The sequence below is a fragment of the Neodiprion pinetum genome, chromosome 6, assembly GCF_021155775.2.
Source record: "Neodiprion pinetum isolate iyNeoPine1 chromosome 6, iyNeoPine1.2, whole genome shotgun sequence".
Classification (NCBI taxonomy): domain Eukaryota; kingdom Metazoa; phylum Arthropoda; class Insecta; order Hymenoptera; family Diprionidae; genus Neodiprion; species Neodiprion pinetum.
Window position 1 is genome coordinate 14,796,543 of NC_060237.1, and position 72,089 is coordinate 14,868,631.

Consider the following 72,089-nt stretch of genomic DNA (forward strand, 5'->3'; position numbering starts at 1 on the left):
GTTCTAGGATGTCGAATCAGCGGAGAGTTCCTTAATTTGAAGATATTTTACCCGATCGTACCTTTTCTGTTTCAAATATGATCTCTCGCTCCCGCTGTCTAATATTTCGTGGATTTTTTCACCAAAAATCGAAATCTCTGCCGGTATTTCCATGACTTTATTTAGCCCGGTAGTACCGTTATTCGCGCAGGAAATTCGCCTCTGTGTCAAACGATGAATTAGTTGTGGGCGTAACCCGACTGGTCTCCAGTTTTTTAAATTTTCTGTGTCCAGACCGTCTTTTCGGGTACGGTCAGTGGAAGTATCGGGGCTTACGTCTACTTCCAGCGTCGACAGCCGTATTACTTCCTCGCTGAGTTCGTTCACTTTAACCGGTCCCGTTACGTCGAGTTCGTCGTCTGACCAATCTGAGTCGCTCGATAACTCGGTTATTATTTCCAAGTTCCTTGGGGTTCCGTCTTTGTCTGATTCTACATTCTGCGCTTGAGTCGATGCCGTTGACGGTGGGGCAATTTCCGTTTTGTCTAATGTTTCCGTCTGTTGGATTTCGATTTTATCCGTTTCTTTTGGTTGTTTTACCTCGTTCGTGCACTCTATAACAGTAGCTTGAGGTTTGACTACTGTTGGGCTTTGTCGTTTCCCGCGAGCGTAGGGCAGTCTTTATACGCGTGACCAATAGTTCGGCAAATGTGACATACGATCTGCCGATCCTTGGTACAGGAGCGTGCAGTACGTCCTTTATCGCTGCAATTGTAACAAAGCATTTTCCTCTGATCTAGGACAAATTTCGTCGATGTTGTTTCCGATTGAGCATTCGTGATGGTCGCTGAAATTTTGTTGTCTTTCTCGAAATTTTTGAGGTTCCGGTCAAGTCTTTGTTTTACCAAAGGTTTCGAGTTATTTGGTGACTATGTCCCTTTCCTATCAGTGCGAGTGTTTTTCTTTTGTATCGTTCGTAGGTCAGATGGTTGTCCGTCACTGTCTTCGTCTTGACTTGTTTGATCGTCATCGTCTTCCTCCGTATCCACTTGCAAACGCCTTAATTCCGATTTGTTAGTTTTTTCTCTTGGTTCTTTCTTTGCTTCTAGTGATCAGCGATAGAGGTAACTCCGCTCGTTTGTATAATGTAGGAATTCATTGTAATCATTAATTTGCAAATTAAGGATTTCGAAGGTTAACCGCGGATTAAATTTGCATTCTTTCGAAAATTAAGCGAGCTCGGCATGCGAGCTCAGCTAAGGTTTCGCCCTTTTTGAATTTTAAGTCGCGTACTTCCATGAAAAGAACGCCATCTTCTTTTCTTACTCCCCACTGATAACGAAAGGCACGCGTGAAGTCTTTCCAATTACGCCAGTATTGTCGATTCAGTAAGTACTATGCCCTGTAGAGGCCTTCGAAAACATTTGACAAACAGGGCATAAACGCGTCTTTACGTATCCCGCTTACGGCCAATTGATCTATGAGAATTAACGAAAATTGCTCGGGATCCTTCTCTGTTTAAGGATATGAGATTTTCCAGTTGCTGACAATTCAACCGATTTTCATCGCGAAGTCAAGTTCTTGGTCATTTGCTAGCGGTGGTGAATTAATTCTGTTTCCATCGAATCTATTGGTCGGGATAGCGTTATACCTTTCCTGCGAACGGCGGTATTGTCTGTTGTTAGTCGCGTCTTCGTCGCTGTCGCTCGACTCACCATTTGGCCAAGGGAGGGCCCCCCTCCTAGTTATATTTGGGAATTCTTCGTATCTTTGCCGATAATTTTGAGCTGAAAACCTATTTTGCGTTGGTTGGCTTTCGTTTTGAAACATTCGTAAGTATTCCTCTCTAGTCAAGAAAGTTTCTTCCGATAGTTCCTCACCTTCGGGTTTTCGGTGATTCACTGTTAATTTCACTCGATTATTTTATAGTTCTCTCACTGTCGATCAAATTGGGTGACATCCGAATTTATTATCCTGGATTCTCGAGTCGAATTTGACAAACGAACATTTAAATTATTCAATCTATTTTCATTATGAAAATGAACCCGACGAAAACCTCTTTCGCCGACCTTTTGAATTAAATTATCGCGTTGCCTGGTGTCAGACGTCCTGGGCAGCTCAAGATTATTCAAAGTATTCGACGATCTAGCGTCTACTATATTTTCTCTTATAATTTCCCTGTTTTGGTTTAAATTTCCTCCTTGCCCGATTTCAGACGATCGAAACAATTCGGTGTCCGTTAAATGGTTCGATGATACAGCGTCTACTGCATTCAACGTTGCGTTCTGACGACGATATGGTACAAAAGCCCTGGCAGGATTAAGCAACCTTTCCCTCGAAAAATTTTGCACTTCACGATTCGAAAAATGCGCGAAACTATCTTGATTTCTGTAAACATCACTATTTTTGTCACTATCAGAAGTATCGTTAATAAAGGCCGCACTGTCGGCCGCCCCACCCCCCTGTTCCAGACGTAAGGTTGAGACGTGGCGGGTTTTCAACCCTATTCAATGTGAGAAATTTATGTAGGGTTTGAGGATTATGAGGAGAATCGATAAAACACGAGACGAGTTATGAGAAAATGAATATAAAAATTGTTGACTTTATTGAAATATAAAGAAACGATAAAAATATAGCCCGTGTCTCCCTTTCACCGTGGTTCGGCATCAACTAACTCTCGTCAGGCTCGTCCCCACTCCCGGGCGACCGCTCAACCACGTCTTTACCGGGCCAGGGGCCCCGTCCCACATTCGGCCTTTCCTGCAATTCTCCGGCCTCCGGAGAATAAACCTCGTACGGTTTCATTTGATCTGCTGACGATGTGGTGATACGAGGACCTTCACCCTCGGTCTGTCGGATCATCTCGTATCGATCGTGTCCCTTGACTCGTGTCACCTTGTAGGGCCCCAAATATGTGTCCCTCAATTTGAACCCCGGACCGAATTGCGTCCGTTTGACCGCAATCAGGTCACCTACGCGATATTTTGTTGCTGGCTTGCAACCTCGATCGTGCGTCCTTCGGTTTTCTTCTTGGATTTTACCAATGTTTTGTTATGCAAGCACTCGCAATGCCTCTCGTTCTTCGTCAAATTGCGATACCGCCTCCTTTTCGATTAAATCGAGTATTTCGACGCTTTCTTTTTGCCTCATTTTCACCCCAAAGAGTACTTCGAATGGGCTCAAGCCCACGCCCCGCTGAAACGTACTGTTGATGGCACACTCGACTTGGTCAACGTGTCGATACCATCGACCCGGACTCTCGTACGCCAACTTCGTTAAGATCGGAATAATTATTCGATTTATTCTTTCGACTTGTTCGTTCCCTCTCGGCACACCCGTTGTTATTAGAACGTGTTCGATATTCTCTCCGATGCAGTACTTCTTGAACTCCGCCGACGTGAATGCCGTCCCCCGATCACTAACGATCCGTTTCGGGTTTCCGAACACCTTCTGTTGAGTCTTTAATCGATCCAAGACCTCGCTTGTTCTTGTCGTCTTCGTCGGATAGATCCAAATGAATTTGGAGAACCCATCGACTACCACGAACAGATATTCATACATTTTCGACGTCACTGTCATCGGCCCCAGATGGTCCATATGATACGTTGAAAGCGGGACGTCACCCTTCGGTATCGTCTGCAGCTTTCCTGCCTTCTTTCCTCGCTTCCCTTCAGCCAGGATGCACTGCACACAACAGCTGACGTATTTGTCGAGTTTTTCCTTCAAATTGGGAATATAATACTCCGATTTGATGCTCTCGAGCATCTTTTTGACCCCGAAATGCCCATTTTCGTGTGTCTTTCGAATTATTTCTGGGTGCATGCTCGTCGGAAGCACCACGACACTTCTGTCTCACACTCGTTTCATCAAGATCCCATTCTCGCATGAATAGTCTTCGTACGGCTCCGTCTCGAGAACCTTCTTGATTACGTGCAATCTTTCTTCGTTATCTTGCTCCTTTCGTATCACCGGCGTGATCCGGTCTTGGACGGTCATCACAGGATATCGGCTCAACGCGTCGACGTGCTTGAGACGAGTTCCCACGCGGTGTTCCACCTCGTATTCGAATTACTCCAACATCAGGGCCCACCTCGCGACCTTCGGTGAAATGTCAATCTTACTCAAAGTTTTTTGAAGCGCTGAGCAGTCCGTAACCAACTTGAATTTTATTCCGAGCAAATACACTCGGAATTTTTTGACCGCGTGTATTACCGCCAAGGCTTCGAGCTCATATGAATGTCGCTTCTTCTCTGCGTCCGACGTCTTACGACTTGTAAAATACACGACGTAGAAATGGTCGTCTTCTTCGCCCTTTTGGAGCAGTGCAGCCCCATAACCTTCTTTACTTGCATCGGTATGTAACTCCGTCGTCGCATCCGGTCGATAAATTCGTAGTATCGGTTCACTAACCAACAGCTGTTTCAATCGTTCGAACGCTTCTTCTTTTTCAGCCCCAAAGCGGAATCTTTGATTGATTTTTAACAGCTCTGACAACGGTTTTGCGATCTTTGAGTGATCACGGACGAATTTCCGGAAATAACCGGTCAGACAGAGAAAATTCTGTACTGCTTTCTTCGACGTAGGCTTCGGAAAACTCTTGACTGCTTTGACTTTGGACGGCGAAGGACCGACGGTCCCTCCAGCGATGATATGTCCAAGATACTCCACGCGACGCTTTAGGAACGCGCACTTTTTCCAGTTGATGGATAACCTCTTCTCTGCCGCAACTTTCAGCGTCTCTTTCAGATTGGCCAGGGCCTCGTCTTCATCTTTGCTCGGCACAATTAAATCATCAAAGTACGTGCAAACAATATTTCGCCGGATTAAATCCCGAAATACTTCGTCGATGAATCGTAAAAAAGATGTTGGACTCTTACACAATCCAAACGGTGTCTTTACGAATTTGTATTGTCCGTCTGGTGTAACGAACGATGTGTACTTTCGGCTTTCCAGTGTAACGGGAACATGGAAGAACCCGTTCTTCAAATCGAGCACTGAAAACACCCTTGCGTCTGCGAGAGCATCGATCCGATCGTCAATAAGTGGCATCGGGAAACGATCCCGCGCTATCTTCTTGTTTAATTGACGATAATCGACACACACTCGATATTCGTTGTTCTTCTTCTGTACAATCACGACTGGACTCGAATATTTACTCTTGCTCGGCTGAATAACCCCTTCTTTCAACCATTTGTCGATTTGTTTGTCGAGGATGATTTCTTCACGATATCGATCGTTAACATCAACTGACCTAGTCTCGATGAGATTCACTAACCTCAGCTCGCGAAATACGTCGTCCGTCTCTTCTGCTGCAATTTCCTTTCGTTCGAGTCCGTCATCTCGACTTTTGTTTGTATGCAACTTTGTGATTGTGATTAACCCTCCTCGTATCACCACTTTCATTTGTCTCGTGATCTTTTTCCCCGCCAGCATGAGGTGACTCATAGCGTAATCTGGGATAACAAAGATGTCTCCATCGTAGTCTTCTCCGTGTATCGTCACCGTAGCACGAAAAACTCCGTCCAACTTCACTCGCGTACTTCCGAATCCTTCGAACGTGTTCAAGGTCTCTCGCAGCGGCGGACTGCCTATTTTCTGGTATTCACTGCGTCGTAACAACGTATAGTCCGTACCGGTGTCTATCATCGCCTGTATTTTCACATTGCCTAACTCGACCGTGATCTCGTCGTCCGTTGACGAGCGAGACACTACATTCACCGACCTTACGTTACCGTCCGTCGTTTTCTCGCGTCCGTCACACTTCGCCGCGATATGCCCGAACTTATTGCACTTAAAACATTTTGGTCCTTCGTCTTTTTTTGGACAGTTACGCGCGAGATGCTCGTTCGAACCGCACCCGAAGCATCTTGCCGCTTTCTCGCCTTTCGGTTTGTCACTTTTATTGTCTTTCGTCACTACTTTTGATTTGTTTTTCTGCGTCTTACCATAGGTTTTTTTTTATCCGGTCGTATCACTCGAGATTTTTTCTGAGCTCGCTAATATTACACGCACTGTACAAAATTGACTTCGCCGCCTCGTCGTCTTGTATGCCGTCGATGACGTACTGCATCACGGCTTCTTTCTCGACGTCGCCTTGACTTGCGATCGTATTCATGGCGTAAACATCCTGTCTCGGCGTTTCGTTCGCCTGTCTCTTCCTTTTTGACAGCTGTAAATGCACCATGGCGCTGTTCACTTTGTTTTCGAACTCTTTCAAAAGACTTTTCTTCATCGACTTCCACGTTGTCAGTTCTTTTTGTAAAGCGATATATTGTTTCGCGGAACCTTTTAACAATCGTTTCGCGTAAATCGCTCTCTGCAAATTGTCCCATTGTAACAACCCTGACATGTCCTCAAATTCGTCTATCCACTTTTTGACTAGCAACTTATCGTCACCGGAAAAATGAGAGATACTTCCCTCGACGTCTTTTATCGTAAATAAACTCGGCATGTTGCGCTCGCGTCTCTCCATGCGGACTGTCCTTCTCCTTCGCGTACGTGCGTCGTTTCTCTCGACGCCACGTGCTGCTTCTCCTTCTTCTTCCGAGGTCTCCTCGTGGCGAGATGAGTCCAATGTCACGTCACTTCCTTCTTTATCGATCTCGTCTTCTTTATCGACTTCATTTCCATCGGTATCTCCATTACCTTCTTTATCGACTTCTTTGTTCGCATCGCCTCCCTCGTCTGTATCATCTTTTTCTTCATGTCGTCTCAATCGACTCATGTGTTCGGCTTCAATTCCCTTGGTCGACAAGCCCAACCTTCCCAACTGTTCTCTGGGCGTAATCACTGTTGTCTTTGGTGTTGAGGACGCGGGAAATTTTGCCTTTTTTGTTCTCGTTCCAGCTTGCTTGCCCCCTTTTGTTCCGTCGTCGCTCTCTCTCGAGCCCGATGGTTGTGGGTAGTTCGCTTGCTTTGTTTGGTTGCCTGTTTCACCTCCTTTGTCCTCTGCGCCTTCTTTCGATGTTTCCAGCACCATTATTGCGTCTTTTTTCACTTCTTGCAACTTTGTTGTTAATTATGCGACGTTGTTACCGATGATCACTCGCGACTTTATTTTTCGAATATTTTTCAACCTTTTCGAATCAACGACTTTCGACTTTATAATTCCCGACTCAACGACTTTTCGACTTATCACCTCACGACTTTTGAATCAAAAAATTTTTAACGTGACGACGTTTTGAATCGACACCTTTTCCGATTTAGCTGCTTTTGACTTGACGACTTTACGACGTCACACCGTTTCGACTTTTTCCACAATCTCACTCTTTTCGTGGTCACAGTTCCACTCGAAATCTCAACGCAATCGCGGACGAGCCCCCCATATGTAGGGTTTGAGGATTGTGAGGAGAATCGATAACACACGAGACGAGTTATGAGAAAATGAAAATAAAAATTGTTAACTTTATTGAAATATAAAGGAACGATAAAAATGTAGCCCATGTCTCCCTTTCACCGTGGTTCGGCATCAACTAACTCTCGTCAGGCTCGTCCTCACTCCCGGGCGACCGCTCAACCACGTCTTTACAGGGCCAGGGGCCCCGTCCCACATTTATTCCATTTTTCGTTCGTATCATTTAATTCTCCCTAGAGTGTCTTGACTCGCATATTTTCCGTCTCAATTGCGTCTATTCTTTCAATTACTGAATTTAACATTCATTCTATTGGGGAATGTCGTGGTGAAACATACAGACTCGGCGTCGCTGGTCGTGAACCCCTATCCCTTCCCGGCAAGTTTCGCGAAGCAGTCGTGAAGGGAACACTCAAAGATTCGTTATTTATAATAGCGCTTTGGGTAGTGAGAAGTTCCTCTGTCCCCGCACCTACAGCAAGCGTCGTTTGGACGGGCTCATTCGAAATACCCCCACTCGCCGTATCCTCACCAAACGGTGTAGGGAGCGTCTTATTACGCGGAATATTTCTATTTTGTACGTTTGAATTTTTTGACAAATTTTCACTTAATGTTTTTGTTTGCAACCTGGTTTTACCTTTGGGTGTTGTGACAAACATAGCCAGTAATAAATTTTAATTTGACTAATTGCACTCTTTGATCTCGCCAAAACTCATTCAGAAATTTTCAATTTGAATTTTGTTCTATCTGAATATCTCCAATGATTTTTAATTTAAATCCTTCCATAATGGAACCAATGGCGATCAAGTCTTACATGAGACCGAATAAAGCTGGCGATAATATACACTGAAATAATATAATAATATGGACACAATATAAATACTAGTAATATTATATAGCAGGAATAACAAAACAATGTAAGCGTGATATACGAATATCAGTTACTCAGTACAGAAAGACAGAAATATAGTAGAGTATAGCAAGCTATTTGACAGAGAGAGATAGAGTGTGGTTGAATATAGACAATACAAAAGAAGAAAGAGCGAAATTCGAGCGTTACGCAGCCCCATAGAAACTAATCCGTTTCAAGTTCACGACAGAGGGTAAAAATGCGACTGTACACTCGCTACAGTCTACGTTAGTCGAACTTTCTCGAATAACATATTCGTTGTTTAAAATTTTACTTTCTATTATTTGATAATTTACTTTATGTACAATTTAATATTTATTTCCACGCGTGCCCTACGTTGGGCGCCAAATGCGTACGTGTCGCAAAGACAATTTGACGAATATTAAACAAAAATACACACCACCTGCTGCGGCCGTGGTCCGTCGGCTGACAGGGCTCTAGGCTTATTAGTTAATTATTCTATAAATTCGTTGGGCGCCAATTGGTTTGAGGAACCAATACCTAAATTTCCTTCTATAAATTTACCATCAATGAATAAATAATTAAATGAGGAATTCGGCTAGCTCGATTATTGAAATAGAAGAGACAACACAAGGAGGATACGTGGAGGACCAAAGGTAATTGCAAGACAATAGAAAAGCGTATAGGCGAAGATATATGAATTTATTTACTTACTACTTGACGATATCCTGGACCAAGTTATCTTTCTCAATTAGCGAACTTGGTTAAATCGACAACAGATGGTCGAAGTAACTATTACACGAAACAGTTAATATAATATTGAATTTGACAGGAACGAACCTAATATGGCCGAGATTCCTCGAGGACTACTCACAACTGAAGTGTGTTTATTCTTCGCAGCTAGTCTGCGCTGATCTTGCGTCTTCGCTTTGCTGCCGGCCTGCTACAACGTATGCAGGCAGGGGTGCTTATTTCGCGGTCAAACACAGTGTGAGTCTTTCCTCGTGAAGCGTGATACTTGGTCTAATCTATAAGTTGACAATACAGATGACGATTATGTTTTTACTAATTTTCTACCTACAGAGTTAGTGACGATTATCAGGATTCGGGGGTTGATTGAGTTCTCTAGTAGTCAATTCGAGTTTTGACGTCGGTGAAGAGTTTTATTTTCCTGTCACAGCGTTGATCGCAGCGTATTAGGACTGCGCCCAATCGGCTTCTCCAGCGAAATTACGTCGAAATAGTGCATGAAAGAACTTATTCCAGCACTTAACAAAATCGATATAATTTTCGCCAAAAATACGACGGAGTCAGCCTTACTTTTTCTTCAGTTTGTGAGCCGGAAAGATTCGATTTAAATGACCATTTCCTAACTAATTGCACGCCCAGGAACTAAGAAAACGCAGCGAAAAGAGCGTGTGATTAGCAGAAGAGAAATGGCAAGCAAGATTTTTCATTTTATGGCTGTAACTTTTGATGCGTTGATAGTAGCGTATTGGGACTGCGCCCAATCGATTTCTCTTGCAAATGAACTTTGCAACCGAGTATGAGAAAACCTATTCCAGCACTTGTCGAAATCGCGAAAATTTCCGACAAAAATGCAAATGCCTTACTATTTCTCTAGTTTTGTACAAGAAAATTTTCAGTCTCAGATTCTCTTGGAATGATTCTTTTCTCACCAAGTGGACCCCCAGGAACTCAGAAAACGCAGCGAAAAGAGCGTGTGATTAGCAGAAAGGAAATGGCAAGCAAGATTCTTCATTTTTCGACTGTAACTTTTGATGCGTTGATAGCAGCGTATTGGGACTGCGCCCAATCGATTTTTCTTGCAAATGTACTTTGCAATAGAGTATGAGAAAACCTATTTCAGCACTTGTCAAAATCGCGAGAATTTCCGAAAAAAATGCAAATGCCTTACTATTTCTTTAGTTTTCGACAAGAAAATTTTCAGTCTCAGATTTTCTTGGAATGATTCTTTTCTCACCAAGTGGACCCCCAGGAACTCAGAAAACACAGCGAAAAGAGCGTGGGATTAACAGGAAAGAAATAGCGAGCAAAATTCTTACTTTTCCGGCTGTAAGTTTTGATGCGTTGATCGCAACGTATCGAGACTGCGCCCGATTAATTTCTCTTGCAAAAGAACGTCGGAATAGTGCCTGAAAGAGTCTTTTCCAACACTTATCAAAATCGCGAAAATTTTCGCACAAAATGCAAAGGGGGAGGTTTGCCTTCTCCTACGTCGGCTGTCACCTTGTCGTGGTGTAGGGGCTTGACGGCCGCGATGAATCTTGGGGATCCGACGCCCCGGGGCTTCAAAACCTTGTGGCGGAAGTGACTCTAGACGAGCGTCCACTAAGAACAGTCGGCTCAGCCTCTTGGGGCTGGGTGTATGAATGGTGATTTGAATGGGCGATGCGTACATGGGATGCGGTTGGGGCTCCTCGGGCGATTTCTCAGAGACTAACCAAGGAAGGAGTAGTTGCCGACCGACCGGGGCTGCGGGTGAAGTCAGTACCTTTACCGGACCTCTGTGGCGTATTACGGGTAAACGTTAGTCCACGGAACCTCGGTTCCCTGGCGAAGGTCCCAGGAAACCACATGTTCAAAGTGGGAGAACCGCTCCCTGCAGCTGACTGGAGCCAATCTGGGAGTCAAACCTGGTGCCCCGGGCGCATGCGTGGAGGATTACCCGGTCAGTATTTCCTCATACCCGATGTCCAGTAGGGCAAATCCGGCAAGGTCTTACTCGGCCGGTGGCCTACCCTGTCTCGGATTAGCAGGGGAATCCCCGGCCGGGCGACTGGAAAGAGCTAGGGATGGGGGGTTCGCATGGATAGGGCAGACCACCCGATAAACCGACAGCGGCTTCCATGCGAGGGGATAGGATTTTTTCCGGCGGGGAAAGATGCCACACCGCGGTGTGGCTGCCATGATGGCCGAACCGTCGTAATCAAACAATCAATTCAATATGGACAATTTAACATCGAGTAGGCAGAGGGTGAAGCAAGGAGAGGTGCAAGAGCACCTGGATAGCAAGGGCTCGCGGGGGCACGCGAGGGGCAGGGGCGCGCGCGCGCGAGGACAGGCACTTGTGCGGGGCATTAGCTGGCCCCCTCTCGAAAACACGGTGCCGGGGGGTACGCCAGGGCATTTACTTGCACCCAACGTTTTGGCGGAGACTGCGGGGGGAATCAACGTACCGCCACAGGTGGTGCCCGAGGAGACACCCACGCGATACCAGCAGCAGCAGGGTAACAAACGAAAGGGGGACGAGCTAACGCCGCCCGAGAACGCTGCACTCTCGGACGGAGAGCTCTTCCTCCCGCGCAGACTCGAGGTAGAAGGGACAGAGATACCGCGGCATCAAACTGCGACTACCGAGGGGGAGGGGAAGGGAACGGCCAGCCCCTCAGGTGAGGAGGAGGCAGCACGTACGCTTCTGGGAGCTCGCCCGAAGCGCAAAAAGAGGTGCACAGCTATTGTCAAGGGAACTTACCTGGAAGACGACTCCGAAGCAGGGGAGTCTGGGTCAGAGTGGAGCGCGCAGGGCTCGAACCTGCGGCCAACAAAGAACCCTTCAGTGGGAAAAAGAAAGGCCAGAGCCGCGGCTAGGTCCCCAAAGAAAATCCCGCAGGGGGCAGGCCCTGTGGAATACAGGCTCATGTCAGCATCGGACCTCGGGGCACAGCTAATGGAGTGGCTCGAGGACATAGACGCCATAAGGATGAGATGCAAATCCATGCAGGGCAGACTGAGTGAAGAAATGAAGAAAAAGGTGGGCTTGGCGAAGGAGGCCCTGCTTACCCTTACCGTGAAAGCGGAGGCAGCAGGTGACCCCGCTCTCCTGCAGGCGCGCAACGCGGACCTAGAGGCTCAGTTGCGTGATACCCGTAGGGAAAGGGACGAGCTCCAACGGGAACTCGAGAAAAATCGAGAAGGCCGAGAGAGGCCTCAGACGGAAATAGCGAACCGGGCGACAAGCTCATACGCACAGGTTGCCAGCAGGGGCCCTGTGGCGAGAGCCGGCGAGCGACGGTCGGAAGCCGCCCAAACGACGACGGTGCTTGACCTGGGAGCGGCCACTAGGAGGAGCGAGGTGGAGGCCAATGAGGGGCCGACGATGGCGACATCAGTGGGTGCTTCGGAGTTCGAACTTCGCCTAACGGGATCCGAACTTCGACTCATCCCGGACAGTGACAGGGTCAGGGATGAGGAGATGGCCAGGCAGTCCGCGGCCCTGAAACAGGTGCGAGAGGAGGTGGGCAGGATATCCCTCCTGCTCCTCGATGCCTCGAGCAAGAGCGGAGCAGCTGACCAAGACCCTCTTGGTAAGGGTACAGCGCAACCTCGCGGCACGGAGGCCACCACGGAGAAAGTGCAGAGGTCCTCGGGTAACCGGGGCGCGACCGACACTCCGATGGAAGTCGATGACGGCGCCGATGCAGAGAACGATAGGGGGGGCTGGAGAACGAAGATGAAGAGAAAGGGAAAGCGCCTTGGGGAGGGAGTGCCGAGTGGGGCAGCAGTGGAAACCACGCAGACTGCCCCAACAGGGGCCCTGCGGCGTACCGCGGAGGACAGACCCACGGTGGCTCGTCGCAGAGCACCGAGGACAGCAGCCGTTGCTATCAAAAGCAGAGGGGAGAACACCCCGTATGCGGAAGTACTCAAGTTCGCACGCGAGAAAATACAACTTGCGGAGCTGGGTATAGAGGAGACGAGGGTGCGGCGGGCAGCTAACGGGGGGGTTCTCATTGAGATTCCTGGCCCCGAGAATGCGAGGAAGGCGGACGCTCTAGCGGCGCAGCTTACCAAAGTAATCCTCGATAAATACGGCAACGTAGTCTCAGTGACAAGGCCGGTTATCAAGGGCGAACTGAGAGTCCTGGGCTTGGATGACTCAGTGTCCGCCGAGGAACTGGCTCGCACCCTAGCCGAGCAGGGTGGCTGTAAAGTGGAGGAGGTCCGTGTAGGTGTTCCGAGAAGGACACCGAATGGACTATACAGCGCGTGGGCACAGTGCCCCCTGAGGGCAGCTGTGGCTGTCGCGACGAAGGGCAAGGTGAGGATCGGCTGGACCACGGCCAGGGTAGAGCTGCTGGAGGCGCGCCCCAGGCAATGCTACAAGTGCTGGGGCTTTGGCCATATAGGGAGTACGTGCAAGGCGTCGACAGAGCGCCGGGCCGCGTGCTACAGGTGCAGCGCTGAGGGCCACCAGGCGCGAGATTGCACGGCCAACCCCAAATGCGCGGTCTGCGAGGGGAGAGGGATAGACAGCGCCCACAGGATGGGTTCGGGACGTTGTACATCCGTCGGCGAACGGGGTCGGAGGCCCGCGACTAATGCAAGCGAGAATGGTCAGGTACATACAGTGTAACCTAAACCATAGCAGGGGGGCTCAGGACCTACTGAAGCAAGTAGTGCTCGAAAGGGAAATCGACGTGTGCCTCGTATCCGAGCCGTACGCTACCCCGAGCGTGGCCACCTGGCTTAGCAGTGACGATGGCCGGGCGGCCATATACTGGAGGGCAGAGGGTAACGTCCGCGGGGGCTCGCTCGTCAAAAGGGGAAGAGGGTACGTGGCCGCTAAATTCGGGGATATAATTGCCATATCGGTGTATATATCCCCGAACATTCTGATAGCGGAGTTCACTGAGCATCTGGACGACCTGGCTCGGGTGATCCAGCTGGCGGAGAACAGTGGGAGGGGGGTACTGGTGGGGGGGGATTTCAATGCCCGCTCGCCGACCTGGGACCCGTCTGGGTCCAACCGAAGGGGAGAGCTGCTCGAGGAGTGGGCGGCATCATGCGGTGTACGTCTCGACAACACTGGGAGGACGGCGACATGCATCAGGGCACAGGGGTCATCCGTCGTCGACCTGACGTGGTCGTCAGTTAATCTTGTACCCGTGATCAAGGGGTGGCGGGTGTTGGAGGAGACAGAAACACTATCCGACCACCGGTACATCTCGTACGAGGTCGGTACCCCTAGATGCGCAGAGCACAGGGGTAGAAAGGGCCACATGCGCTGGAACTGGTCGAAGTTCAGTCCGGAACATCTGACAGATGCTCTGTCCCTCACCCTTTCCTGGGGACCAACTGGAGGGGACTATACGACGCCAGAGGGCCTTGCGGGATGGATCGAGCGTGCCATGACGCAGGCCTGCGACGCAGCCGCGCCGAGAGCTCGCACGGGGAATCGCTCCAGGAAAGCGACATACTGGCGGAGCGAGGAGCTGGCCGATATACGCAGGTCTTGCATAGCGGCGAGGAGGCGCCTCGCTAGGGGAAGACGTACGGCTGATGACCGTCAGGAAAAAGAGGCCGAGTATCGGGCCGCCAAGAGGGTGCTCCGAGACGGCATAAAAGCGGCCAAGGCCAAGGCGTGGAGAGACCTCATCAGCTCCGTGGAAGCGGATCCATGGGGTCTCTCTTACAAATTGGTGCTGGGCAAACTGTAAAGCTCCCAAAGAGGGTTGACGGAGACGCTGGAGGAGAATACCCTCAGGAGCCTCCTTGATGCCCTCTTCCCGAGGGGTGATGGATGCGCTCCGAGGGCCCAGAGCGGCTGTCGATGGGACGAACGGTGGGCGGTCACGGCGGACGAGGTTCGAGCTGCGCTTAAAAAGGCATGCTCGCGCAATATCGCCCCGGGACCGGATGGCGTTAAGGGAAGTGCGTGGGCGAGAGTTCCGGAGGGAATGATCGCACTACTGTCGAGGAATTTCAGCCTCTGCCTGTGAGGAGTCGTTCCGCTGCCATGGAAGAAGGCTCGACTGGTGCTCATCCCTAAGGGGGGAGCACCCACCGGACCTATCCCCAAAGTAAGGCCGATATGCCTCCTGAACGAGGTGGGTAAAATGTTCGAGAGGATCCTGGTGGCTCGGCTGGGCAAATGGATGGAGGGGAATCCTCGGGCGCGCTTGTCCGAGGACCAGTACGGGTTTCGGGAAGGGCGATCCACGAACGATGCTCTGCTAAGGGTGCGACGATTCGTGGAAAACGCCACGGAGAAGGGGGGCTACGCGGTGGCTGTGTCTCTCGACATCGCCAACGCATTCAATAGTTTGCCATGGCCGTCCATAAGGGACGCACTTAAAGAGAAAGCGGCTCCGGAGTATCTTTGACGGGTCCTGGATTCCTACCTGTGGGACAGGCACGTGGAATACATAAACGGAGATGGAGAGCTGAGGAGTCTGGCAGTGACGGCCGGGGTCCCACAGGGCTCGGTTCTCGGCCCCCTGCTATGGAACTTGACTTTCGACGAGGTTCTGCGGGGGGAGGGGGTTGCAGACTGTGTTATTGTCTGCTACGCGGATGACACGCTGGTTTTGAGTTCCGCTGGGGATTCATCCACAGCGGTAGCACTGGCAAATGCGATGGTAGCCAGGGTAGTCCGGCGAATTTCGGGCCTAGGCCTCACGGTGGCGGCGAGCAAGACGGAAGCTGTCCTATTTCGGCGCGTGAAAAAGGGGGAAGCACCAAACACCCCAGACGTCAGAGTTGGCGCGGAGAGGGTGCTACTGTCGGGGTCCATGAAGTACCTGGGGGTGCGACTGGATCCCGGCCTGACGTTCAAAGCGCACTTCGCGTCCATGGAGACTAGGCTAGGGGGTGTCACGAGGACACTAGCGAGGCTGATGCCAAACCTGAGGGGGCCATCCGAATCCAGGCGTAGGCTTTATGCGCAAACTCTATTCGCGGTAATAATGTACGGCGCTCCGGTGTGGGGGGATGTGGCGAGGTCCTCAAAGTACATCCAGCAAGTAATTACGAGGTGCCAGAGAAGGATATGCGCAAGAGTAGTTGCGGCATATCGCACGGCCTCCTTCGTGGCCGTTTCGATGCTGGCCAGGACCCCGCCACTATATCTAGTGGCTGATGCGTACAAGCGCACATTCCATAGAGTGCGTGAACTGCGGTCGACCAGGACGTGGTCCCAGAGCATGGTCAAAGCGATTAGGGAGGAGAAACTGCGCGTAGCCCGCGAGCAATGGAGGGTGGACCTCGGAAGTGCGGGGCTCCCCAGCGAGAGGTTGAGGTTAGCTATCCTAGCGAACTGGACGGGATGGTTCGACAGGGCACACGGGAGCATGACTTTCCGTGTGACCCAAGTCCTGACAGGCCACGGGTACTTCGCGGATTTCTTATATAGAATAGGGAAGACGGAGAGGCCGACCTGCTGGTACTGCCGGCTGGAGGAAGACACGGTAAGCCACACGGTGGAGGCGTGCCCCGCGTGGAGAGACGAGAGGAATGCCCTAAAGCGCGCCGTAGGGGAGGATCTGACACCGCCTGGCCTGATCAGGGCTATGGTAGGGTCTAGAGAGGGATGGGTGGCGGTGGCTAGCTTCGCGGAGCGGGTCATGACGGCCAAGGAACAGCGGGAGCGGTTACGACAGCGAACGCGGCGCAGCGTGCACCGCGCGACCCGCTTGAGCGGAAGAAATGGGGGTGGTTCGCGTGTAAGCGCGGGCATGACGTAGGGTCGGACCTACACGGGCAGGGGTCCAAACGGATTTGCGGGACGGGACACCGGTCGACCTCAGCCCGGTCCTTTGGGTCGGGGCCGGGGTTCGGGGGTGGAGGGTAGAGGAGGGGTGCAAGGCGACTTGGAATCTGGTGCCAGGATAGGTGAGACGCTAGGCGATAGGGTGACGTTAGGGTCGTTCCGGCCATGCCCCCTCTTCTTCTTCTTCTTCTTCTGCCTCTCTCTCTCCGTCCCCCGGCCCGTGGACGGCAGATGAGACGGTCGCGCCGGATCCATCTTCCCCCGGATCCGCAAGGGCAGGGCGCTCATTATCGCGAACATCGAGCACCGAGTGGGGGTCTCCATTCGCTTGACAGCTCCGTTAAGCGGAGTTCTCGTCGTAGCAGCAACAGAAGACGTCCCACCAGCGGGCAGGGTCGTCCTTCGCGAGAGGACGCTGAGCATAGGATGTAGCGGGAGGGAGCCGGGAGGCGCAACTCCCGGATAGGCGTTAAAGTAGGGTCCGCGCGTAACCGCGAAGGTGCCGGGGGGATCCCTAAGGTTATGCCTCGCGCGGTTCCGGGGAGTCCCCCCTACTCGTACCAGAGTGGCCGCTGGTTTTTTAGTGGGTGCGAGTCCCACACTACCCTGGAGCTTCTTGCGCGAAGCTCCAGGGTGTGCATAAGGCATTTTTACCAGCGTTATCAAAAAAAAAAAAAAAAAAAAGGGGTTTGCCTTACCATATCTTTAGTTTTGAAGTTGAGAATTGTTGGTCTCAGATCTGATTCAAATGACCCTTTCCTGACGAATTGGACACCCTGAAACCCAAAAAAACGCAGCGAAAAGAGCGTTGGATCAACTGGAAGAGAAATGGTGAGCAGAATTCTCCTTTTTTCGACTGTAACTTTCGATGCGTTGATCGCAGCATATTGAGACTGCGCCCGATCGATTTCTCTTGTTAAGTAACGTCGAAATAGTGCATAAAGGAATCTATTCTAGCACAAGTCAGAATCCCGAAAAGTTTCTCCAAGAATGCAGGGGGAATTACTATTTCTTCTGTTTTGAAGACGAAAATTTTTAGTCTTAGATTTGATTCAAATGACCCTTTCCTAACTAATTGGACCTCCAGGAACTCAGAAAACGCAGCGGAAAGAGCGTGTGATCAACAGAAGGGAATTGGTGAGCAGGATTTCTCATTTTTCGTCTGTCACTTTCAATTTGCAGAGTTGCAAAAAATGCATCACTTTTTATAATGCATTACACTTTCATTACTCATTACAGTAGTAATGAGTAATGAATTTAATTTCCGTTACTCAATACTTTATTTTCAATGAGAAATGGATGAATTTTCCAATACATTTTTTTTAACGAGTTATGTGTTTCACCTTACATTACTCATTTTATTTTATAATGAGTATTTTGAACTTGTCCATTACAATTTCATCTATTAATGAGTGATGTATCTATTTCCTAAATGAACTTTGACAATTAACAAAGCTTCAGAATAGAGATATTATAAAAAATGTAATAAATTTAGAGCAAATTGAAAGCAAATTCTTAAGTATATAAATTATAAAGAATCTTTTAGATTACATAAAAAAAAATCGGTTGCTTATTTAGCTCATTTCAAATTCATCTGAAATTCATGATGAATTCAAAATGAATTTGAAAGCAGTAGTTTCCTAAGAATACATATTTGATAATTGACTTTCATTGATAAAATAGCAATACCTGAAAAAATTGTTATAAATTTGTCCTGAATCAAAGGAAAGTATCTCTCTGATGAGTATTTTGGTCGGTGAAATTGAAGATGAATTCATGCGGAATTCTTCAGAAAGTGAAACTTTTTTTGTACGGTATAGTTCACATTTCTAACCGAACTCAATACAGACAGAATATCTGTAAAAACGTACAAATTTATTATGAATTTCTATCGTGCTCTTGACAATTTCTACATGACACATACTCGCCATCACATGAAATTTTTGCGTTTTTACACTTTGATTTTATTACACCGTTCCATAACTCCTTTCCAAAAGTGGGATCCACCTTATTATGAACTACGAAAAATTGGTCAATTGATATTTTTTCTTTGTTTCATTTTTTTTCCACAGTGCATTTATAATATAATTTATGACAATAGTAAAAAAGGAAGTTTTCGAAACTTTGAGTATAAAAAATGCCGTCAAGCGAAAATCTTAAATAAATTGTTCCGCTATATGTCTAACAATTTTCAATATTTTTATTCATACTCTTAAAAATAGTCGTAGGTTTCAAATTATATTTCCAGAAAATTATTTTAATTGCAAAATTGACATTTTCCGATATTCCGTTTTAATTATCAAAATGAACTATTTAATCCTTCATTTCTAAAGTTGAAAACTTTTCTATTTTTTTTATCGTGAATTTATACGCTGTAAAAACATCATCTGAAAGAGAAAAATGTATGAATTTCTATTCTTTGATCTTGTGTCAACGGCTCCATTTTCATTTAATGATCCTGAATTTTATGAAATTTCACAATTAATTATCATAATATATAAATTTCATAATTGTTGAACAAATAATAATCATTTCGATCAATTGAAAGGTATGAGAAGCTCATAATATTACGCTTCAACTTATTTTTATAGGTTTAATGTGTACACATTAAATTTGTGATGGGTACTGCATGGTCCCTCAATACTTATTTTTCATTTTTTAATGAGTAATGTATTTCTCTACATTACTCATTATTTTTCAATTTGTAATGTATTTTTCTACATCACACTATAATTATGTAATACGTAATGAATAAATCCGTTATTATCATTAAAAAAAGTAATGAATATTGCATTACTTTCTACATTAAGATTTTTGGAACTCTGCTTTCAATGCGCTGCTTGCAGCTCATTGAAACTGTGCCCAATCGATTTGCCTCGCAAAATTACGTCGAAATATTGCATGGAAGATCCTATTCCAGCACATTTCAAAATCGCGAATGTTTTCGCTCAAATCTAAAAGGTCTCAGATTTGATTTAAATGATGCTTTTCTGACTAATTAGACACCCAGATACTTAACAAACGGATTGATAAGAGGGTTGGATCAACGGGGGAGAAACGGCGAGTAAAATTCTTCCTTTCTTCTGTTACGTCCGTGATTAGAGTTTACTCCTGAGTGGTAGGAGCAAGCTGTTCGGCTTCGCTTTTACGTTCCAGGTCAACCGGAAATCAGGATGAGGATCGAATAAACTTGAGTATGTTTGAAATATCGATTATATGTTTATTGCGTAGAAGTTGAGATACCGATAGATACCGGAGTGTCGCTAGAGACTTGAAACGTACGGGTGCAGAAAAGGTGTGAAGATGCCAGAGGTAGGGAATAGAATTTGATGGGTAGGCGCGATAGTGAATAGCGTGAGACTATCTAGAGATAAGAGGACAGGACAGAGACCATGAGATTTATGTGAGAACTGTGGGAGAGTTAGCGAGTAGGAAAAATAGAGAGAAGTGGTATGCTGGACGTAACACCTTTCCCCGTCAGAAGGAGCATAGCGGTAGATATGGTCGAATATGGAAAGCAAGAAGGTGGAAATGTCATATACAGTAATGAAACATGATTTCAAAGTATGTGCTTAAAATTAGTTTTACAATTTTACTTATTAGAGGTAGTGTGTTTACAATTTTGTAGTCGCAGTATGAATGTCGTTTGAATATTAATTGATGCGCTTACCAACATTAGTTGGATATTTGATGATAAGTATTTGTAATAGTAAGCTTACGTTTGAGGTAGTATGGTTCATATTCTGGATTGCGTATAAGCGTAAGGCATATAGTTATAATAATTTGGTCACATATCGTTGTTTAAAGCTAGGAAGCGGGTTAATATACTCAAGATTAATCAACAATGTCTTCTTTTATGTTCTGGGTCGTAAGTTTTTTTTTTTTTTTTTTATGAGATACAGAGTTTGACCTATACGTACAATGATATCGGTTATAAGTGTAGGTATATTTTTGGCTAATTGTAGACTAAGGGTATAAGATCGCAATTACAATTATTTTAATGCGGTAGTGTACACAAGCATATACTTTACTTACGTCTGTTTGGTAGCGCAACAGCAGATCTTGGTAGCAATATGGTAGTTGCCTATTTGTAATAAGGTTTTCGTAAGGTTTTAAGTATTGGTGGGTTTAAAGGAAGTGGAGGTGGTGTGTAAGGAACTGCATCACGGGCTTCTACCTCGTTGGGAATGGGTAGGACATAAGAAGTAGGTGGGTGGATAATGTTCAGCTCGATTGGATTGTCATACCGTATTTGTCTGGCTCTGAATATCTGGTTCATTTTCTCAGCTCCACAGTGTGTGCACAGAGTAATGACTTTGCCGAGGCATGAGTGACGGTAAAACAAGTATAGGGTTGCGAGAGATAGTAAACCTACACCGCTGTAAGTAAGAGCGTCCTTGATGTGGAACATAGAGCGCTGTTTGCGCTGATATCAGTAGCTTGTCTTACGATATCATGCAGCGATAGTCCGGTATTGGCCAAGACATGTACATTTTTGTGCGAGGTTTTGTGAAGTGGAGGGATTGCAATTAAGGATAAATTTGTGGTTTCATTGAAATTAAGGTTTTTGTATATCCGGTCCAGATTGAGAGTGAAGTTCAGGATGTATGAGTGGATTTCAGATGAGGTCGAATACCTAGTTGTGGAGAGTGTCACGTCACCCGTGTGACCGGTGCACTTGTTATTCAGTCGTAATATTCCGGCTCCTGAATTGGCGTTTCGCGAGGTGTGGTCGTTCGGACATAATATGTGTACGGTTTCTGGTTTTGCTGAAGAAAATATCTAAGCGTTGGTGACGGAAAGTTCCGTCTAATATGTGCCTTCGAAAGATGTTAGTCTAAGCTCGCAATTGTTTGTTACTGATTGTGAATAGTGGAGAAACAATTCGACTTCGCAAAGCTCGTGGATTCCGCTGTGGAATAGTGGTTGACTTTGTCTGCAAATGTATCTGTTTTGCGTTAGGATACATTTGTTGATTTTGGGTTCGGATAGCTGGAAGTATGACGCTCTATTTAATGTTATTGCTATATAGTCAGCACTGGGTTAAATGTATGCGAACTTGTTGGAAATCGTGTCGTAGGATTGTCTAACTGGTATGGGTAGCAAGTGGTATAAGTTGAAAGTATCTCTATTTCATATGGGTATTGAAATGACGTAAATCAATCGCGGCTCAAAATATGCGATTTCTACTTTCGATATTCGGACTAACTCTTCAGCGTATGCGGCATCTATGGGAACGGGAAATTCTAGAAGAGGTTTCAGCAATTGAATGTATTGGATGCTCGAAATCATTTGTTATGGAGATGAAATTTTTGGATGTATTCCTTGTTGTGCAAAGAGAATAGCGTCTATTAGGTTGTTAAGATCAAGTTTGTAATTATTCACGTATCTGTCCAGGTCAATGAGGTGTCTAATAAGTGAGATTGCAGTCTTGCTTGTGGACATGAATCTTCCCGAGATAGTCACTTGGTTGCTTAGGGTTGCCAATATGCGGTCTTGTGATTCGTTGTGGGATGCAACGTTATCTAGTTCGTTACGATATGCGCCCAGTGTCGATTGCACTATATTTGTTTGTTTGTTTAGCAGGATTGCTAGATGGTTTGTATCGTTGTATAGATTATCTATCTGTTGGTTCAAGTATTCACCGTCTTCTACATCTAGTGTTCCAAAAAGTGATTTGAAGAGGCTTCCCACAAAGTTTAAGGCTCCTCTTTTGTCGTGGCACGTTGCTAACTTGGACAGCTCCAAATGCGCTTTATTAACTGTGCGGTTACCAATTAATGATTTTATTTGCTTCTGGTATTCTTTGATTGTACTTATTCTGTTCGCTCACAATTCTATGCGGTCACTCGTATTGCATTTACTTGCTGAGGTAGTAAATTTTTCGCGTATTTTGTTCAAATAGTCTGTAATTTTCAATAACTGGGATAACATGTTACCAAGATCCACATAGTTGATTAGCGTTCATTCTTCGTTGAATGTCCGTAGATGCTTTATTTGTTCAAAGCATGCCGGGATTAACCTCAAATTGTTGTATTGTGTACGGTATTTCATCGTGTTCGGTGATTTCCACACTGGCCCTGTAATGATATACATATTCTACTGAGTTTGCAAAAGCTTGATTATTGAGCAAATCGCGTCTTGTTATTATCGGTTGTACTGTGTTATCTATTGAAGGGGTTCATGTGGGATTTTACTATGTATGTGCAATTTTCAGTTTATTGCGATGAATTATTTTAGTTTTGTTTAGCGTAAGGTATATTTCGGCGTTGACGTCATCTATTATGCGTTTGATTACATACGGGCCTTTATAATGATTTTGGAATTGTGACCTTGTTTTGTCCAATAGGTAGAAAGTTTGTCCTACTTCAAACCGTTGTGGGTTAATCGTTCTGTCATAGTGTTCTTTACTTTTCTCTTTAGCTTGTTTCAGGTTCGACGCAGCGCGTTTACGGATGTCTGTGAGATTCGCTATTAGATCGAGGAGGAATGTATCGTATGTATGCGTGGATGTGTTGTCTAGTATCGCATCTGTCGGCAGTTTGGCTTCCGAGCCGAAGATTAGCTCTTGAAGTGAATAATTCGTACTCTCGTGTTTCGCTGTATTATAGCAGAAAATGGCGAAACGTATGAATTCATCCCAATCTTCACCTGCGTTGGTGTAATGTTCGATGTGTTCGGTAATTATAAGGTGACTTCTTTCTAATGAGCCGTTTGATTGCGGTCTATATGCAGTTGTTCGTAGTTGTTTAATTTTGAAGATCCTGCACATTTTTTTGAAAACGGTACTCATGAAGTTTCGTCCCTGGTCCGTGAGTATAGTTCGCGGAGATCCATAGCACGTGATGTATTTTTTAGCGAATACTGTCCCTATCGTCTTTGCAGTAGCATCGGGAATTGGAATGGCGTTTAAGAACTTGGTCAGATTGCACTGGATCGTCAAAAAGTAGCGGTTATTCGATTTCGTAACGGGGAGTGGACCGACTAAATGTGGGGCTACTTTGTCAAAGGCCTCTGTGGGCGTGTCAGTGATTGCCATGGGTGATTTTGTTTTGATGCTGACTTGTTTTTTCCTCTGGCAACTCTCGCAAGATCTGATGATATTTTGAATTTGCTTTTTCATGTTTGGCCAAAAATATTTTTTTCTTACTCTATTGAAAATTTTCGTAACGCCTTGGTGTCTTCCAATCAGTGACTCGTGGTACTCTTTGATCATGTCTTCGCGTAATCGTTCGTCTGGTATAATTGTAATATTTCTACAAAGTGTTACTCGAATGTCTGAATCCGCAAAAATGTGATAATTGAGTTTTTTGAAGATAGATCGTAGAATATCATCTACTTCTGGTCCTGACATGGGGAAAGATATGGATCGAATGTCTAGTCCGGACAAGATAATCCTGAAGTTAACTAACGTGTAGAAAATGTCGTCAAGTCTGTTTGGGTCTGATTGGCGTGGTTTCACTAGGAGGGTAAAGATGTATTTGTTGTTTTTCAACCGAGTTTTAATTACATCAGATATTTCTGGATTCTGGTTTTGATGTATTCCATGCTCATTAGATTTTCGTCTATCAACTACTTTTCTAGTCCTTCTGTCCAACGACAATTAGCTGATACGAAATGAGCGTAATAGTCGCACAACATGAGAAGTCCGTCATTAGTTTCGGTTACGTTGGGTGTTGGTAATATGTCATTTTGATTTTGTATGAAGTGATCTAAGCAACAAAAGTTGTCATTGTCAATATGGGGGCGGTCCGGTTTTCGCTCTTCGGGATTGTCGCGACGTTGTGAGCCTAAAGGTGGTAGCGTTGCCGTAGGTACAACGGAGGCATCGCTATCCGTGTCTTCAACAGCTGACTCCGGATCATGTGTCACGGAGTCACTCTCCGAGATATCAGTTGGGTAGCGCGAGGGAGTAGAAACCGGAGCATGTCTTGGAGCTGACCTAGTGCCGGTCCGACGCATTGGCCGACGAGTTAAAGGGGGAGCAGGGATTCTGGGTGTTGATGCGTCTGCTTCAGATTCAGAAGATGTCGAGTCATAAGTCGGGTTTTGATAATTACAAATGGTGATCGTTATGTCGGAGTCTTTAAATATGTAATGGATCATCCGATTAACAAGGTTCCAGTCTAACTTATCTAAGCCGCAGCCTAGTCTTGGAACCGAGAGCGATTTGACTTTGTCTTATTTTAAGCAATTCCTTAGGTTTACAAGGGCGTTGAACAGTATTTCTTCAGTTGGTTTTTGGTAGTGGTACTTTTTGGTTACTAGATTGTAAATGAGGCGGTTACCATGTGGCAGTGTCAATACGTTCGGTACTTCAGGGTCTAGCTGTTGTGTTTGATCTCGGGTGATTATTTTCCTATTGATTAGTTGTCCCGCGACTCCGCGTGATGTCTTGCAGTCTGCCGAGACCCAGTGGGCCAGGTTATCTTGTCTGTTGAGGAGATTGGCGCGTATTTCTTGAATAAATTTACTGTGCGTTAATGATAGGTGGTTAAGGTCTGTTACGAATTCCGTAAATCGAGGGGCGTAATTTCGTCTTTTGCTGGTAGTGGCTTCAGACGTCGGTTGATTCAGTGTGTCAGACTGTTTCTCACGTATTTCAATACTACGACCCTGAGGTTTACCGGAGTTTTGGTTTGATTTAGATGAGTTAAGTGGTTGAATTCGTTCCGTAGTTTGCTTGATCGTTTTGTCGCTTACGATCGGTGGCTCCGTTGCGCTGTTATTGTCAGTCATACTGGCACTCGAGTCAGAGGTAACAGCTGAAGTCGAGGTGTCGTGTAATGCTTTGGTTTGTTTTCGTGGGGAAGGGCTGGTGGATTCGTGTGCAGACCCACGCGCTCGTATTGGGGTGCTGGTCTATGTTTTATTGGCTTGTGAGCGCCGGTGGATGAAGATAGCGTATCCGGTTCGCGAGCACGTGTTGGGTGTTGATAAGCTATTTTGGTGCGTTTGTGAGCACTGGTAGACGAAGATAGCGTATCTGGTTCGCGAGCACGTGTTGGGCGTTGGTGAGCTACTTTGGCGCGCTTGTGGGCGTCAGTAGAAAAGCATTCTGTATTGGATCGTTGCCGTTTTGAGGTAATAGGTAGAATTCGGAAAGAGTCAACAGGTGGATTTCTGGAAAGTGCGTCTGCGTTGGAGTTCGCTATTCCTTTTTTATGTTTTGTGACATACGAATATTCTTCCAACTTCAGTCTCCAGTGCATTAAACGAGAAGTCGGGTCTCGTACGTTTTTGATGCATTTTAGTGGTTCGCGGTCTGTTACTAGGGTGAAGGTTCTACCATGAAGGTAAGGGCGAAAATGTTTGACAGCATAAACGACCGCTAAGAATTCCTTTTCGGACACCGAGTAATTGATTTCAGCCTTTTGTAACACCCTCGATGCCTACGCGATTGGTAAATCATCGCCACCTTTGTCTTGACTAATTATTGCTCCTATTGCATACTTTGAAGCGTCGGTTATTAGGACGAATGGTTTTTCGAAGTTGGGATACTGCAGTATCGGTTCTCGACACAGATTATCGCGTAGAGATTCGAATGCAAATTGATGTTCTTCTGTCCATAGGAAAGGGCTATTCTTCTTTAGCAAATTATTGATAGGTCTAGCAATTTTTGAAAGGTTAGGAATAAATCTACGGTTGTAGCCTATCAAGCCGAAAAACTGTTCAATCTGTTTAGGATTCTTGGGAATCGGGTAGTTTTTTATTGTTGCTATCTTCTACGGATTAGGTTTCAATCCATTTTGAGTGATGATGTGACCTAGGTATGCTTCTTCTTCACGCAGAAATTCACACTTATCTGGCTGGAGGGTTAGTCCTGCATCAGACACTCTCTTCACGAGATTCTGAAATTTGGTTTCGTGCATCTTTAAGGATCTGGAGTAAATAACTATGTCATCTAAATAGACAAACATATCAGTACCCTGTAATCCCGATAGAACCTGATCTATTAGACGTTGAAAGGTGGATGGGGCATTTTTTAAGCCAAATGGCATTCTTGTATACTCGAAATAGCCGTGAGGAGTCGAAAAAGCGGTCTTTGCGCTGTGGTCAGAATGCATTGGGATTTGGTGGAACCCGGAAGCCAGGTCGAACGTTGGGAAATATTTTGCGGAGCCTAGCTGGTCTAGGATATCGACGATATTTGGTAGCGGGTCCGCGTCGCCAATGGTTTTTTTGTTCAGTTTCCGGAATTCGATGACCATTCGTTACTTCTTTCCGCCGCTAGCATCTGATTTCTTGGGGATGATCCAGACCGGAGAATTGTGAGGAGATGAAGAATGTGTGATAATGTATTGATCGAGGAGTTTGGTCACTTGTTTTCGTATTTCATCTTTGTGTACTCTTGGGTGTCTGTATTGTTTACTATGAACAGAGTTGCAGGAATCTCAATGTAAAAAGTAATGCAATAATCATTGCTTTTTTTACTGATGATGACGGATTCATACATTACGCATTTCATAATTATTGTGTAATCTAGAAAAATACATAACACATTAAAAAAATAATGAGTAATGTAGAGAAATACATTACTCATTAAAAAATGAAAAATGAGTAATGAGGGACCATGCAGTACCCATCACAAATTTAATGTGTACACATTAAACCTATAAAAATAAGTTGAAGCGTAATATTATGAGCTTCTCATACCTTTCAATTGATCGAAATGATTATTATTTGTTCAACAATTATGAAATTTATATATTATGATAATTAATTGTGAAATTTCATAAAATTCAGGATCATTAAATGAAAATGGAGCCGTTGACACAAGATCAAAGAATAGAAATTCATACATTTTTCTCTTTCAGATGATGTTTTTACAGCGTATAAATTCACGATAAAAAAAATAGAAAAGTTTTCAACTTTAGAAATGAAGGATTAAATAGTTCATTTTGATAATTAAAACGGAATATCGGAAAATGTCAATTTTGCAATTAAAATAATTTTCTGGAAATATAATTTGAAACCTACGACTATTTTTAAGAGTATGAATAAAAATATTGAAAATTGTTAGACATATAGCGGAACAATTTATTTAAGATTTTCGCTTGACGGCATTTTTTATACTCAAAGTTTCGAAAACTTCCTTTTTTACTATTGTCATAAATTATATTATAAATGCACTGTGGAAAAAAAATGAAACAAAGAAAAAATATCAATTGACCAATTTTTCGTAGTTCATAATAAGGTGGATCCCACTTTTGGAAAAGAGTTATGGAACGGTGTAATAAAATCAAAGTGTAAAAACGCAAAAATTTCATGTGATGGCGAGTATGTGTCATGTAGAAATTGTCAAGAGCACGATAGAAATTCATAATAAATTTGTACGTTTTTACAGATATTCTGTCTGTATTGAGTTCGGTTAGAAATGTGAACTATACCGTACAAAAAAAGTTTTACTTTCTGAAGAATTCCGCATGAATTCATCTTCAATTTCACCGACCAAAATACTCATCAGAGAGATAATTTCCTTTGATTCAGGACAAATTTATAACAATTTTTTTAGGTATTGCTATTTTATCAATGAAAGTCAATTATCAAATATGTATTCTTAGGAAACTACTGCTTTCAAATTCATTTTGAATTCATCATGAATTTCAGATGAATTTGAAACGAGCTAAATAAGCAACCGATTTTTTTTTTATATAATCTAAAAGATTCTTCAAAATTTATATACTTGAGAATTTGCTTTCAATTTGCTCTAAATTTATTACATTTTTTATAATATCTCTATTCTGAACCTTTTTTAATTGTCAAAGTTCATTTAGGAAATAAATACATTACTCATTAATAGATGAAATTGTGATGGACAAGTTCAAAATACTCATTATAAAATAAAATGAGTAATGTAAGGTGAAACACATAACTCGTTAAAAAAAATGTATTGGAAAAGTTATCCATTTCTCATTGAAAATAAAGTATTGAGTAACGGAAATTAAATTCATTACTTATTACCACTGTAATGAGTAATGAAAGTGTAATGCAGTACAAAAAGTAATGCATTTTTTGCAACACTGGGTATAAATTGGTGCGTCATTAGTAGTAGGGATCGTATGGCTGACTAAGTTTGTATATCTCAGGGTGTAACGTGGGAGGAGAAATAAATGGTTCAATTCGATAGCAAGAATAACTATTAATTGTTTTTCTTTGTTCTTTAAATGGTCCAATCGCAATTTTTCCTCCAAAATGTCAAGGCGTCTCGAATCGTAATTTAGGGATGTGGGAAGAACGCGATTCTCGATCTTTTTTTTTTATGTAATACCTGTGCTAGTAAGACCTGTCCGCTGCTTGCAGTACTTGTATGCGTTAGGTGTGTTTTTGCGCTGAGCGTGGCGGTGCTCGCGAGTTCATCGACTTCTTCTAGTGTTACGACTGGTCTTCTTATTTCCACTGATGATTCGTTGGAATTTATTGCATAAACGTAAGCAAACCCTTGTTGGTTGGTAACCAGGGCCTGTCCGAGAAATATGTTAGCGCCTACTTCCAACTGTTCTATGAATCCCGTTTTTACCGAGGGATTCGAAATTTTTAGTGCAATCACCTAAGCCGTTCGTGGTGGTATCAATATGTAATTGTCGTCTAGGAGTTTGAATGGTTTGGTAGTATTGTTTGGTATTATTTTTCCTGTATCGAAAGATATCGTTGCATTTTCGTTCCGTAAGAACATCGATCCTAAGATTCGGTCTTCTTGTATCAACAACAAATCGTCGACTATATGGAATATATGAAGGTTGTCACCGATTCGGATGCTAGTTGTTCCTAATACTTTTATTGACTCCTGTATAGCACTGGTAACGTGGATCTGACCTTCGAGTAATTTATACGGAACATGCGGATCTATTGCTCCGAATTTAATTATGTTCACATCTGCACCGATCTCAACTATAAATGTGCTGGGTTGTCGTGTGAGTTCACCGGTGGTTATTCGAACCTTCGGTGTTGTGTGACAGATGGTGTGAGGATGCGCGGTGGTGTTTTTGTGTTGGTTCTATGCCTGTTAAAGGGAATAACGCCGGTTTCGCGAGAGATAAGGTGGTTGTTTTTGAAACGGATAGTCGTCTTTTCCGAACGTAAAAAGTCTGAACTCAGTATACCGTCCTTGATGATAGGGAAGGAGTTATCGACAAGATGGAATTCATGGCGTGTATTAGCTAACTCGATGTAGAGACTTCCTATTGTTCTGATGGATTCTTCCGTTATCCCTGAAATCTGCCTAATGTCTGCCTTTGTGACGTGGACTCTTGGGTCGATTTCATCGATTTTTAACAAATTAATATTAGCGCCAGTATCTATTATTAGTGTCACGTACCCATTCAAAGACTGCGGGCATTGTGTTCGAATCTGCAGAGGGCCAGATTCTATTTGTTCGGAGGTAACGTTTGGTTTGGACGCTGCTCCGGTTTGGGATAGGTCGATGCGTCCGCGCGGCTGTCCCTGAACTTGTTTAAATGGCTCGCGTTGCCTGAATATTCGCGATGTTGCTCTGCTTCGCATAAAACTTCCGGGTCGACGACTGCCTCGAAATTATCGTTTAAGTAGTCTTGTGTTACATAATTAACGCTGAAATTCGATTGTGAAGGATTTGGTGTGTTATACTGTTGTGAGCGTTGACTGTCATTTCGCGTCTGGTCTGAAGGTAGGTTTGTCGGGCCTCTTGCTCGATACATGGTGTTGAGATTTTTTTGTTGTTGACGATCAGTGTTATTTTGGAAAACTCTTCAATCTTGGTCGATTTTCGGATTCTGGGGATATTGAGACCGATTTGAGCGGCACTTATCGTTTGAGTGGCTTTTGCGACCACACTGCGTGCAAGTTGTGTTGTTGCGCTGCCTTGTTCTGCACTCTTCTATACTATGACCTGCCTTCTTGCACTATCTACACACTACTAATACGGAAGGTTTTTGAGGACAATATTTACGGATGTGATCGGTTAATTTACATATACTATATTTTATATGGTTTTGTGTTTCGTAGCTAGTATCACGGTACGAGGCTAGTTTAAGTCTATCCGATAATAGTTTTTCAGTTTTGGTGGCCGTGTGTATAGCCATTTGTAGGGTTTGTGGATTCTCATGAGCTACTCTTATTTTTAATTCGTCGAGTAAACCTTTCATGAATCTTAGTCTTGCGGTTTCTTTGATATTTTCCTTTAGCACTTGAGCATCGCTGATAGATTCTGAGGCATCTATTGATTCGTACGCTTGTCCCAACAGATGTTTCATTCTAGCACCGTAATCTAGAAAACTCTCGTTTCGCCTCTGTGCCTATTGTGCGAGGTCTAGCTGAATATCTGGGAGGTGTTGTTCAGATGCGTAGGCCTGTTTGAGGCAGTCTAGCAAATCTCGAAGAGAATCCGGGATATCTGACTCTACATACTTACGTGCGTCGCCTTCGATTTTCGTGCGAATGAGTGTAGCGAATAAATTCAGTTCTCTGGCTAAGATAGCTTGTTTTGCGCATTCCAATTTAGTTATAAATTCGGATACGGGCATATAAGTGCTATTGAACGTGGGAATCAGCGCCAATGCATCTTTAACAGGCAGGTGCGGAAAAGTGCTTTCGGTAGCCATGTTGTAAATTTTAATCTAGGGTTTGTCGACTTACAAAGTGAAGATGAAGTGAAGCAATGGACGAAAATGTTGCATTCTTACGTAAGGACTTTGGTATAGCGATTTTGTGTCTGTAGGCGGTGATGACGTCGTGTGCGTTGTGTTGTACTAAACGTCGTGAAAAATTAAGATGTCCTCGTAGTAGCAGCAGGAAATAGTTTTGCAGCAATACCGTTTTGGAGATACGGATTTGTTTGTGACGTTCGTGTGAATCGGAGATCGATGATAGCGTTAAACGTAGAATATGACTTTCAGAGTGTCTTCAACTCTATCACACAGTGGTTTTACTTCTGTAATAATATCACTGAGCTTGCACACTTTGGAACCGGTCTATCAGATAGCACTTCATTCGCAGCACACACGTCAAATTCTATCACTGGATTTCCGAAAAGCGAAAGTCACGGCTGCCTTCAATGTTACGTCCGTGAGTAGAGTTTACTCCTGAGCAATAGGAGTAAACTGGTTGGCTTCGCGAAACGAATTGCCCAAAAACGGTTCACGAAAAAACGAGTCAGCTATAATCAACCTTTACGACAAAGACGGTCCGGGAACACACTGTGTTGCATACAAGAAACGCGACAATAATATCGATTACTCTGACAGTTTCGGCAACCTTCAACCACCCTCAGACCTCATAAAATACCTCGGCGTTGGGAGTGTTAAATACAATCATGAAAGGTACCAGGATTATGATCCATTTGAATGCGGACACTTGTGTCTGAAATTTCCAAGTGGTGAGCTATATCGACATGGTGCGTGATTCATCAAAGTCAGTCTACCACTCGCAGTCATGGATGATTCGTTAACGTTAACGATTTCGGGAACCTCTTCGATTCTCGATGCACAATATTTCCCACCGATCGAACTTGCTCGTGATAAAGGTTATGCTCTTGGCTTGGTAAAATTGTTAACCTTTAATTCGATTCCCAACGTTGATGTTGGTCACAATAAAATTTACGTAGCTGATAAAGTGATCACCATACCTACCGGCAGCTACGAGATCGAGGACATAGAGAAGTATCTTTAAAACATGCTAAGAAATACAAATATCAGCCTCGCCATCAAACCCAACATTAATACATTACACAGCGAAATCACATGCAACCACACGATTAACTTTGAGCCGAATGATTCCATTGCTCAACTTTTGGGATTCACACCACGTGTATTAGAGGTTGATAAAACTCACGAATCACACGTGCCTGTAACTATACTCAAGGTCAACGCGTTGCGAGTCGAGTGCAGCATTACAATGGGCGCCTACGTCAATGGACACAAAGTACACACTATTCACGAGTTTTCCCCGACTGTCCCACTAGGATATAAGATCGTGGAAGTACCATCGCACGTCATTCACCTTCCCATCACCGTCAGGACCATAGATCACGTTTAGCTCCAGTGAGTGGATCAAGACGGAGACCTGGTCAATTTTCATGGCGAAGTTATTACTGTGAAACTACATATCAAATCGCAATAAACGATGGGAATTGTATATAAACAGACTGTCAAAGAGTAGGTGTATCAGTAAGTCGGCATGCCCCGATCAAGTCAGTCATCGATTGATTCTCCTACCGTTAACACCTCGAAACTTGGAGTTCCTGATAGCTCTGGGTCTAAAACTGACCACTTTTGGAAGAGGAATTTCCGACAACTAAAAATCAGATTTTCCTGTTCTATCATCTGCGACGTACCATGGAGAAAGAAATCTTAAACATTCGAACACCAGTCGTCTTTGACGAATCCATTGCGCATTACGCGATTCACGCTCACACACCTTACGCCTCATCAACTTTCAACAACAGCGATGAAATTCGAATCACGGTTCAGCATCAGGAATTATGCATATTACCTAGCAAAAGTTCGGTACATATCGATGGACGAATCCTCAAACCTGATGGTACAGCTACTGTGAACACACAGCTCGTAAACAACGCGATCTGTCATTTATTTGAAGAAATTCGCTGTAAAATTGATGCGGTTGAGATTAATAGAAGTAAGAACGTTGGCTTGACAGGTCTTATGAAGGGTTACGCTTCCCTGCACGCTGGTCCGACTTGGCTGATGAAGAACGCTGCATGGCTTGATGTAGAAGAGAAAAAAAAATTAACCGAAGCCGAGGGTAATTTTGACGTATTGACATCGCTCAGCATGATATTCGGTTTCGCTAATGACTACCGCAAGATCGTTGTCAACGCTGAACAAGAGTTAATTTTGACGAGATCAAAAACTGACGTCAACGCAATGATGCAGACTCAAGAGGAGGAATTCAACATCAAGATCAATGCAGTGGAATGGTTAATACCGTATTTGAAACTCGCGGATCAGAAGAAAGTTGACCTACTAAATTTCGTTCAGACAGATGCGCCTATTTCGATGAGCTTTCGCAGTTGGAAATTGTACGAATGTCCCTTACTTCTCACAACATCGAAACACGTTTGGACTATGAAAACTTCCACTCAGCTTGAAAAATCTCGGCACGTCATTTTGCTTTTCCAAACAAGTCGAAAGCACAAGACCGGCAAGAACGCAAGTCATTTCGATCATTGCGATACCACGGACGTCAAGCTATTTTCAAACTCCTAATCTTATCCGTACGGTAACCTGATTCTTAATATGACTCATAATCTGTACGCGCTCCTGTACAAGATGTACGCAAACTTTCTAGCTACCTACTACGACAAGAACCCCGAGACGTTGTTGATATAGAGTGAATTTCTTCGAAACGTCCCCTTATTCGTTATCGACTGTTCGAAACAAAACGAATCTTTGAAGTACGGACCTGTCGACATCCGTCTTGAATATGAAGCTATCAACTTTCCCGCTGAATCATCGGCGTACTGCTCGATTGCTTACGATCGTATTGTAGAATAGAACCCACTTAGTGGTGCGGTCAAAAAGTTGGTATAAAAGCTGACCCGCTCCCACCATCTCGCACAATTCAAAGATGGAGCTTATCGTTGACATACAAGGTTTCCGTAGACCTTTCAACAATACCTTTGTATTGGAAGCATTGGCTATAATTTCAATCAACTCGGAAGCATCTCCATCAATGTTTTTCTTCAAGCTACCTTACGAATGGGATTTTCTGGACGTCAAATACAAAAGCGAAAATTCTTGGTTGAATCGCGATTTTTACGGTTTACCTTGGAGCTGTGGAACCATACCGTTTAAGGAAGTTGAATAGACCATTAAAGACAGGCTGTGCAAAGCTCAAATGGTGTACGTAAAAGGAAAAGAAAAACGAGATGGTTTGCTTGAAATTGTCCCCAAAGTTCGAATCATCGATTTGCAGGACTTTGGCTGTGCGTCGCTTCAAACCTTGCAAAACACTTCAGCTATGTCTCCCAGATGTAACGTGCATACATTACCTAACGCAATCTGTGCAGCACGAAACGTACTGTTACTTCAAAATTGGCTACAAAATCATCATACTGTTCGGATGGCGAGGGTGTACGATTTGTGTTACTGCGCAGAAGCATCTGCAAGAACGGTCCCGCATTCCTGGCGAATATATCATCCTGGTTACGATACTGGTAAATGAAATTATTGTACTATCTTTGTGAACTAATTGTCAACTGTATCCTGAAAATTGTACTCAATGAACCTGTTTTTTAAAGAATATTCATGAATTAAGCTCTTAAGAGAGAAATTTTTTTCAATACAAAGCTTATGTAAGATTCAACCCTGCTCTCCATCCGTGACCGAGCTATATCCAAACCGAGTTATGTTTAGTATTCCTAGAGCGATACTAACCCAACACCGCAGATCCTTAGCTCTGAATGTATACTACCGCAGCTATCGGTCGACTTTGCACTCTCACCTTGAATGAACCCGTTCGAAATTAATCGTAGAGATCACATGACAGTTACAAGCCAAAAACAATGTTACGTGTTTGATAATAAACCGGCATCCGAGTGAGTGCAAAACAATTCTTAGAACCTTTGACTTTGGAATGTCGCGTAGTTGATAACGTGGAAAAGGAATGTAAGGTGGTTGATGTTACACATCAGCGATATCCGAGTGAATGAAAAACAATTTGAGGAATCATTAATTTTGGAATGTCACGTAGTTGATAACGTGGAAAAAGGATGTAAGGTGGTTAATGTTACTCATCAGCAGTCCTACCGTAGGAAAAGAATTCGTAGTGGTTGATGTTACACATCGACAGTCCTATCGTGAGAAAAAAATGCGGGACGGTAACCGACATCCAGGTCAGTGAAAAAGTTTACTGTTGGCATGCGAGCACTCCCTAGAGACTGTCACCGTAGGTCGGTAAGATTGTCGGTAAAACAGCACGATTTCGACCTTCGACCGATGAGAAATGTCGGTGAAGCAGTGCGAATTTTGCATTCGACCGATACAACTGTCGATAAGGTTGCACGTTTCTTACTTTGAGTCTGTGCGTCAGACTGTGACGTCATTGCGGAAAAGGGTTTGAGTCTGAGGAGGATGTCAGTAAGTGTCGGTAACAGGAATCTGCGTGGGGTACCGGCCTTGCTATGCTACTCCAAGAATTTAAAAAACGCAGCGGAAAGAGCGTGAAATCAACAGAAGACGAATGGCGAGCAAAATTCTTCATTTTACGGTTGTAACTTTTGATACGTTATTCGCAGCATATTGGGACTGCACCCAATCGATTTCTCTCGCAAAATTACGTCGAAATATTGCATGGAAGATCACATTCCAGCACTTGTCAAAATCGCAAAAATTTTCGCCACAAATGCGACGGGAATAGCCTTTCTATTTCTCCAGTTTTGTAGCCAAAAAATTTTGTTTTCAGATCCTATTTGAATAACCCTTTCTTGACTAATTGGACCCCCAGAAATTCAGAAAACTCGGCATAAAGAGCGTGGGATCAACAGGAGAGGATTAGGGAACAAAATTGTATGAATAGTGCGTGAAGATATATATCCTAGCACTTGTCAAAATCGCAGAAACATTCGCCAAAAATTGCAAAGGGGTTGGTTAGCCTTACTATTTCTGTGGTTCCAGAGCTAAAAATTTTTGGATCCAGATTATATTTTAATGACCCTTTCTTGACTAATTGGTCCCCCAGAAATTCGGAAAACGAAGCAAAAGAGCGTTGGATCAACAGGAGAGAAATGGCGAGTAAAATGCTCCGTTTTTTGGCTGTAACTTTCAATGCGTCGATCGCAGAGTATTGAGACTGCGCTCAATCGATTTCTTTCGCAAAATTACTTCAGAATAGTGCATGGATGAACCTATTTCAGGAATTGTCTGAATCGCGGGAATTTTCGCCCATGTTACGTCCCGACGTACCGCCATGGCGTACCTTTTTCAAAACTCCATTTCATTTCATTTTTTTGATTTCTTCAATTATTTCATCACAATCTCATATTTCTAATAAGATCACTTACAGTCCTCGGCATCCGCTGACATTGCATCTTATTTGCTGACACCAAGAACTGCGCTGTAGAATTGCTGAGCTAGTAACAGCGGCGCTCAGCCCGGGAATATCTCTCTTCTTAATTCAAAATTATCATCAATAATTAGGATAAACCACTACCTTTGGAACCACTAAATCAAAGTAGATTATCTTTTAAGATGTGTAAATGAATGCGTGAAAATTATCTCAAGATACCCTTAGTTAACATCTTATACGTGTAAGTGACGAGATTGAGAATCGTTGGAACACCATCGAAAAGTGCCAACTAACGCAGACCGTGTAGATTTGGGCACCGGGAGGTCGCCCTCGCACTTCATTGGCTAATTACCGTTGCAACTTATTGCAACTGCAGATGCCATTCCCTTATTATTACCCTCAGGCCCAAGCAGCAACGTCTTTCGTCTGTCAAGTCGCGAAGTGCGTGGACGTCAACCCGGATTAGCCCACTCGAGCAAGAGTAGCGTTGGAAAATCCTTATTGTGACCGGCCTAAAGTATCGCGCTAATTCGTCAAAACCGAGCATTCAGTTATTCTGTTAGCTGCAAAAGACTCACTATCTCCTACCTTTCAAATTCTTTCCTGTTCTTAACTATTTCTTGTATCTTCGAGAATTTTTATGATATTCCATTTTCCTTAAATGAAACAATTTCAGCTCAGATTCAATCCAGATCTGGTAATATCAAGCATTTACTTTATTAATCAACAACTTCATTACTTCCGTAAAATAATCATTTTAATAATAATAATACAAATCATTACATATCAAACCGCGAGTGAAACATTTGGGCGTTTGTTGTGAAAAGTAACTCTGATAATCGACCTATCGAAATTAATCAAGATTGAGGGACCAGGTTCATCGTTTCTAATATCATTCATCCATACTTATGAACTGGAGGTGAGGCCCTGCTCCAGAGTACTACTGACGCAGACCGACACGATCCGACGGCTCTCAACCTCGTCACTACAAGAATACATACAAAGATTAGTCAATCCGAGTGCCAATCTCCAACAGCGAACGAATTCTTGTTTTCAACTTTCTACTCAAAATTTACTATTGAAATATCCATTCAAAAGTAAGACTAGAGTTGCTGGCTAGCTTCGCTACCCCAATTAGATCAAACGTATTGTTTCCAAGATTTGAACACAGTTCGAAATAACAGCAACAAGAATTGGAGTCCAGCTATAGAAAATTTCCCTGGGAATTCAGAGTTATTCTCCAGTCTTCAGCTCGGCCCCACTTCATAATCATTTCAAGATAATCTGAAAAAAGAGATACAATATCGAATAATCACGACCAGCTAGTTATAAATATCGTTCAGGATAGATGTTCTTGGTATCAAATAATACCATAATTTAGAATAGAATAACACACGATTTGCTCAAACACGCAAACGGTCAAATTTAGTGATTCTGCAGCTTCTCTGCATTTTAATATAAATTCGTCCGTCGGTGTGCACTAATGTATAAACTCAAACACTTTATAAATTGTTACTTTCAGCTTTTACGTCATTATCGTCATTCATTGGTACAGAATTTATTTTATCTTTCACCAGTTAAATCATTTTAAACCATTTTGTTTGAACGACGACTTTTTTTTACTTTCATTATTATAAATTAGCCTTAACCATCTGAACAACACTCACAGACCTCTATGGGATTAGGCAACAACGTACCCATATTACCGGCTTATCAAGAGGTAACTCTTTGTTGGTTTTAATTTTTATTCATTGTCGTTACCTGAGAGCATCTTTGATTATTCAATTCATCATCAACTATCACCGCTTAGTACACTCTTACCCCCACGTAACACAAGAATTCGCGGCAGCGGTGGAATACATTGTTGCTAGAGTGAGATTTATCTATAAAAAAAAAAAAAAAAAAATTTATTTCCGTGTTCAACTCAAAAACTCGTCAAACACATGAAAAACGAAGGTATTATTCTTTCTAGATGATATTTATATAATTTACGAAATATTGTGTATGAAACTCTGTGATTTATTACTTGTGTATTAGTATGTATGTGTCATAATATCCTGATATCGTATATTGCCGAATTTTTCACTGGTCATTCGTGTATCAACTGTGTTCTCAATATTAGCCCCATATTGGCCTGGATTATTTCGAGTATAAAATATCTTAACCAGTAAGAGGAAAAACAAAAATGCCTAACGAAAGCACAAACCAGAGCGCGGACCGAGCCAATGTATCAGGGTTGGACGCAAGTAACGCGATAATGACATCAACGGTGGAATGCTTTGCGTTGCAGCACAGTACATTAAACATTCCATATTCTGACGGGAAAAATATTCAATCAAAAGATTTCTTACAAGACGTGCATAACGATTTCGTATATGTTCCGCTGAATTCGGAAAGAGCATACGTAAAGTGCATGCCAGGAAAACTGCAAGGAGCAGCTCGCGATAGTACGTATGGCGAAACATTCAACACCGTAAAAGAATTGACCCAACACCTCAAAGCCCGATTCGCGGCGGAGAAAACGTGTCCGTATTACCAGCAGGAGATTGCAACAATCCGCATGAAGCGCGATGAGATCGTAAGTGATTTTTATAATTTATTAAAAACTCTATTGAGTGGAGCTCGCGTAGCTTCAGAGGACGAACATCAAAAAACGGAGGTAGATGCAGTAATGAAAGTACTACAGGTAAATGCTTTGGACGTGTATATTCGTGGATTGCTAGAGGCAACAGAAAAATACGTCGAAGTTCGAGTAACAACCGACGAAAAAGCGTTTCAGTCAGCCTGAAAAACGGAAACCCGCATCCGACAGGGAATTATCTCATCTGGGGAGACCAAAAAAGTTGAAATTGCACGACCAATCTCGCCTCTAAATTATGGGCAGTACAACGCGTACCGTAACTATTCCGGCTACCCGATTTCAGACGGGGCGAATACGAGAGCAAGGAGTCCGTCACCAAGTGCGATAAACAGCAGGTATCCGACGGCAAGCGCTTTTGTCAACAGTCACCTGAACAGCGGGGTTATCACCCGTACAGCATGCCAGGTATGCCTCAGTACCAGCAATTACGCGACTACCCGCATCAAAATTATTATCCGCCTCGACCATATTTTTACCCTCAAATGTCATACCCGTATTTTACACAATACGGATATCCATCGGCGATGCCTAGTCCAACATACTATCAGCGACCGGGATCACCTAATCCAAATTCGAACAGATCAATTTCACCAAATGGTAGATGGGTTGATTCAAGCAGAATACCAAAAGCTGTAGATAGTTATTCAAGCGCTCGTTCCCGTTCCTCGCGCAGAAACGTTGAAACGGAGAATTTAAACTGCAGCGCAACTCGTCATTCAGACGCGGCGGCGAGTCAAGAGACATCCGAGCGTCAGCCAACGGTCCGATTTTCCGAACCGCTGGCCGGTGCGTTGATACGTGCAGATCTAATTAAGAGTGGCCACTGATCAGGATGACAGCTCCTAAATTGAAAGGACACTCAGCTATCTTTCTAATCGACACTGGTGCAGATATTAATCTAATTAAGGCTAATGTTTGACATCCTGACGTTTTAATCAGTGAACACGAAATTTCTACGATAACGGAAATAACAACCGACAAAGTTAAAACCTTGGGAATAACAAATTTGACTTTACAAAACGAACCAAGTAAATTTCACGTCGTACGTTCAAACTTTTTGCTAAATTGCGACGGTATATTAGGTAAAGATTATTTGCGCGAGAGTAAGGCTAAGATCTCTTTCACACATAACACCTTGGTAACCAAAACTGACCCGATTAGACCGATACGATTTATCGGATACGAAGAAGATTCCGATACTGCAACAAAACCGCAAAAACGATTCTTTAAAATTCGTGCGCGAACAAAGCAAGCCATTGGCATTGACGTAATCAGTTCTGGCACAAAAGAAGCATATTTACGACTCGTAGGAACCATAGACGGTGTATACATTGTGAGGCTGCAGTCTTGGTGCAAGATGGGGAATGCCACGTTCTTCCAAATAATACCTTGGATAGAAGTATTGAGATAGAGATTTCACCACAGAAAGTGATACCTTTTAAATATCACAACTTTCCTGAAGAGCATGAATATCACCATTTAAGTTCAGAGGATTCTAAATCAGAAACGTATAATTTTGAAAAACTGGTAAATTCGAAAAATTAACGACGGAGCCAGGAATCGAACCTGGTATCTAGCGATGCTTTACCGGAGCCTTACTCCACTAGACCACCTAGCCGCCCTTACTCTGATGTCGTTAGTTCCTCTCATCACCAGTAAGTTTTTCAAAATTATACGTTTCAACAATGAAAAATGCCTCGTGATTAATATTAATATTGATGATGCATATCCACATTTCAATATTAGACGGTCATTGACTGTCTTACGAGCTTCGCATCAGAAGCGTAAGATTCCAAAATGTAAACACACTTACAGACATTCTTACAAGTTGTGCTCGAAGAGGAAGAACACTTTCTATATTCACATTCTAAATCAGAACCTGTAGTGACAGACCGATTTACAGAAATTCAACCAACATTTCGTTAAGATCATTTATATATGGAGGAACGCGATCACGTATTACATATCATTGAAGAATTTTCAGAATTGTTTCATTTACCTGGAGATAAATGAAAATCTACACCCGGCATTCAGCATCATATTCCAACCGAAGATGATATACCGATTAATACGCGACAATATCGTTTTCCTCCAATTTACAAAACCGAAATTGAAAACCAAGTCAAAATTAAAATTGACAGCGGAATAATAGTTCCTTTAAATTCACCGTATAATTCACCCGTGTGGATTATACTCAAAAAACCCGATTCTGCGGGTAGAAAACAATGGCGCATAGTGATCGATTTTCGAAAATTGAATGAAAAGACAATTGGGGAGGCGTATCCATTACCTAACATCACAGACATTCTTGATCATCTCGGTGAAGCGCGATATTTTTCAATTTTCGATCTTGCCAGCGGGTTCCAAAAAATTGAAATGGATCCGCGAGATAGAACAAAAACCGCATTGTCAACAACAAACGCTTATTACGAGTATCTCAGAATGCCTGAAGGGCATTTTAATAACAGAAGTCGCTTATTTAGGCCATATTATTGGAAGATCAGGACTTAGACCGGACCCGAAGAAAATTACCGCGGTTCGACATTTTCCACAACCTAAAAATCCTAAGAACAATAGACTATTTCTGGGACTCGCCGGTTATTACAGGCGTTTTATTAAAGATTTTGCGGCAAAGGCTTGGCCTCTTACAGACTTATTAAAGAAGGAATCACCATTTATTTGGGGAAAAGATCAAATGACAAGTTTCAAAATTTTAAGGAAATATCTATGCCAATATCCTATCATGCAGTACCCAAATTTCAAGAAGCAATGCGCGTTAACTACGGATGCATCTGACTATGCAATAGGAGCCGTTTTGTGTCAGGAAGTAGACGGTTAATATGATATGCCCGTCGCCTACCTGTCTCGTGCTCTAAGCAAGGCAGAACAAAATTATTTGCACAACTTAAAAAGAGTGTTTAGCAGCTCTATATGCCATACTACATTTTCGACCTCACCTTTATGGCCGGAAATTCAGACTGGTTGGTGATCATGAGCCACTTGGATGGATCGACTCAATTAAAGAACCCGGGCAGCGACTAATACGATGAAGGCTCAAGTTACGAGATTAGGAATATGAATTCAAACACAAAGATGGATGACTGAACATTAACGCAGATGCATTGTCACCTAATCCAGTCCCTGTTACTGACGGCATTAACCAATCGTCGGACTCATCTGATAGTGGAAACGATAGTGACAATATAATAATTAAATTTGTAGACTTATTTCCAAAATATTCAGATTATTTGGAAATAACTAGAACAGCCGATATTGAAAATCTAAACATTATTGAAGTACACGAAAGCGTTTTTGATAAATTAGACAATTATGCGCATACGGTTTCTGTAGATTTGGAAATGAGTTCCGGTATAGCAGGCGATTTTAGAAAAAACTATGGCGTACCAGAACACCTTCGCAGTCAAGCCGATATGCATTCAGTAGCTAAATTAGAATTACCAGATCAGAAAATTCATTATATTCCGACTGAACTGAATTTTTGGGACAAACCAGAATACGAAGATCTATATCTTAGTCTGATTAATTTTAGAAAAATTTTAAAAGAAGACTCGGTAAAAACAGTTAGATTACCAAGAATAGGCTGTGTTTCAGATAGACTGTACTCGAATAAAGTGAGAACCACGTTACAATTCATTTTCGGAGGAACGGGAATCAAAATTATTGCTTGTACAAATTCAAAACTAATAAAAAATCAAAAACTCTAAACGATATTTGCTACTATGAACTCTTGGTCAGACTTGAAGGTCAGAACTAAATGCAACCAATGAAAGATATTACCCATTGATTTGAAAATTTGAAATTACCTGCTCCAAAAATAAATCGACCATTAGCTAGATCAGTTTCAGTTCCAACAAAAAAATCAGCTGACGAAACATTCCGTCCAAAAACAAAGACTAACATAGTGCTAGATGAGAACGCAATGGCAACAAGAACTCGATCGAGAGCTAGGCCAACAACAGGAAGTAGGCAAGCTCTTTCTGAAGACTCATCCGATGATGAGTCTTCTGAACCACCGGCCTACCGGAGGTAAAGAAGCGTATTACCAAATTTATGTCTTGAACAACCGGATGATGATGTATTTTTGCAAGCAGAAGCGAGTCGTAGAGCTAAATTATCAATAGATCCTAACAAACTAAGGAAATCATTTGACCTTTTTAACAAATCTTTGCGCGAAAGAAGTGATCTGAATCCGAAAGAGTTGGAAAACTCATTTCAACGCTTTGACAAGACCTTGCACGAGAGGAGTCTTCTAGACAACTCCAGTAACTCGGATGCAGATAAAATAGAGATACCCGGCCATATATCAGAGGGTGAAGAATTAAACGAAACAACTCGCGAGGTACTCGACGAAAATGACGAGACGGATGACGATGAACTAAATAAAAAAATTGAAAGATTGTTGGAAAAAGTTGAGGGAAGCCAAGGAAATAATAGCAAGGCTAGACGGACTAATAATAATTAAACTAATTTGAATGAGTCTATAGTTCGTCGACCTTTGCGGAAATCGGCATTACCAACACCTAACTCAAATATCATATTCAAAGCATATGATAATGCCGATTTCTGCAAAGGTCGACGAACTATAGACTCATTCAATTTAGTTTGCGACTGCACCCAGACCAATAGCACTCTCAACCCCGTATGCTTTGAATATGATACTTGAGTTAAATGAGATGGGGGACATTTCAGTGAAAAGCAAGGTCAGCAAAACGCCAAGACGTTTACGGCCGCAACTAGAAGTCCAAGATTTACCAACCCGAATTAAAATCACGGAAAGTATACCACCAGCGTTAGATACAGTATCGCCATAAAGATTTCCAAAAATGGGTTCACCATTCACGGAATGAAATTTCATTCAGTCGAGAAAATTTAACATACAGAAAAGACAATTATGTTCATTTCATATCAATAGATTCAGAACTTTCTGCACCTGTTTAGGATGAATGGAAATGCTTGTTTTTATTGCATAAATGTATGAGTCTCTATTTTTAGTTGCTTGCTGATAGCCGCCATATTGCTTACTACTCGCTCTCTCTTCTTTTTCGCTGAGCTTCGTCTTTTTCTCCAAGAGCGGCGCTCTAGTCGAGAACATCCCGCCTCCCTTGAAAGAATCTTTTTCAATAAACTATTGTACATACATGTAAATAACATGCCTAGTGACAGTGAATAATGATATTTATTCTAATTATAGTAATGGTATTTCGTAAAAGACATGGTTGAACATTCGTCGGAACATAGTAGAGCAAATTGAAGTAATAGATTTCAGTAGATAGGATATCACAGTTTTAAATCAAAACAAACATTATGTAACCAGGTGACGTAACCATGTGACGTAACCGGTCAACGTGACCACGGAGGCCATTTTGAAAATGGCGGCCATTTTGACGACGGCCATTTTTGATTTTTTGATGGCGGCCATTCTGACGGCGGTCATTTTTGATTTTTTGATGGCGGCCATTTTGATTTTTGCTTAGCCGGATGAGCACACATTTTGATTTTTGCTTAGCCGGATGAGCGGCCATTTTGATTTTTCATCGTCCGACAGTTTGACGATATGATTTTCGCTATGACGTCACCAGTATAATCGACCGATTTTGCCGTCTGACGAGCAGCCACTTAGACAGCGGCCATTTTAATTTTTGCTCAGCCGGATGAGCAGCAATTATGATTTTTGCTTAGCCGGATGAGCAACCATTTTGATTTTTTATCGTCGGACGGTTTGATAATGTGATTTTCGCTATGACGTCACCAGTGTAATCGACCGATTTCACCGTCTGACAGCGGCCATTTTGAATTTTGCTCAGTCGAATCAGCAGCCATTTTGATTTTTATCGTCAGACAGTTTGATAATGTGATTTATTTCTCGGTCGGATGAATAGCCATTTTGATTTTTCGCCGTTACCCGTTGGCGGCCATTTTGATTTTTTATGACGTCACCAGTATAATCGGCCGATTTTTCCGTCTGACGAGCAGCCATTCTGACAGCGGCCATTTTGATTTTTTCCTAGTTTTGCCGTGTGACGAGTTGCCATTTTGATGGCGGCCATTTTGATTTTTGCTTAGTCGGACGAGCAGGCATTTTGATTTTTATCGTCAGACAGTTTGATAATGTGATTTATTTCTTGGTCGGATGAATAGCCATTTTGATTTTTCGCCGTTACCCGTAAACTTTCGCGCTAATAGTTTGCCCCAGGCAAAAAATAATATTTTCTACATACTTCGAATACATTCTTTTGCGTTAATCGACCGGATGGGGACATCGCAATTAGATAGACAGGGAATGTTGATGACGATCCGTAAACTTTCACGCTAATAGTTTACCCCCCAGAGCGAAACTTTTACATTCGAAAAATATCAATAGAATTTATTGTAGTTATATACATATATATATATATATATAAGGGTACTTTTTTTTTGGACTATTTTTTTTTTCGGTCCCATCGTGAAATTTTGTTGGAAATACAACAAAAAAAATTCCCTGAAAGATTGAGCCCTTAATATTAATATTAAGTGCTCGCCCAAGGCATGTAAAGATTTCCCGCTTAAAATACACGTAAACTTCAATTTTTTTCTTTAAAACATCTACAGTTCAGAGGCATTCTATGGTGTAGTCTAGGACGTCAGTAGGTTTTCTTCGGAATGAAATGCGCTACAAAAGTGCTCATTGCGGTGAAGTCGTAACTCACACCGGCGAAGTCGTATGGGCCACCCAAACCCAATTTTTTCATGAAATTCTTGTCTTTTTCCCCGTATCTCGTAAATAACAAGAGCTACAAAAAAAATATTCAACAAATTTGTAGGAAATTTAATTTCCTACAAAAAAGTTCCAGAAAACCAAATTGCTAACATCGATATTTATTGAGATATTGGGCTTTTAAGGTGAGGAAGTATGGAATTTTCATGAATTATTGAGTCAAATTGTCGAATTATTGATTGTCGAATATTTTTTTGTTTTGTAGCTCTTGTAATTGTAATGACAAGAATTGTAATTCTAATGACAAGAGCTACAAAACAAAAAAATATTCGACAATCAATAATTCGACAATTTGACTCAATAATTCATGAAAATTCCATACTTCCTCACCTTAAAAGCCCAATATCTCAATAAATATCGATGTTAGCAATTTGGTTTTCTGGAACTTTTTTGTAGGAAATTAAATTTCCTACAAATTTGTTGAATATTTTTTTTGTAGCTCTTGTTATTTACGAGATACGGGCAAAAAGACAAGAATTTCATGAAAAAATTGGGTTTGGGTGGCCCATACGACTTCGCCGGTGTGAGTCACGATTTCACCGCAATGAGCACTTTTGTAGAGCATTTCATTCCGAAGAAAACCTACTGACGTCCTAGACTACACCATAGAATGCCTCTGAACTGTAGATGTTTTAAAGAAAAAAATTAAAGTTTACGTGTATTTTAAGCGGGAAATCTTTACATGCCTTGGGCGAGCACTTAATATTAATATTAAGGGCTCAATCTTTCAGGAAATTTTTTTTGTTGTATTTCCAACAAAATTTCACGATGGGACCGAAAAAAAAAAATAGTCCAAAAAAAAGCACCCTAATATATATTTCGAATTACAGTTACACATAATTTTAAGTAAAGCTGGGGATGTTCGCCACAATTAGATTGGTCGGAAATGTTGATGACAATCCGTAAACTTTCACGCCAATAGTTTGCTTTCACTATCACTCTCCCAAATTCTTACGATCTATCCGCATATATTAACTCAACGCATCCGATGCAGACTCATCAGTCTTACACGACACATGCAAGTCAAAAGTTCATCAAAGTTCTGCAAATCTCAGCGTTAAAGTCATGGCCGCTGAAACATACTCAAATATCGTCAAAACGATGGAGAACGCGCACGATTTGTTGGGCGACCTGCATCCCGAGCAGGAGAATGTGAAATTGAAGATTTATCGATTAAAGTAGAGTCACGCGTCAAAAACATAATTCCGATGGAGCCTCTTACCCAAGTGCAACACGATCGTCACATGCGCGCAAAGAATTGCTACATTTGCGAAAAGCCGTTTACCCCTGAGGAGAAAAAGTGCCACGACCACTGTCACTTCACGGATAAATATCGTGGTCCTGCTCATAATCGGTGTAATTTGAATTTCAGAGAGACGCGCACAATTCCAATAGTTTTCCACAATTTGTCCGGTTACGATTCTCACTTTTTAATAAAATCCCTTGCGTCAACTTTTCCCGGTGAAATTACCCTGCTACCCATAAGTGAGGAGAAATATATATCCTTCACGAAACGCGTCGGTGGAACAATGATGCACTTGAGATTCATCGATTCGTTTCGATTTATGGCTAGCAGCATCGATGAACTTTCCAAATATTTGAATGATGCAGACAAGCCCATGACACGTAAATTTTCTAATAATCCGACTCAGTTCAGTTTGATGACCCACAAAGGCGTTTTTCCATATGAATACGTCGATTGTTGGGGAAAACTCGATGAACCGCGATTACCTGCAAAGAAACATTTCTACTCGCACCTCTGCGATGCAAATATTTCAGACACCGATTACGAGCACGCTAAAAATGTTCGGGGGGAATTTCATTTAGAGTCATTGGGCGGCTATTCGGATTTATATTCAAAGACCGATGTTCTTTTGCTTGCCGATATTTTCGAAAATTTCCGCGCTAGCTGCTTCAAAACGTACGATTCAGATCCGTTGCACTACTACACTGCACCGGGACTTGCTTTTGACGCGATGCTCTAACATACCAATGTAACTTTACAACTTTTAGACAACCCTGAAATGGTGTTATTTATTGAAACAGCCATTTCAGGCGGCGTAGCGCAATGTTCCAATCGACAAGCTCGGGCCAATAATAGATTCATGGGAACAGATTTTGATCCAAACAAAGCGGAATCGTATCTCACGTATTTTGACGTGAATAACCTGTACGGAGCGGCTATGAGCGTGCATTTCCCGGACGGCTCGTTCGAGTGGGAGTATCAGCACATCGATATAACAAACCATCCGGACGATTCACCGATCGGTTACTTTCTGGAGGTAGATTTGGACTATCCTGTAGAACTCTACGAGGATCACAAAGACCAGCCTCTTTGTCCCGAGCATTTTACTCCTCCAGGTAGTAAAAACGCCAAACTCGCGACCACCCTTCACCCCAAAACAAAGTATATATTGCACTATAGAAATTTGAAGCAGTGTTTGAGTTTAGGATTGAAAGTAACAAAAGTGCACAGAGTATTAAAGTTTGCACAATCTCCATGGCCCGAACCGTACATCACGCTCAACACGGACATGCGCAAGCGGTCTAGGAATGAATTTGAGAAAAACTTTTACAAACTCATGAATAACGCGGTGTTCGGCAAGGCTATGGCCCGTATTCAGAGACACAACTTATCTCTAAGCAGGTCTGAAGAACGCGCTCAAGTCTCCCTCTAGATTCACAGTCACAAAATAAGCAAGAGCTCGAGCAATCACTCAAGCAATTGCTTCAAAAAGAAAGCATGTATTCACAGTCATTACTTGAGAATACCATGTATTCACAGACAAATAAGATCATCTTATTTAATTGTAAGAAATGCTCATTCGATGAAAGTGAGGTTAGATTTTTAAGTCAAGCGAATAGTGGACTTAAGTCAGCAGTGTTGATTAAAATTGTTATGAGTGAAGTGATGACAGTGATGTTAAATTAGGATACAGATAGTACAAAATGGATTTAATTGGAGTGAATGATTTGAATAATTTTGATAATGTTGATGATATTGATGCATTAGAAGAAGAGGGTCACAATGTAGTGCCGCTGCGTGTCCGAAGATATATCCGCGATGCGCAAGATCTATTCGAATTTTACGATGAAACAGAATTTCAACGGCGATATCGTTTCACCAAGGAATCAGTGATGTACGGGATATTACCGAAAATCGAGGAAGGAATCGCACGGATCAACAATCGAGGATTACCCATTGCTCCAGTTTTACAACTATTGATTTGTCTGCGCTACTATGCAACAGCAAGCTTTCAAGTAATTTCTCTAGATGAAACTTATTCAATTATTCCGAAAACTCATTTGTTTATATCTTGCAGCTCCTTCTTGGTGACACCCATCTTATCTCACAGCCTACAATATCAAGGACAGTTTACCGGGTGTCGCTACTTATCGCCAGTTTGATTACGGAATATATCAAATTTCCTGCGAGTCGAGCAGGGCAAATGGAAAATTATCGTCTTTTTCACGATCTGGGAAGAGGAAATGGAGGTATCGGTCTACCATGCGTGGATGGAGCAATTGATTGTACTCACATTAGATTGACTTCTACAAGATTTCAGAACATCGACGAAATTCACAGAAACCGGAAAGGATATTTTTCACTCAACGTACAGGTTCGTAATATAAATATGTATTCATACAATATAAGAAATACACATCATTTTATCTAACACTTATGCATGATCATTTCATTAGTCAAATAATATAATGACAATGCTTAACAAATCATATATCTGACAAGGCTATTGTCGGTCCTCGTATAGAATTTTTGGACCTCGTTCCAGAATGGCCTGGAAGTAACCACGATAGCAGAATCTTCCAAAATTCTTTGATTCGCATGAGTTACATGAGGAGAGAATTGAAAGGCATGCTTGTTGGTGATGGCGGTTATGCTTGTCTTCCTTTTCTCATGACTCTATTTGGAAATCCATAAACTAATGAGGAATTAGCGTAAGTATTCCATATCATTATTATTAAACCCCTCTGGAGCACGAAACGCCTTAACATCTGGACGCATATTTATGTTCGTTTCTCATTATTATCTTATTCCAGGTATAATTTCATACAAATTCGGTCTAGAAATATTGTAGAACGGACCTTTGGCGTATGGAAAAGACGGTTTCCTTGTTTATCACGAGGTTTAACGACGAAGCTTGTGACATCAACGACAATCGTGGTAGCTTGTGCTGTATTGCACAATATGTCGTTAATTTTTCGAGATGTTTTACCTGAGGAAGATGATCTAGAGGCCGAGGAAGAAGATCCCGATCCAAATGTACCTGGACTCGAGAATATTGATGGCGCAGCTGCTCGGGAAGCGTTGATAGCTCGTTTATTCCCTTGACTCTCGATAAATTGACTATAATTATACAAATTGAATACAAGGTTTCTGTAGGAACTCATTTTTATTCATCTTTTTTTTAATATTAATGTAAGCAAAATTCTGTATGAAGTACAGATAAACTTTTTTTTAATCACAGCTCAAATCACGTTTTTTTAAACACAGTAATAGTTATTTCTTATAAAGTAATTCGGCATATTTTATCTTAATAACATTGCTTATTTTCTCATTATTCTTCAGTCTCATTATTCATCAGTCTCGTCGTTCGTTAGTCTCCTCACGCATTAGTCGCATCATTCATCAGTCACGTCGTTCTCCGGTTAATTGAGGCGTGATTCTGCGAGTTTCGCTGCAGCCTTCGCAGCTCGCAACTCGAGGTGGTGTTTTTGTTGCAGAAATGCCATGTCTTCCTTGAATTTTTCCTCTTCGTGTTTAATTTTTAATTGGGCGAGTTCTACGAGGTGTTTCGCGTGTTTAGATCGCAGCATATTTTCTTCGATGTTTTCTTTGCCGCATGAATCCATTTTTTTCATTTTTTTACCGGGAATTGGAGCTGAAAGAATTACAAATAAGTATAAATACAGTTGACAATGATTTATCTAATATTTGAATACACTTACTATCCAATACCGAGCTCCTCGAGCGTTGGTTGAAAATCATGGCAGGGCAGAATTTGGAAGTTTCGACTTCCATGTCCCCGTAGCTGGAAATTGAGGGATTGGGACAACTGTTGGAAGTTTCCGGCGGAGGCGATGGCAGCTCTACGACAATTGTGTTTTCATCCCCTTCATTGTCTTTTTGCATCTCCGACACAAGAACGTTCAGCTCGTCGTTGAAAACAGCTTCACGGTGCTCTAAAAATATAAGATTGATCGTTATTCATTATATCTCCGTGCTGCATAATATATTAAATTGAAAAAAACACAATTAAATTTTACCTTGTAATATTTCAACCGGAATGTTGGATGAAAAGACGATTGGGGCTGTCGTCATTATATGCGGGACGATGCTGGCAATATCGGGTTCCACGTCTGCTGACGGTTCTTTAGGGCCTCCTCCTGTGGTAAGATGTGACTGCTTCTCTTTTGTTAAGGCATTTCTTTGAGTCGTTTTCATGTGACTCCACATTTTTTTCAATTGTTGAACGTTTCGCTGTAACAATAAATAATTAATTTTGTTATTATAGAGTTATAAGAAACTTGACTTTCAAAGTACCTTTGCTGATATAATGAGAGACGAATTATATTCCTCTGCGATTTGTCTCCACGCCTCTTCTTTATCTTTAAGCGTTGATGTATCGCTTTTTCTGTTCTCTATTATGTGCGAAAATTTTTTCAAAATGTTGAGGAACAGACGCTTCTCAGTTTCCGTATAGTGTTTTTTTCCGGACATGTTTATACCCCTACGAAGAAACATTTTAACCATAAAATGCTTTTATCTCGAAATTTTATTATTAAATAATCACGTTAGAAAATTATTATATATTTGAATCATCACATTGCTTTCATCATGAAAGAAAAAATTATAATTTACCCATAATTGAATACTTACAGTTGACAAATGTTGGGTATATAGAAAAACGTTTTTCTTGGATGACAATTTTTGGCTTAATTTATTGACTCTTGTATGAAACTATAAAAATAACTTAGCCCACGTGACTTCGAGGGAAAAAATCCCGCGAAAAGTTAATTCTTGTTTGTGCCACTGGCGTGACAAGTGATTTCCACAGATATTCTGATTGGCCAATACAGCGGAAAAATCACGGAAGTAGCGGAATGGCACTTGAGAACTTCTCAAGCAATTGCTCGAATAAGTCATTGTTAGGCAAATTCTGGACCCATTAACTTAATGAAGCAAATCTTATTCTCTGACTGTGAATTCATGCAGTCTTCAGATCAGCTTATATGAATAAGCAAGTCTTATCCAAGTCAAGCTTAAGATCTTTCTCAAGACTCGACTGTGAATACGGCCCTATGGAGAACGTGCGAAATCATAAAGATGTAAAATTGGTCACAAAATGGGAGGGACGAGGTGGTGCGAGAGCGCTTATTGCCAGGGCAAACTTTCACAGCTGCACCGTATTTGGCGCTGATATGGTCATCATTGAAATGAATAGCGTCAAAGTTCACTTCGCTAAACCTATTCACGTTGGTGCATCGATTCTAGATCTGTCAAAAATCATTCTTTACGATTTCCACTATAATTATGTGAAATCCAACTTTTCGAACAGCGAGGTCAAATTGTTGTATACTGACACAGACAGCCTTATTTATCAATTTAACGTATCGAACATCTACGATATCATCAAACGTGATGTGGATACAATGTTTGATACCTCTGACTATCCGCCCGACAATGTGTATGGCATTCCGCTTAAAAACAAGAAACGGATAGGGCTAATGAAGGATGAAAATGATGGTAAAATTATGACAGAGTTTGTGGGACTGCGAGCAAAGCTGTATACATTTACTGCGATGGGCGGGGATGGGGAAAAAGTGAGTAAGCGCACCAAGGGTGTAAAACATTCTTCGATAAATAGCATCATGTTTGATGATTATAAGCGCTGTCTGATGGCTTACCAAGAGTTGACCCTCCCCCAGTGTTTGATACGAAGTAAGAAACATGAAGTAAGCACGATCGTACAAAAAAAATTGGCTCTCAGTTGGCAGGATGACAAGCGGCAATTGATACCCGGACAGACCGACACCCTACCTTGGGGGTTTGTCCCTGCCCCCCAATAGCTATAGGATAAAACTGTAGACGTAGAATTATTGTGAATATTTACGTTTGACGCCTCGGGCGATCCGCCATCATGCGGAAACGATTTAGACTGGATTTAAAAATGTGAATTCATATACTTAACATTCATTTATTTATTTATTTACTCATTCATTTATTTATTTAGTATCAATATATTGAGAAATTATTCATTTTTATTCGTTTACCGCGAGAAAAGTTTTCAGAAAACGAAAAAAAGTTTTCAGAAAATGAAAAAAAGTTTTCCAAAAAATAAAATGTGTAATATTCGTATGGAAAATTGCAGATTATTATCATTATTATTTTTATGGTATCGAGTATGGCACATGTGCATGCAAAGGAGATAAGTGTGGAAATATTTGTATATTCAAATCTTTTATTGTAATTCGGAAAATACATACAAATTATGTTACATGTCTGTTTTATTTATCCAGCTATTGTGCGAACTATCAAAACCCAACCACTTTACATAGACCCGATTCCCCCGTTTGCGTAATACTTTCTCCGCAAGATAGCCGTCGGGGTATTTTACTTTGCCTAGCTTCTCCTCGTAGAAGCCCCCCTCGATGGGATGATCTTGATAATCGGCAAGTTTGTATGTCGGTGGATTGGTATTTTTCACCTCACTCAAGGTAAATATTTCAGTCGTCCAATTGGGCGTATAGCCTTTTTCGAATACATTCTTGTACTTGCTGATTCGAACTCGATCGCCCACACTGAATTTCCGCGCCCGATCACTTCGTTTGATTTGCCGAGGCTTGTACACCCTACGATACAGCTGTTTTTCATTCTCCGTGCTAACATCCACCGGTTTCATTCGAATCGTGCGATGTCTGGTGTTGTTGTAGGACTTCATTAAATCAGCCAAAACATTAATCCACTCGTACGTTCCTTGGAGAGTGAACCGCTTCCACGTTTTATTTTTCAATGTTCGATTAAAACGTTCGCATATCGACGCCTTTAAGTTGCTAAATGTCGAATACATGTTGATATTGTGATCCTTCACAAGGGCTTTGAATTCGCTGTTGTAAAATTCTTTGCCTCGGTCAACGTGTAGATGTGAGGTATACGGCTCTGGGTCAGTACAGATTTCATGGCAGCAGTAACATCTTTCCCACTCTTGGACTTTATCGGCACAGCCCACGCGTACTTGGAAAATATATAGACGATTGTTAGTAGGTATTTGTATCCCTTGTTGTGCGAGCTGTATGTGGTTATATCGACGTCTGAAATATTTGCATCGCAGAGGTGCGAGTAGAAATGTTTCTTTGCAGGTAATCGCGGTTCATCGAGTTTTCCCCAACAATCGACGTATTCATATGGAAAAACGCCTTTGTGGGTCATCAAACTGAACTGAGTCGGATTATTAGAAAATTTACGTGTTATGGGCTTGTCTGCATCATTCAAATATTTGGAAAGTTTATCAATGCTGCTAGCCATAAATCGAAACGAATCGATGAATCTCAAGTGCATCATCGTCCCATCAACGCGTTTCGTGAAGGATATATATTTTTCCTCATTTATTGGTAGCAGGGTAATTTCACCGGGAAAAGTTGACACTACGGATTTTATTAAAAAGTGAGAATCGTAACCGGACAAATTGTGGAAAACTATTGGAATTATGCGCGTCTCTCCGAAATTCAAATTACACCGATTATGAGCAGGACCACGATATTTACCCGTGAAGTGACAGTGGTCGTGGCACTTTTTCTCCTCAGAGGTGAACGGCTTTTCGCAAATGTAGCAATTCTTTGCGCGCATGTGACGATCGTGTTGCACTTGGGTAAGGTAAGAATTTGAGAGAGTGATAGTGAAAGCAAACTATTAGCGTGAGTGACAGTTTACGGATTGTCATCAACATTCCCCGACCTATCTAATTGTGGTGAACATTCCCGGCCTATCTAATTGCGATATCGCCAACCGGTCGATTAACACACAAGAATGTATTCGGAGTACGTGGAAGATATTATTTTTCGCCCGGGGCAAACTATTAGCGCGAAAGTTTACGGGTAACGGCGAAAAATCAAGGGGGTAAACTGTTAGCGTGGAAGTTTACGGGTAACGGTGAAAAATGGAAATGGTATATCGAAAATATTATTTTCGCCCTGGGGGCAAACTGTTAGCGTGAAAGTTCAGTGATCGGCAACAACATCCCCAGCCGATCTGATTGCGATGTCACCATCCGGTCGATTAACGCAAAAGAATGTATTCGAAGTACGTGGAAAATATTATTTTTCGCCTGGGGCAAACTATTAGCGCGAAAATTTGTAACAGTTGAATTTAGCCGCCAAAGCAGTGACTACGGGACTCAGAATAGGTAGGTCCGTAGGGAGCGGGGCTTTCACCTAAGCGGTGATATGACAGATGGAGCAATCGATCGAGAAGTGTAAGCGAGAGACGACGGGTTAGCAATCGATCGAGAAGTATAAGCGGGAGACGACGGATGAGCGGTCGATCGTCATCAGAGTGCGCTCTAAAATAAAGGAATTATAACGAACAAAGAAATACAACCGACGAAAATGAAGTAAAACGCATACGAATTCTATTGCGAGAACGAAGGACTCTATAAGTTTTTCATATTTATTTTGGAATGAGTAACATAGATCTTTTTTACACATAAACCATTCACGCATGCATTCCCTCACGTCACACACACCCCTTCACACATCGAAGATTTTTATACAGGATATAAGTGAACCTTCCCGTTCACAGTCAAACACTCAGGGAAAGTTGCGTTCATACAGGCCAATAATGAGGATCGCTTATCTGATATCGGCGGCCTTTCCCACGTTGGCTTTTTCCCTTGTTCCGAGGTCTGCTGATCGGCGGGTTGGGCGATTTCGTCACGTTCCTTGCCCTTGAACAAGGAGGAGGTTCGAGTCTCTGAATTTGCCTGGCCAGGACGAGTTGGGACTTTCCGGATGACCCCCGAACACGCTGTTGATTAGGTCCTGCTCAGTTGACGACCACGGAACGAAAGAGGCAGAGCTCCGGTCTCACCTGTCGATCTCGCTAATAATTTGGAGAGTGGGGATTGGCGTGTCGAAATATCGATTCGAAGAACTTACTTCGAGAAATCGATGCGGGACACTCGATGTTGATCCTCGCGATCAACATTGTTCGTTACAACTCGTAGCAGCGACCCATCTTTTACGGATTCCCGATCAAGGAAAAACCACCGAGATATGACGGACGAGGGGATTCAAATTGGCCGGGCACGGAATTAGCGAGCACAACTGAAGAAATGGGAACTGGGATATGAAGAATATCCCCAATGACACGCTTATGATAAGTTTTTATATATTCTGACCTGTACTATTTTATCTGTAATTTTACGAGTATGCCGTTTATGGAATTGTTGTTGTCCTAGATGTCCGCCGTGCCCATTTTATTTATACAATTTATTTATTATTTTCGCTTATATTTATACTTTTCTTTTATTCGGTTTCCATGTATCGATGCATGTCATTCGGTCATACCAACATCCGACATTCCGTTTTAAATAAAAAACAATAAAAAACAATCAAAAAGTAAATTGATAGTGGATGATTTTCGTTAATAGCGAGAGGCTCCGCAGTTGGAGTTAATCCTGGTCGAAGCAAACCGCGAAAACGAAAAGACCGTTACAAATTTACGGGTAACGGCGAAAAATCAAAATGGCTATTCATCCGACCGAGAAATAAATCACATTATCAAACTGTCTGACGATAAAAATCAAAATGGCTGCCCATTCGACTGAGCAAAAATCAAAATGGCCGCCGTCAGACGGTAAAGTCGGTCGATTATACTGGTGACGTCATAGCGAAAATCACATCATCAAACTGTCGGACGATGAAAAATCAAAATGGCTGCTCATCCGGCTAAGCAAAAATCAAAATGGCTGCTCATCCGGCTAGGCAAAAATCAAAATGGCCGCTGTCTGAATGGCTGCTCGTCAGACGGCAAAATCGGTCGATTATACTGGTGACGTCATAGCGAAAATCATATTATCAAACTGTCGGTCTATGAAAAATCAAAATGGCCGCTCATCCGTCCAGGCAAAAATCAAAATGGCTGCTCATCCGGCTAAGCAAAAATCAAAATGGCCGCTCGTCTGACTAAGCAAAAATCAAAATGGCCGTCATCAAAAAATCAAAAATGACCGCCGTCAAAATGGCCGCCATCAAAAAATCAAAAATTGCCGCCATCAAAATGACCGCCGTGGTCACGTCAACCGGTTACGTTACATGGTTACGTCACCTGGTTACGTAATGTTCGTTTTGATTTAGAACTGTCATATCCTATCTACTAATTTCTGACGTAAATTCTAATAAATGAATAAGAATATAAAAAAAATATAGATAAGTTATAATGAACGTAGGTAACAAATAAACTAATCAAGCCAGAGGCCGGTTTTTTCGCGATTTTCGTCTTCTTCTTTTGGCAATGGACAGAGCTTTCTCACAGCTCTCTTAAAGAGCCCGCCTGAGGTGCGCACAGTAGCCATTCTTACGACGTTATCATCTCCTGGATGCACTGCAACTACGCGCCCCATGATTCAATGAAGCGGTGCGTTGTTATCTTCTTTCAAGAGTAACAATGTACCGATTTTCAAGTTTTCGCCTTTAATGAACCACTTGTGACGTTTTTGCAGCTCTTGCGGATATTCGTTTGACCATCTTTACCAAAAGTGCTGCCGTACCTTTTGCAGGTGTTACCACGTGGAAAGTCTATTGTCCGGAATTGCCAGGTAATCGTGTTCCGCTGGCAATACGAGTGAGTCCCCAATCAGGAAGTGGGCTGGGGTTAACGCGTCGATGCTATTGGGATCGGTTGATATCGGAGTGAGAGGTCGGGAATTTAGGACCGATTCGATTTCAGTCAAGAGTGTGTAATACTCCTTAAATGTCGATACAAAACCTTTGGTCACTGTATTGAGATGGCGCTTTGTAGACTTGACCGCCGCCTTCCGAAGGCCACCGAAGTGTGGCGCTCTTGGTGGTATAAGCTTCCACTGAATTTGCTGCTTAGCCAAATGATCGGAGATCGTTCGTTGCTCCCTTTGCAAAAAATTATAAACTTCTCTCAATTCGCGTGCTGCGCCAATCAAGTTAGTACCATTGTCAGAAACTATCTCTGAACTGATTCCTCTCATTGACACAAATCTTCGCAGTGCAAAAAGAAAGGCTTCTGTGGACAACTCCGTGACGAGCTCTAGATGCGTTGCTTTTGTCGCAAAGCATACGAACACCGCGATCCAAGCCTTCGAACTATGCACTCTTCCACGTCTGCGACTCTCGCGTACTTGTAGAGGCTCTACATAGTCCAGTCTAGTATTCGTAAAGAGCTTTAGTGAACCTTGAACGAGCTCTTGTGGCAAATCACCATTTATACTTCTGGCGAGTTTGGATTGCGACGATAACATTCGACACAACTTCTTGTCACTTTCGGAGATTCTTGACGGCCGTTGAGAATCCAATACCGTTGTCTAATCGTATGCAACAATTGCTCGGATCTGCAATGAAGCAAACGTTGATGCTCCCTTGTTAATAAAATCTTTGTCACGTGGTGTCTGTCCGGCAGGATGACCGGGTGCTTCTTTGTTTCCGGAATATTATTTATTATTATTATTATTATTTTATTCAAGTTAATTGTACATATTTACAATAACTATTGATAATAATTTCATACATCGATGGTTTATTATTGACTTATCCAATATTCCCAATCTTACTTAATTACTTTCAGTTTTTATTAATTATACATTCTATTGCTACGACCTCTGTAAAGTATATACATATACATATATACCTCTTACATTTTGCTTTTGACATTGTTGAGAAAAATTTTACTTGGATTCTAAAAAACTCAACTCGATTGATAGTGTTTCTACTTTAGTTATACAAAACATGCTTGATTCTCCTATGCTTATATTTCTTATTTATATATTGGAGTTCATTCATAAGTACATTTTCAGATTTTTCTAATTTCAGATAAAATTTCTGGCGTTTAATTTGTATGTGTTTCTTGATCGGTTTAATATTTAATTTGTTCTGCATAAATGTTATATAGGTATACATTGGAAAGTTTCTTATTAATCTTAAAAATTTATTTTGGACTATTTCAAGATTTTTGTACTTTGTTGTACCTGTGTTGCTCCAGACAGAACTTGCATACGTTATTACTGGCCGTACAACCGTTCTATACAGTAGAAGCTTATTCTTTGTTGACATTCGTGATTTCTTGTTTATTAGTGGATACAGCATTCTTAATAAACCTATGCTTTTGTTTACTACCTGAGTGATATGTTTCGTGAAATTTAGTTTCTTATCGAGCGTCACCCTCAAATATTTGACACTCTCCGACCATTCTATTTCAGCGTTCTCTATTTTCATTTTTCTTCCAACTTCTGGAAATCTTTTAGTAAATATAATAGCTTCAGTTTTGCCCTTATTCATTCTGATTTTCCATTTATTGAAATACTTGTTAATTTTATTTACTGAAGACTCAAGTCTGTTCGTAATAGTATCAGTGCGATAGGAGCTAGTGTAAAGTATTGTATCATCTGCAAATAAACCTATATTTACATTTTTAACCTTAGGAATATCATTAATGTATGTTTGGGCAAAGTATCGAATAGTTAAATGTGGGTCTCGCGACACTCAAAATCGTCCTCGCACATGTACGCACACTCGCGTGCAATGTTTACTTGCCGTCTCTGCGTCAAATCTCGCCGCTTGCCCGTGTCGCGACTCAAAACCTATCAGCTGTATCTCATGTATTGTCTACTGTCTCGAAATCATGTATGTGTGTAATCTATGTGTTCTCTCGCTCTGTAAAATCATCACTCTCTGTAACGTTCTCTTGCGATACGGTTTGTATCGCCTCATCGAAACCAATGAAAGTCTCGTTCATCGGTATTCATCATCTCTCTCCATCTCAACATCACTTTCGTTTCATTCACACTCGTTCTCATCACTAATTCGTGTATCCCACGTCGATGATTCATATCTTTTTGCCTTCTCTCTAAACAATGTAGATATTATACAATTTCGGGCCAAGGACAGATCCCTGGGGTACCCCAGCTACAACATTTTTCACGTTTGAAGTTATCCCATTGTACTCGATAAACATAGTTCTGTTCTTCAAATAGGACTTCAGTGCGAATATTACATATTTTGGTAGGTTATAATTCATGAGTTTATATAATAGCCCAGAGTGCCAGACAAAATCGAAGGCTTTTTCGATATCCAGTAGCACTGCACCTGTGTGTTTGTTGCAGTTGTAGTTTTGTGTAACATTATTGATGACTCTTGCAAGTTGCATCTCTGTGTTGTGTTTATTTCTGAAGCCAAATTGTTCGTTTATCAATCTATTTGTTTTTTTCATTTCGCTTGTCAGTCTTTGTTCAATAATTTTTTCGATGACCTTGCTAATATGAGGAAGCAAACTTATAGGCCTACTAGCAGCCCATCCCGGCTTCGCACGGGCATATAATAATATTATGTAATAATATAAATGTATTATTTTTCTAGAAACTCACTGTAAACATTGTGTATTTTCTTTTATTATATTATTATATGCCCGTGCGAAGCCGGGATGGGCTGCTAGTTAAATTATAAAGTTTTGATCAATGAAGCACAAATAAGTAAAAAACAGGATTAATTTCACTGTATTATCTTCATTATAATATGAATGCAATTTACACTTTAGTCTAAGTAACACGTGGCCGGCTATGCTAACACCAAAAATTTAAAAAGTGGAAATAATTGAATTGTACGGTATTTCGTTCACTCCAAAATAAATTTAATTAATTTTATAGCGTCAACAACACGTGGTAATTATGCCGTTAAAATGTAGCTTATATGACACGTTCGTAGATTTACCATAGCAGCGCCATCTATTGATTACTTACTCAACCCAGTCGAAAGGTATCGACATCTGTTAGAATCATTTGGAGTTAACAGATAATTGTGACTGTCAAATAATAACAGTCAAATAATTAGCAATAAATTAAAATTGCGACTATAATTTGAGATTTAAACTATCCTATCTCACAAGTTGGATCGAACTGCACATGGTGTGCGTATTTTATTATAATCGGTTAAGTGGTTTAGGAGTCCATTGAGGACAAACATCGTGACACGAGATTTATACATATTAAGATAGCTCTCGGGGAGACTTGGATTCTTATTTGGTTTCGGTAATGCTATTATTTCCGCTACTTTCGATTCATTCGGATAGTATCCGAGCATCAAGATACTATTTGCTATCTTTGTTAGATAAATGAGCTCTTTACTAGTAAGCCTTTTAAGCACCATATATGTAACTTCATCAACTCCAGGTGCTTTATTGTTACTAAACGATTTTACAATTTTAGCAATTTCTTTAGGGGTGTTTAGCTTGACAACTTTTGGATCAATTTTCTGTTCTTTAAAATACTTCCGCACGTCTTTGGCAATTCTTTTTTGGTGGTTTAAGGTTTCAAAACTGACGTTCATATTGTGTACTCTTTCGAATTGGTGGGCTATGAGGTTTATTTTATTTTTATCCTCAAAAACATAGTCGCTCTTATTGAAAATTGGTGGAATTTGGGAATTTTTGGTCTTTCGCTGTTTCAACAACGCCCATAAACTTTTATCACCAGGATGTGCATTCTCAAATTTCTCTGGCCAGAGTCTGTTCCTCCATTCACTTAATTTAGTTCTCACTGATTCATTCATGCCATCAAGCATTCTCTTATAAACTATATCACGGGTCTTATGAAACTTTTTTGGCATGCATTTTTCCTGTTAATTATAATCCTAATTTCCAGGGGTATTTCATGGTCTGTTCTTTTTTTCTTGGTTCGTGGCGCTGCAATTGAAATAGACGTACTGATTACTTTCATTAAGTTTTTTAAATGTTGGTCAATACCCTGCTCATTAGGGTGGGCCAAAAAAAATGAGTATTTTTTTTTTTACTTTATACTCTGAAAATCGGTTGCTAGATACCTCTAAAGAATTCTCACCAAATATGAGCTCTTAATTTTGATAACAAGGTCCTCCGCTTTACAATTTTGCATTTTTTCCTGAGTATTAGAAACAAAAATTCATATCTCTTTGACAACTGTTCGTTAAAAACTATCTCTCCTCATATTCTTGTAGGAAATCGAACGCTCTACAAAAAAGGTTTCCTACAATTTTTTCGTAAACCTTACCGTTTAAAAGATATCAAAGCTTAAAGTTTGATTATTTTAAGAGAAATTTCTGTTTTGCTTATGAATTTTTTAACTTGCTTACAAAAAATTTTGATGAATTGCACAACTCACAGTTTTGTAGGAAATTAACTGCTCTACAAAAATGGTGTCTTATGATTTGTCGATTAAGTTAAGCGTTTAAAAGATATTCATCGTCAAACTTCAATGCATACTAATTTTAACAGTTTTTGATGAATAATTCGAAAAATTTCAATTTAATTCATAAGTTTCATGAAAATTTATTCCAATGTGAGTTCCTACGAAAAGAGAAAAATAGTATAAAAATATATATTAAAAATTAAAAATTAAAAAATATATAATATATAGAACTAAAAAAATAAAAGAAAAATAGTATAAAAATATATATTAAAAATTAAAAATTAAAAAATATATAATATGTAGAACTAAAAAAATAAAAGAAAAATAGTTTAAAACATTTCTTTTTTCTTAGGAACTCACATTGGAATAAATTTTCATGAAACTTATGAATTAAATTGAAATTTTTCGAATTATTCATCAAAAACTGTTAAAATTAGTATGCATTGAAGTTTGACGATGAATATCTTTTAAACGCTTAACTTAATCGACAAATCATAAGACACCATTTTTGTAGAGCAGTTAATTTCCTACAAAACTATGAGTTGTGCAATTCATCAAAATTTTTTGTAAGCGAGTTAAAAAATTCATAAGCAAAACAGAAATTTCTCTTAAAATGAGTAAACTTTAAGCTTTGATATCTTTTAAACGGTAAGGTTTACGAAAAAATTGTAAGAGACCTTTTTTGTAGAGCGTTCGATTTCCTACAAGAATATGAGGAGAGATAGTTTTTAACAAACAGTTGTCAAAGAGATATGAATTTTTGTTTCTAATACTCAGGAAAAAATGCAAAATTGTAAAGCGGAGGACCTTGTTATCAAAATTAAGAGCTCATATTTGGTGAGAATTCTTTAGAGGTATCTAGCAACCGATTTTCAGAGTATAAAGTAAAAAAAAAAAATACTCATTTTTTTTGGCCCACCCTACTGCTCATGTGTAATTTGAAACTTGAGATCAATCCTGTCATTCAAAACATTTTGGAATTTAAGCCAATCAATTTTCTTCATATTATATCTCACAGTGTCATCTTTCTCATGTGCACTTAGAATAACATCAATTTTAATAGGGTTGTGGTCTGAGCTAAGCCCGCAGATACTTTCTGGCTTGTTAAAATCTCCAATATTTTTAATCAGGAACAAGTCTATTATACCAGGCAGTCCCCTCTTGGGATAATGAGTTGCTTCATTTGGAGCCGCAATCGTTATATTTTTCTTAAGGCAAAATTCAAGTAAATCTCAATTTTTTTTGTTGCTGGTAATACAGTTCCAAGACGTGTGCTGGCGTTTAAATCTCCCATTAGTATATATTTCTCACTACAGTTTGAAATCGTACATAGGTCATCTAAACTCAGCTCTTTGTCCGGGGGGATATATGCGGATATCACACGTATATCTCCTATCTGTGTTTTTATATACACTGAAACTGATTCGACATTGACAAGAAACAGCGGTTTCTCATAGTGTTGTATATTGTCTCTTACAATCAACGCCACTCCCCCTCCATTCGACGTCCGATCAGACCTGTATGTTATATATCCTGATATTTTCAACGTATATTGACTATCTAACTTAGTTTCATTAATCCCAATTATGTCTATTTGATTTATTTCAACAAAATAGATTAATTCATTGAGTTTATTTTTGATGGAATTCGCATTCTAACTTATAAATTTTATGGTGCTCATGTCATTCATTGGAGAAATATTCCATAATACCATCAATGATTATAGCCGATTTTTCCAACCCATCATTAGCTTTTTTAAGTTTCATAGCAGTGTTTCTTATAATTAAAAAAAATTCACGTAGATCAAAATTACTCATTAGTTCCTTGAACATATCTGCTATCCCGATGTTTTCGTTTTCGTCTTCAGTTGAGCTCGATGTCCTTGGTCTGTTATTAGCTGTGGCATCCCTGTAAGATGTTTGATTAGTCAGGTTGTTGACTCCTGCTGTCATTTGGCTTATTGTTGCTCTCTCGTTTCTCTGGGTGTTACCTGTAGTTTTTGTTTGATGATATTTGTTTCTATGGTTGTAAACTCTTTTATATATTTCGCATTCAGGGTAGCTGGCTGTGTGCTCCCCATTACAGTTTGCGCATTTTGGATGGACAATTTGTCCCTGGACAGGTTAATTTTTTGTAAGGTGTGGCCCAGCGCACTTGACGCACTAGGCTTTTTTGTGACAGTTATTAGCCATATGTCTAAATTCCTGACATCTGTAGCATTGCGTGATTTTTCTGGTATTCCTATATTTTTGCCACTTAATCATGCAATAATATAATGTTTTTATTTTGTAAATATTTTTAATCTCAGGAGCATTGTTGAAGGTTGCTGTGTATATTGGATATTTATATGTCTCTGCGCCAGTTACTTTTGTGAGTTGGCTAACGTTAATCGGGGTGAGTTCTTTACTCACCATTTCGTTTTTTATTTCATCGGTAGTTATGTTCGAAGGTAATCCCTTTATAACCATTTTAATTTGTTTCTCACTCGGCAGAGTAATCTAATGCAATATGCAATGACCCGTTGCATTTTGTCGAATGATGAGAAGTCCTTCAGGGCATCGAATGTCACTCTCGTGACGGCGAGTACTGCTGCTACTTTCATCTCCGATGTGTCCATGTCGATCGCCTTTTGCTCAGGCCATACTCCTGTGGTCAGCCACGTTGGTCCGTGCCATCATAGCTTGCTTTGCATCCATTCCTCCACCGAGATTCCTCTGGATATCAGATCCGCGGGGTTGTCCTTCGACGAGACATGAAACCACGATGCTTCGCGGGTTAACTCTTTAATCTACGTTACACGATTTGCAACATAAGTTCTGCGCATGTTCGGCGAGGTTGTGATCCAACTCAATACAATTGTTGAGTCGCTCCAGAGGGCTATGTTCCGGATTTTGTCGCTGAGAGCTGCTTTCGCTGCGTTGCACAGTTTAGCAAGTAAGAGTGCCGCGTTCAGCTCAAGCTTCGGTAGCGATATAGTTTTGAGCGGTGCCACCCGACTCTTGGAGCTGATTAAGTGTGAAATCATTACACCCTGCGAGTTTCTCGAGACTGCATAAATGTACGTACCGTAGGCCTTTTCGGAGGCGTCACCAAACCCGATGAGGTCGAATCTTACCTCGGAATTTTTCGGATTTATGTTTCTCGAAATGTGCATGTCGTTAATTATTGGCAACGACTCGTAGTATTGTTTCCAACTTGCTTGTAGATCCAGTGGTAGGCTTTCGTCCTATCCTATTGGCAACTGTCACATCCGCTGCATTATGCTCTTTGCATTGACGAGTACTGGTGACAAGAGGCCTAGCGGGTCGAAAATCTGTGCTATTGTAGACAACACCACTCTCTGTGTTCTTCTCGGTGATTCCTCGATGTGTACTTTATATATCATAACGTCGAACTTAGCATCCCATAGAAGGCCTAACGTCTTTTTTGCTCCTTCTTGTTCGATTCTCATAAGAGGGTCCACTTCTCTGTTTTACGATAAGCTTTCTAATATCTTATTGTCGTTCGAGCGCCATTTTCTTAGATTGAACTGGCCTCGCTGTAAAATCTGCGACAGTTGCTGTTGCAATGCGATTGCTTTCTCAATTGTGTCCGTACCCGTAAGCACGTCGTCCATATAGAAGTCTCGATTGAGTACTTCTGCTGTCTGCAGAAATTCCGCATCCTCGGCTGCTAGTTGACGGAGACAGTGGATGGCCAAGTACGGCGCTGGTGCTATCCCGTAGATAACCGTATTAAGCCTGTACAACTGAATCGGTTGCGTTGAATCCGATCTCCAAAGAATCCTTTGAAGTTCACGGTCTTCCTCTCGCACCAGGATCTGTCGAAACATGGCCGCAATGTCGGCGGTCAAAACGAATTCATGTGCTCTGAATCGCAGAGGAATATCGAAAAGATCCTTCTGAAGATTTGGCCCAATCATTAGCCGAACCTTTAAGGCTGTGCTGAGCGATGTTTTTGCTGAGGCGTCGAACACAACCCGAAGCTTTGTTGTAATACTCTCCGGACGAATTACCGGCTGATGCGGTAGCACATATGTGTCTTCCGGTCGAGAATGAGTACCATCTGGCACCAGAGACATATGTCCTTGCTCTTCGTATTCTTTCATAAATTCGATGCATTTTTATTTGATCTTTGGATTTGCCTTAAGTCGTTTTTCGAGTGCAAACAGTCGTCTTTTTGCTTGTGACTCTGATTCTCCTAGTACTACCTCTGATTTCTGGGGTAAGGCTACAATGAACCTCCCGTTTACATCACCTTTCAATGTCTTACAGAATTGTCGTTCACATTCTGCTTCCTCTCTTGTCTAACGTCGCGTCTCCTGAGTTTCCTCCTGATTCTAAAATCGCTCCGATTGTGTTTGCAACGCTGCGTTCGTAACCAGCCCGCAAAATCGTGAAGAGCTTTTGTTCGTTGGATTGATTAGCTCTCCTCCCACGATCTAGGCTAGAAGCGTATTTTGCAATCGTGGCAACCCCTTTTCCTGTTTGATGGACTCCGCACACAGCAATTCCCAGAACAATCCAGCTCCAATAAGAAGATCTATTTATATCTATGACTCCCGTGGCTTGTGAAAATTCAGATCTGCGAGATTTAGATTTTCCGGCAAGAATATGAGCTTCGTGTCCACCCTTACTTGCGGTAGTTTTTTGGTAATGCGTGGTAGCACTAGACATTCGATCTTCGCTTCGTACGCGGTACGCATCGACTTGATTTTGACCTCAACTATTCGTCCGATAGTTGTTTGAGTCTGATTCACGCCGCTTATCATCTCGTTTCGTCTTTTACATGGAAGCTTCAATCTGCTGACGAGTTCCTCTGTGATGAGATTTGACTGCGAACCGGGCTCTAGAAGGACACGGAAACTTTGTTGAATTCCGTTTGCATCTTCAATGGTTACCCGAGCAGTTGAAAACACGATTTGCGTGCTTGGCTTTCGTACGAAGCTGACTACTGATGATATATCTGTAATGTCCTTGAAGTTCTCTTGCCCTTTCACACAGTGTGCGATAATCGTTTTCTTCGATGACTCTTCTGTCGTCGCTGGCTTTTCTTTTTGCCCGAGGTGCAAGAGTGTGTTATGCTTCTTTCCGCATCTTTTACAAGCGGATGCGCGGCAAACTTGAGCAAAGTGTCCTTTACCCAAACAATTCAGACAACACCTCTTTGTTTTCGCCTCTTCGATTCGATTGACCACAGGCATCAGCAAAAATTGTGAACACTTAAAAACTGCATGTGGACTGTTGCAAATTGCGCAGTTCTGTTGTGAAACGGTCGCCAACGATACCGAACTGCCCTGTTTCTTCGATGTTGCAGGCTTTGGAGCCTCGTGTTTGATTTTTCCTCTGTCAATCATTTCCAGAGTACGACATCTCTCATTTAAGAACGTTAGATATTCCTCGAACGTCTTTCGCTTCTCCTTGTCTCGATTGCACTCCTTTCCAGTCTTTCTGAGTCACGTAATCAAATTTGGTTTTTGTCATATGTATTAGGAGCTCGTCCCAATGCTCGACGGGAAGTTTGAACGTTTTCAACGCCTTGAGATGTGTGGGCACGTGCACGACAAGTTGCTTTATAGTGGCGGGCTTGTTTTTCGCTACAGCCGTAAAGTCAAGCAAATTGCTGATGTGAGTATTTATAAGCAACTTGGTGTCTTCATAATTATTTTCCAATAACTCCCAAGCGCTCTCGTAAATTTCTGCCGATGTCTCCAATCCGCCGATAACCTGTAAAGCTTCTCCTTTGAGTGAGCTTTAGAAATACTAAAATTTCTGGATTGCCGAAATACTTTTGTTTGTATGCATCATCGATACATATGCATCCTTGAGAAGCGAATCGTTATAATCTCCTTCAATCTCCGGCAATTTCAGAGTCCGAAGTTTTACATCGATGCGTCCTCCGTTTCTGGGCGGACCGCCTACTGCTGCTTCCACGTTGTTCTGTGCTTGAGCTTGTATTTCAGCTTGCTCTCTCGCGTCTTCCTGTGCTTTTTCTAAATCGATTGTTGTCTGTGCTTTCGTCACCGCTTCAAAATGAATGTTTTTGAAAACCCCACGTTCCCCGTCAGCTTCTCGCTGTGTCACGCTGGAAGCTCGTTCATCATCTTTATTGCCGATTTTGATTACTTCGATTTTAGCTTGTACGTCTTCAAACAATTTAAATATCTCCTCGATCATTTTAATTTTGACTTTAGCTTCCGCCGGTCTAGTGTTTGCGGTTATACCATTATTGATTCTAGTCATACGACCCTTGACGCTTGCTCGAGCCTGAGTTAAATTTTTCAACTCCGCCATTTTGACTGAAAGCGGAATAGGATTGGAAAGGAATTGACTGGAACTCACTCACCTGATGTCCCTCTGTTTGACTGTCACAGCGATGCTCTGCTCTTGCCAACAATCTTGGCTCGATTGCACTGATGAATCTCCGCTAGACCGCTGCGAACCTCGATTCGGCCTCGTTGTCTCTGCTTGACTGCTGCGAACTCTCGGTTCGGTCTCGTTGTCTCTGCTAGCCCCACGTTGGGCGCCAATTTATGTTTAGGATGAAGGAAAATGCTTGTTTTTATTAAACAAATGTACGAGTCTTTATTTTTAGTTGTTTGCTGATAGCCGCCATATTGCTTTCTACTCGCTCTCTCTTCTTTTTCGCTAAGCTTCGTACTCTTCTCCAAGAGCGGCGCTCTACTCGAGAACAATACCAGTCAGCAGATAATTAAACGATTTGGAATTAATAAATGCAGACGATCATCGTGACGCAAAACCAAAATAAGGCCGAGTCATTATTACAAAAAGGGGAAAATATAGCATATTTAGCCTCGTAGTTAAACGAGAACACTTTGACAAAATTGAATTACATAACGTCAAGGTAGCCTTGGAAAATTTGAAAACGACATTATTAGATTTGGAAATAAAAACATCTAGAATTTCAAAATTAGGGGATATGACTGATGAACTATCAATAGACATCTCAAATATATTAATAGATATTTTTGAGGATGAAGACATCGACATTACTATCTGTTCAGGTATAATCGAGATACCACCATCAGAAAATCCACTTCCGCAGACTCCTAGTGGTGATAAACATATTTTAACTATGCAGGATAATTTGACGAAATTTTGTATTGCTGTGCCTATTCCTGATATAAGAGCTGTGGCTCACGCAATGGTGAATATTTGATTTTGCAATTTGAATCGCCTTAAACTATGCTAACAGATCGAGGAACAAATTTCGTAAATAAGTTATTACAAGAATTAGCTAAACTTTTTAAAATTAAACATATTACCACTTTCAGTTATCGACTACAATCGAATGGCGCTTTAGAACGTAGTCATATAGTTCTAACTGAGTACATAACACATTATATTGATGAGTTTGACGATTGGCATGAACTGGTTCAATTTACTATGTTTCCATACAATACGGCAGTTCATGAAGCCACAAACTTCATACCATATGAGCTGGTTTTTGGAAGAATAGCGTGCTGTCCAACTTCGTTTGATATTGATGAAAACCGTTTAACGTGTAACTCGTATTTCGAAGACCTAATGATTAGATTGAGCAAAATGCTGGCCTTGGCTGCTACCAATTTAGTGCAGGCGAAGGAGAGATCAAAGACGTATTACGATCAGACAGTACATCCGTTCAAAGGCAAACCAGGAGACATGGTATGCGTACAAATAGAAGCTAGAAAGGGAAAATTTAGCAAGCGATACCAGGGTCCATATAAAATTGTTAAAGTCTTGGAAAACAATAATGAAGTATTAGAATGTAATAACGGTGAAAGATTCGTAAAACATGTAGACAAAGTTGAATTGACTTACTAATGGAAAACGGTGTAGACTGACTACCGTGACTACAGATAAAAGATTGGGAGTAATGAGCATTCATTTTCGAGGAACTTGATTTACCGTTAGAGTTTGTTCAGAAGCTTCAGAATTGATCAACTCAGCGTGATGTTAACCTTGAAACCCTTCCTTTCTTTCAAATTCCTTTCATTCCAAATTAACGTTGAAAATGCTACAATACGTAAGGAAAAAAGAAATGACCATTGGAACTTCGGCAATTATTTAAAGCAAATGGCAATTTGGTGAAAAGTTTTACAAACCCTAACAGGAGAAAAGGTGAGTACGAGTGGCTGAATGCAGTCTAAAAGCTGTTTGGATCCAAAATGCACTACTCCAAAGGAACCCAGGGAAGCAGCACAACACCTGAGAGGACGGAGACCTGCGAGCGAGTAAGAAAGACACTGTCGTTGCAGATGCCGAAACAAGCACTTAAAAGTACTACCAGGATTTCTGTTCGTCAACCTATCAATGAGTATCTGCTGCAAGGGTACACATACGAAAGTGGACTACGACTGTCAGTGGGTCACATAATACTGGGCCCATCGCGAAGATCTGGATGCACGGAATCCGGCCTCTACCAAGGCGTAAGGCTCTCCAGCTGGCCGAGCATCTAGATCTCGTTCACCAATCAGAGGACACGGTACATCTGATGTCCAGCAGTGCCGAAGCCAAATGTCAACCAATGCAGAACATACAGCCGTTCCACCAACGTTTCACATGAGTCATTTTTGCTATAAAGAGTAATTTCATTCCATGATACCTAGTTATAATCTTAATCAGCGCCATATACCTTTCCATTGAGTCACTTCCGTCTCAAACACCTGAATCATGCTAATATATCAATTGTTATACGGTGAGATCCTGAAGTAACATCTTGAGAAAAAAAAAAAATTATTAGATCTGTAAAATGCATAAGATTTTTTTTTTTAAGTAATCCTCAAGTTTTCCTCAAAGATGTTATAATGTGTAACGTGGCATTTTTGATGCCCGTTACAAGATGCTCCTTGAACCCTGGGCAGAAGCAAAATTTAGGAATTTCCGAAATTGAATCACGAAGTTTTTGCAAAAGAGCGCGAGGACTAGAGTCACGCATCCGAAACCACAAGAGGGGACACCCTAGCGAATAGCGTAAGATATTTCAGGTTTTTTATTTTTTTTTTATTTTTTGAGTTACACCGGCATCAGGCAAGAAATCAGCACCGAATTCGAGGAAATTATGGAGTGGCGGACTAGCGACAATTGCGAAGGAAGGATATCGAGGCTGCGGAGGGGGAGCCGACGCAGATCCCCGCATCGCGGGAATCCAAGGTGGACGGGATTCCCGCTGGCGGCCGGCGCGCCGCAGCCTCTTCCCCTTCACCCCACCAACAATTGACTAACGAACTTACGACGGACCGACTAGCGACGAGGGAGCACCACGCTCACCACCAAGACGTCATGAAGCTGCGCGGAGAACGAGATGGCGATCTAGCGTTAAGTTCTGCGCAGCGATGCTATTCAGGGTGCGCGTCGAGTTGCCCAATCGACGAAATCGATGACGGATCGATGATTGCGTATTCTTGTGGGTATGACGTCACGTATGGGATGGCGTATCGGGATCCGTGTTGCGGCAGGTCGTAGGGTTTTGAAACCACTCTAGTTCTGGCGGTCGTGATAATTAGTCACGTTTTGGGGAGTTTCGCGAAGTAATG

At 41.8% G+C, this 72,089-nt stretch overlaps 5 protein-coding genes across 5 annotated transcripts; 2 read left to right on the forward strand and 3 right to left on the reverse strand.

Moving 5' to 3' along the window:
• Positions 1-11,169: 11,169 nt before the first annotated feature.
• LOC138191174 (uncharacterized) lies at positions 11,170-16,687 on the forward strand. Its single transcript, XM_069137370.1, has 3 exons — positions 11,170-13,563; positions 13,616-14,658; positions 15,358-16,687. Exons 1-3 carry the CDS (start codon positions 11,170-11,172, stop codon positions 16,685-16,687), a joined length of 4,767 nt encoding a protein of 1,588 aa, XP_068993471.1.
• Positions 16,688-33,023: 16,336 nt separating this feature from the next.
• On the forward strand, positions 33,024-33,914 carry LOC138191175 (uncharacterized). Its single transcript, XM_069137371.1, has one exon. It carries the CDS (start codon positions 33,024-33,026, stop codon positions 33,912-33,914), a length of 891 nt encoding a protein of 296 aa, XP_068993472.1.
• A 16,884-nt stretch (positions 33,915-50,798) lies between these two features.
• LOC124221757 (myb/SANT-like DNA-binding domain-containing protein 3) lies at positions 50,799-51,870 on the reverse strand. Its single transcript, XM_046632041.1, has 4 exons — positions 51,694-51,870; positions 51,417-51,630; positions 51,099-51,332; positions 50,799-51,031 (listed from the first exon to the last, which is right to left on the reverse strand). The coding sequence occupies exons 1-4, from the start codon at positions 51,868-51,870 to the stop codon at positions 50,799-50,801; spliced, it is 858 nt and encodes a 285-aa protein (XP_046487997.1).
• A 13,469-nt stretch (positions 51,871-65,339) lies between these two features.
• On the reverse strand, positions 65,340-65,705 carry LOC138191176 (uncharacterized). The gene has a single exon (XM_069137372.1). It carries the CDS (start codon positions 65,703-65,705, stop codon positions 65,340-65,342), a length of 366 nt encoding a protein of 121 aa, XP_068993473.1.
• A 1,398-nt stretch (positions 65,706-67,103) lies between these two features.
• LOC124221758 (uncharacterized) lies at positions 67,104-68,844 on the reverse strand. The gene is made up of 3 exons (XM_046632042.1): positions 68,340-68,844; positions 68,078-68,291; positions 67,104-68,001 (listed from the first exon to the last, which is right to left on the reverse strand). Exons 1-3 carry the CDS (start codon positions 68,842-68,844, stop codon positions 67,104-67,106), a joined length of 1,617 nt encoding a protein of 538 aa, XP_046487998.1.
• Between the last annotated feature and the right edge of the window lie 3,245 nt (positions 68,845-72,089).

Bases quoted from the DNA above. Each gene is read 5' to 3' on its own strand.
- LOC138191174 (XM_069137370.1), top strand. From the start codon at position 11,170: ATGGACAATTTAACATCGAGTAGGCAGAGGGTGAAGCAAGGAGAGGTG. The intron at 13,564-13,615 runs GTACATACAGTG...GACCTACTGAAG, and splicing joins ATGCAAGCGAGAATGGTCAG to CAAGTAGTGCTCGAAAGGGA. The intron at 14,659-15,357 runs GTAAAGCTCCCA...CCTGTGGGACAG, and splicing joins AAATTGGTGCTGGGCAAACT to GCACGTGGAATACATAAACG.
- LOC138191175 (XM_069137371.1), top strand. From the start codon at position 33,024: ATGGAGAAAGAAATCTTAAACATTCGAACACCAGTCGTCTTTGACGAA.
- LOC124221757 (XM_046632041.1), bottom strand. From the start codon at position 51,870: ATGTCCGGAAAAAAACACTATACGGAAACTGAGAAGCGTCTGTTCCTC. The intron at 51,333-51,416 runs GTAAAATTTAAT...TTATATTTTTAG, and splicing joins TCCGGTTGAAATATTACAAG to AGCACCGTGAAGCTGTTTTC. The intron at 51,032-51,098 runs GTAAGTGTATTC...TAATTCTTTCAG, and splicing joins GAGGAGCTCGGTATTGGATA to CTCCAATTCCCGGTAAAAAA.
- LOC138191176 (XM_069137372.1), bottom strand. From the start codon at position 65,705: ATGCACATTTCGAGAAACATAAATCCGAAAAATTCCGAGGTAAGATTC.
- LOC124221758 (XM_046632042.1), bottom strand. From the start codon at position 68,844: ATGGCGGAGTTGAAAAATTTAACTCAGGCTCGAGCAAGCGTCAAGGGT. The intron at 68,292-68,339 runs GTATTTCGGCAA...GCTCACTCAAAG, and splicing joins GATGATGCATACAAACAAAA to GAGAAGCTTTACAGGTTATC. The intron at 68,002-68,077 runs GTTCAAACTTCC...TACGTGACTCAG, and splicing joins CATCTCAAGGCGTTGAAAAC to AAAGACTGGAAAGGAGTGCA.